At 66.3% G+C, this 63,106-nt stretch overlaps 8 protein-coding genes across 17 annotated transcripts in view; 6 read left to right on the top strand and 2 right to left on the bottom strand.

The window, feature by feature from the left end:
- RABL6 (RAB, member RAS oncogene family like 6) overlaps positions 1–6,987 on the top strand; it is a 20,810-nt gene extending 13,823 nt beyond the window's left edge. For both annotated transcript variants that reach the window (XM_032306595.1, XM_032306596.1), the window contains 9 exons: positions 1–47; positions 1,348–1,451; positions 3,127–3,431; positions 3,648–3,798; positions 4,649–4,864; positions 4,937–5,153; positions 5,471–5,642; positions 6,177–6,235; positions 6,322–6,987. The exon at positions 1–47 is cut by the window's left edge and continues 59 nt beyond it. In XM_032306595.1, the coding sequence (XP_032162486.1) occupies positions 1–47; positions 1,348–1,451; positions 3,127–3,431; positions 3,648–3,798; positions 4,649–4,864; positions 4,937–5,153; positions 5,471–5,642; positions 6,177–6,235; positions 6,322–6,507 (1,457 nt within the window). In that variant the 3' untranslated portion in view covers positions 6,508–6,987. The remainder of the gene's footprint in view (positions 48–1,347; positions 1,452–3,126; positions 3,432–3,647; positions 3,799–4,648; positions 4,865–4,936; positions 5,154–5,470; positions 5,643–6,176; positions 6,236–6,321) is intronic.
- Positions 6,988–7,681: 694 nt separating this feature from the next.
- AJM1 (apical junction component 1 homolog) lies at positions 7,682–13,591 on the top strand. Of its 3 annotated transcripts, XM_032306591.1 has the most exons (4): positions 7,683–8,580; positions 8,916–9,098; positions 10,286–10,369; positions 10,445–13,591. In XM_032306591.1, the coding sequence occupies exon 4, from the start codon at positions 10,504–10,506 to the stop codon at positions 13,411–13,413; it is 2,910 nt and encodes a 969-aa protein (XP_032162482.1). In that variant the 5' UTR covers positions 7,683–8,580; positions 8,916–9,098; positions 10,286–10,369; positions 10,445–10,503; the 3' UTR covers positions 13,414–13,591. The 3 variants fall into 3 exon arrangements, with proteins under 3 accessions (XP_032162485.1, XP_032162482.1, XP_032162484.1); XM_032306593.1 differs by lacking the exon at positions 8,916–9,098; XM_032306594.1 differs by lacking the exons at positions 8,916–9,098; positions 10,286–10,369 and having other exon boundaries at positions 7,682–8,580.
- On the top strand, positions 13,589–15,877 carry LOC116570063 (gametogenetin-like). Its single transcript, XM_032306604.1, has 4 exons — positions 13,589–14,717; positions 14,777–14,818; positions 14,964–15,371; positions 15,727–15,877. The coding sequence occupies exons 1-4, from the start codon at positions 14,490–14,492 to the stop codon at positions 15,760–15,762; spliced, it is 714 nt and encodes a 237-aa protein (XP_032162495.1). The 5' UTR covers positions 13,589–14,489; the 3' UTR covers positions 15,763–15,877.
- Position 15,878: 1 nt separating this feature from the next.
- PHPT1 (phosphohistidine phosphatase 1) lies at positions 15,879–17,319 on the top strand. The gene is made up of 3 exons (XM_032306612.1): positions 15,879–16,089; positions 16,476–16,600; positions 17,113–17,319. Exons 1-3 carry the CDS (start codon positions 15,930–15,932, stop codon positions 17,203–17,205), a joined length of 378 nt encoding a protein of 125 aa, XP_032162503.1. The 5' UTR covers positions 15,879–15,929; the 3' UTR covers positions 17,206–17,319.
- Positions 17,320–18,233: 914 nt separating this feature from the next.
- Positions 18,234–26,634, top strand: MAMDC4 (MAM domain containing 4). The gene is made up of 29 exons (XM_032308431.1): positions 18,234–18,355; positions 19,026–19,222; positions 19,293–19,466; positions 19,547–19,672; positions 19,851–19,981; positions 20,066–20,150; positions 20,296–20,421; positions 20,535–20,669; positions 20,745–20,833; positions 20,914–21,087; positions 21,425–21,509; positions 21,583–21,762; positions 21,838–21,966; positions 22,101–22,232; positions 22,334–22,455; positions 22,536–22,647; positions 22,779–22,895; positions 23,030–23,164; positions 23,283–23,419; positions 23,491–23,710; positions 23,775–23,912; positions 24,000–24,118; positions 24,211–24,301; positions 24,427–24,573; positions 24,742–24,876; positions 24,964–25,091; positions 25,185–25,293; positions 26,030–26,208; positions 26,332–26,634. The coding sequence occupies exons 1-29, from the start codon at positions 18,234–18,236 to the stop codon at positions 26,371–26,373; spliced, it is 3,816 nt and encodes a 1,271-aa protein (XP_032164322.1). The 3' UTR covers positions 26,374–26,634.
- A 936-nt stretch (positions 26,635–27,570) lies between these two features.
- Positions 27,571–31,420, bottom strand: EDF1 (endothelial differentiation related factor 1). Its single transcript, XM_032308180.1, has 5 exons — positions 31,229–31,420; positions 29,687–29,738; positions 28,978–29,138; positions 28,550–28,643; positions 27,571–27,987 (listed from the first exon to the last, which is right to left on the bottom strand). Exons 1-5 carry the CDS (start codon positions 31,304–31,306, stop codon positions 27,926–27,928), a joined length of 447 nt encoding a protein of 148 aa, XP_032164071.1. The 5' UTR covers positions 31,307–31,420; the 3' UTR covers positions 27,571–27,925.
- Positions 31,421–31,562: 142 nt separating this feature from the next.
- LOC116570848 (oleosin-B6-like) lies at positions 31,563–32,784 on the bottom strand. Its single transcript, XM_032308430.1, has 3 exons — positions 32,182–32,784; positions 31,687–31,938; positions 31,563–31,613 (listed from the first exon to the last, which is right to left on the bottom strand). The coding sequence occupies exons 1-3, from the start codon at positions 32,437–32,439 to the stop codon at positions 31,563–31,565; spliced, it is 561 nt and encodes a 186-aa protein (XP_032164321.1). The 5' UTR covers positions 32,440–32,784.
- A 5,353-nt stretch (positions 32,785–38,137) lies between these two features.
- TRAF2 (TNF receptor associated factor 2) lies at positions 38,138–62,648 on the top strand. Of its 7 annotated transcripts, XM_032307322.1 has the most exons (12): positions 38,631–38,722; positions 38,803–38,892; positions 48,320–48,529; positions 49,044–49,122; positions 49,383–49,481; positions 54,377–54,538; positions 55,534–55,608; positions 57,196–57,270; positions 59,161–59,493; positions 60,035–60,212; positions 61,217–61,365; positions 61,930–62,648. In XM_032307322.1, exons 3-12 carry the CDS (start codon positions 48,342–48,344, stop codon positions 62,146–62,148), a joined length of 1,557 nt encoding a protein of 518 aa, XP_032163213.1. In that variant the 5' UTR covers positions 38,631–38,722; positions 38,803–38,892; positions 48,320–48,341; the 3' UTR covers positions 62,149–62,648. The 7 variants fall into 7 exon arrangements, with proteins under 7 accessions (XP_032163211.1, XP_032163208.1, XP_032163207.1 ...); XM_032307320.1 differs by lacking the exon at positions 38,803–38,892 and having other exon boundaries at positions 38,138–38,722; XM_032307319.1 differs by lacking the exons at positions 38,631–38,722; positions 38,803–38,892 and adding an exon at positions 39,573–39,791.
- Positions 62,649–63,106: the final 458 nt, after the last annotated feature.

Raw genomic sequence — 63,106 nt, 5'->3', positions numbered from 1 at the left:
TAAAGTATCTGCACAAATTCTTTAATATCCCGTTTCTGCAGCTGCAGGTGAGCGTCGGGCGGGGCGGGCAGCACAGGGTTCTCGGGGCCCCTCTGGTGCTGGCAGCCCCAGGATGGCCCGCTCCATCCGCACCCCTCTGCCAGGCCAGCCGGAGACCCAGGGGTCCTTCGGATGCCTCTTTTGGGCCATTTCTGACCAACAAGGCAGGAACCGGAGGCCTAGCCATGTGGGTGACTCGGGGCCGCACTGACTCCTGCTGTCACGCCCTTGTGCCCATCGGTCTTCCCGGTAGGAGCATCCTGGCTTCCTGTGGTGTGTGGCTGCTGGGGGAGCTCGCCCAGTTGCCCCCCTCGGGCTGCGCAGGCGCAGAGCCCGGCGACCACGCCCACTCTGGGGAGTGATTCTAGGTGTACAGAGGCAGAGAGGTGGTGCGGGGGGCCTCTGGGCCCCTCGCTCCGCTTCCCCTGGTGGCAGTCTCGGGTTTCCCGGCGCTGCTCTCCAGACCACGGACGCAGGGTTGCCCTCCCGTGTCCCTCGCAGGCCTGGCCCCACCTCACGTGGAGCGTTGGGCGGAGCCTGCTCTGGGCTGGGAGAGCGCCTCAGGGAGCCCCACCCAGGGTTTGTCCGACGTGAGACCAGGTCTTGGGCTTTCAGGGTCAAACCACAGAAGTGGCCGCCTTTCTCATCACATCGGAACATGGGCATGCGACATCACAGCGTTGTGTGCGTGGCCCCTCTGTGGCCCGGTCGCCGCCACTCCTCCAGGCTATGTAGGCCTGCTGGGGAGCATGGGTTCTTCCTGCCCCATCTTTTTCTCGCTGGAGGGCAACGGGTGCCCCGCAGACAGGGTGCTTGGTGGTGGTTTTAGCTGGAAGGCAGACTGGTGGCGGCGGCCGCTGCACGCCGCTCTTGCCCTCGGGACCATGCGTGTTGCACGCGTCCCTCTCACCGGTCCCCGGAGCTCCCCGTCCATGCACAACATGCACCCAGATCCCGAGGGAAACGCCCTGAGCTTCACGCACCCGGCAGTCAGCACCCATGTCACCAGAGGAAGCAGAGTGGCTCGTGGGTCACAAGTGTGGCTGATGCCCGTGGAAAGACGTGTGCCGGAGCTCGGAGTGTGCAGGGACACGGCAGAAGCCTGGTGTTTGGCCGTCAGAGCCGGACGGGCTTCTGGGGGCACCGTGTGTGGACGGGGCGCCGTCTCTCTGGGCATCGCTCACGGCATTGACCCTGCCCTCGGAGCCACACTGAGCTGTGGGAGTGGCCCGCTAGCTGCTGGGTCATCCATCGAGGGCTGACCAAGTGGGGACACAGGCTGAAGGGGGTCTCTGCTTCATCCTCTAGCGAGAGACGCTGCTCCGGCAGCTGGAGACGAACCAGCTGGACGTGGACGCCACGCTGGAGGAGCTGTCGGTGCAGCAGGAGACGGAGGATCAGAACTACGACATGTGCGTGCACCCCGCGGCGGCCCTCGCGCCCTCCCTGCCCGTGGGCTCTGCGGGAGGGCCAGCCTCCCTCTGGATGCCTGGAGCTCAGGCCTCGCCAGCCACCAGTGCCGAGCGCCTCCCTCCTGGGCGGACACGACAGCCTGAGTGGATCGTGTCGCTCCGAGAAACCGGAGTCGTTTCAGTCCGGGTGCGGCGGTGGGGGCAGGGAGCGCAGGAAGGGGGGCGGCGTCGCTCACGGTCGGCAGGGCGCGTCCTGGTCCGGAACAGGCAGCTGCTCTGCGAGGGGCCCCTCCCAGGGGAGCAGACCAGCGGCCCCTCCTGGTACTCCCTGGGGCCCACTGAGCACCTTGGGGCCTTTTCCAATTGACCTGACCAGATCCCAGGGGCTCCAAGCTGATGGGCGTGCCTGAGGCCCAGCCAGGCGTCTGTGCACCAGAGGTGGTCACTCTGCTGGTGCCGCTGACCCGGGACAAGTGTCAGCCCGAGGCTCTGCTGAGACTGGCTGGCCTCGTGTTTCCTGACTCAGGCTGCCATGGTTGGGAGGTCAATTTGCCCAATTATAGAGTAGGTCCTCAGAGAGCTCCCTGACCCTGGGAGAGGCTGGTGGTGCTGAAGAGTGGGGGGGTAGGGATGGAACCTTCCGGTCCTTGGTAGTGGAGGGAGGTTGGTTCCTGGCCACGCCAGTGCACTGCCAGCAACAGCTGTGTGGGTGACGAGCAGGCCTCAGACCAGCCCTGCTGCCGCCCACGCCAGGGGCTCTGGTGGCCACCCCCACGGCTCCTGGGAGAGGCTCTTGCTGTGTCAGGAGGGGGTGACCCTGAACTGCCCCTCAACCCTGGTGCTTCCGTTCTGTTTAGTTCCCACAGAAAGCACCTGAGTGTCACCACTGCCTACGCTCATGTCCTGGGCACGCTGGCTCCCCCAGCATGTGTTGGTTCTAGACCTAGCCAGAGTGGTTCTGGGGGAATTTAGGCTGTGTGGCTGGTCCCAGGGTGAGCCCCACGCTGGGGGTGGGCAGCTGCCTTGCTGTAGAGCTCCTCCTGGGGTTGACTGGCTGAGCCAGAGCTCGGGAACCCAGCACTGCCCACCCAGCGCGTTGCCCCCAGGGGAGACGGCGGCCGGAGCCTGCCCTCCGCGTGCGCCTCACAGCCAACCCTGAGGCCAGAGGAAGGCAGCCCCTTGGGGGGCTTGACATTGCCGCCTCCGTGAGCTCCCTCCTGTGAGCACACGGGAGCAGCCAAAGACCTGGGCCAGGGCCGGGCTCCGCCCTCAGCCTGCCAGACCTTCTCACTCCGGCACGGAGTCCTAACTTGGAGGTGCGCAGCGTGGCTGGCCCCCTCCTTTGTCGGTCCCCAGGGAGCCTGGGTGGCGAATGGGGCCCCTGTTAGTTCTACACCTTCTGTCGGAAAGCCCGCCCCACGGACAGTAGGTCTTGTCACCGAGGCCCTCAGCATGGCAGGTCCTGTGCCTGCTGACGGATGGAGCGCCCCGGGGGTGGGTGTGGGGCCAAGCCTGCCTATTGGCACTCGCCAGTCCCTTCCCTGGTGGGACCCTCTGCTTGACGCTTGGGCGTGCGGGCCGATGAGCGCAAGGGCCAGGACACGGCCACCCTCATCTCAGAGGAGGAGACTTCAGGGAAGGCAGACTGCTCACTGCCTGCTCTGTGTCCCCCCAGCTTCCTCGAGATGATGGAGGCGCGCAGCCGTGGCCACGCATCCCCGTTGGCAGCCAATGGACAGAGCCCATCCTCAGGCTCCCAGTCTCCAGTGGTGCCTCCCAGCGCCGTGTCCACAGGGAGCTCCAGCCCCAGCACGCCCCAGCCAGCCCCACAGCTGCCCCTCCACACCCCCTCAGCCTGCCCCTGCCCCCCACCTCCCACAGAGGCCCCCCTGCCCCCCGCAGCCCCTGCCCCGCGGCGCAGCATCATCTCCAGGCTGTTTGGGACCTCACCAGCGGCTGAAGCAGCCCCTTCGCCCCCAGGTGAGCCCCAGGAGCAGCTCCTGGGGAGGGGGGTATGGGTGGCCCAAGCAGTGGAGTGCCCTGTCTCACTGGTCCCTTGGCGCTTATAAACCGCGATGGGGCCCACCTCCTTCCTCCCGGGCAGACACCCCACGGCCCAGTCCCATGGGTACCACCTGGATGGGCCCGGCGGGGGTGGGCGCTGGACACGTGGGAAGCGGCCTCTCTCCTCCCCAGAGCCAGCCCCTGCTGCAGAGGCCCCGGCCAAAGTCCAGAACGTGGAGGATTTCATTCCTGAAGAAAGCCTTGACCGAAGCTTCCTGGATGACACAGCCCCCCAGGGGGACGAGAAGAAAGTGGGAGCCAAGGTCCTGCAAGACAGTGACAGGTAAGAGCAGAGGCCACGTGGGTCCCCAGTCTTCCCCGCACCCCCAGCCCTGGGTGAGCCGAGGGGACGGGCCCCACCAGATTGGCAGCGAAAGGCTCCCTGAAGCCCCCTGCCCAGGGGGCGCCGGGAGAGCGAGGCTGGCCCGACCCCACGTGTCGGTGCCCGTGACTCACTGGTAGCACCTTCTTGGGCTGAAAGCATATGAGAGCATGGGCACTGGCAGAAGCCCGGGGCCTCCCCGTGACGTTGGGCAGACGGGGCGGTTCAGGCTGGGCCTCCCGGCTCCACTCAGGAGCTGGTGAGGGGTGAGGATCACCAGCTCCCGGGCCTCCCCATGTGCTCCCCAACGCCCTGCGGAAGCCAGGTCAGACCTGCTCGTCCCCGCATCCCTGGGTCCCTTCAGAAACGCCCAGCAGCGGAACGGAGCCCAGCCCCAGGTTCCTCCCGCAGTACGAGAAACATCCTCAGCCCATCCACACCCACGCCCTGCACCCCACTATCAGGGGGGACGGCACCCCCTTCCCACATCAACAGCAAGCCCCACCGTGGCTTCCTGCTGTTCTTCTCCTGGGCCCCCACCTCACACCCCCTGCCCCCCTCGCTGGCCTGTCCCACTGACCAGTGGGCTCCTTTGCAGAGGGGCCCCCAAGACCTAGACCGCCCTTGCAGGAGGCCCCCGTTGTGCCCTCACAATGTTGAGGGCCAAGGTTAGAGCTGCCCCTCGGTCAGTGCCCACACTGGGCCCAGGACATCTGGTGTCTGTGGTGCCAGGGGTCTGGAGCGCAGGGTGGGCAGCTGGGCTCTCTGTACCTCCCGGTGACCTCTGACCACCCTGCCCCCTGCCCCGCAGCGATGGGGAGGCCTCAGGCGGGAACCCGCTGGTGGCAGGTTTCCAGGACGATGTGGATGTTGAAGATAAGCCACCCAGCAGGCCGCTGCTGCCCACAGGCCCCGTCCCCAAGGACAATGTCGCTTCTTCCAGTGAGGAGGAAGCACAGGAGGTGGCAGGGCCCCCCAAGGCCGCTGCCCCAGCCCCCCAGAAGCACCCTGAGCCAGAGACCAGACGGTATGTGGATGGGATCCGACCGGGGGACGGGGGCACAGTCAGGAGCCCCCTGACCTCTTCCTTGTCCCCAAGGTCCTCCACAAAGGCCGCGAGGCTACACAGGGGTGCGGCTCGACCGGGTGTTCACAAGTCCCCTGCCGAGGGTCCCGCTGGAGGGCGTGAGCAGGGGAAGGATGAGCAGGCGGCTTCTTCAGAGAGTGACCCTGAGGGGCCCATCGCCGCCCAGATGCTGTCCTTCGTCATGGACGACCCTGACTTCGAGAGCGACTCGGACCCTCAGCGGAGAGCGGTGAGGAGGGGATGGGCCACCCGCTCGGCCTGGAGGCCCTGGGGACGGTCGTGGGTGGGAACGGCAGGAAGGAGAAAGTGCCCAGCGACATCTTCCTGGGGCAGGCGTCGGCGATCAGCGTGTGACACCAGGCAGGTGCTACAGCATCCTGGCCGTCACAGTGGACCCTGCTGGCCACCCTGACCCCAGGTTGGGTGTCCAGAGCTCTCAAGGTGGCCTGTCACCTGCCTGAGCGATGCAGGGACCTTCCAACGGGTCCCACGCTGGAGGGCGCTGGGGAGGGCTCTGGCTGCCCAACCTGCCTGCTCCTTCTCCAGGACGAGTTCCCAGTGCGAGAGGACCTCTCTGACGGGTCGGACGAGGATGCCGGTCCCGCCCTGCCGCCCCAGCCGCCCCAGCCGCCCGTGTCTTCCTTCAGACTGAAGAATGACTCAGACCTCTTTGGGTTGGGACCGGTGGAAGCAGGCCGCAAGGAGCTCAGCGATGAAGGTAGTCTGGGGGCCGGGGGGCGTGGGTCACGGGGTGCGTGCCAGGACCATGCTGGAAGGACGGGCGGCAGGGGGCGCCTGGCCCAGTATCTGCACAGGTGGCATTTGGTGGCCTGGCAGCAGGGCTGCGAGCCGGACGGACTTGGAGTCCTGCCACCCCAGGGAGGAGGTTCATGGTCCGCGGGCCCGTGGAGCACTCGCGGCGCTGTGTCGCCCCAGGCAGCTGCACGGCCCCTGTCTCCTTCCCCGCCCTCTCGCCTGAGCCCCTTGAACCCAGCCTCGGCTGACCAGCTGGGTCACATGAGACGTGTCCCAGGGGCTCCTTGTCCCTAGAGCGGAGAGGGAAGGACCCCCTGGCTCGTGCTAGGGTGAGGTGTGTCTGCCTGGCACCGGGTGCGGGCGCTGGTCCCTCTGGGTTGCTGCAGCGTCGCCGCGGTGCGCCTTCCTGCCACCGTGCGCCAGTGACAAGGACGGGCCACGCTGCCCACTGGCCAGCCAGGGAGTCACAGGCCCATGCTGTGTCTTCTCTCTGCAGATAAGGAGGGCAGGCCTCCCACAAAAGAAAAGAAAAAGAAAAAGAAGAAAAGCAAAGAGGTAGGCACCCTGCCTCCCGCCTCCCACGTGCCCGCTGTGGGTGTGGGGCCCTGGTGCCCCCAGGACCTGAGGTGCCCCCTTCCCAGGAGGAAGAGAAGGCGGCGAGGAAGAGGAGCAAGCGTAAGAGCAGGGACAGGGAGGAGGGCCGGCAGGAGCGGCGGCGGCGGCCCCGGGCCCCGGAGAGGACGGCGGTGGACGAGCTGGAGGCCTTCCTGGGGGGCGCAGCCTCAGGCGGCCACCTCCGCGGAGGCGGGGACTACGAGGAGCTGTAGGCCTAGCACCGCCGACCGACTGCTGGGGTGCCCCGGAGGGCGACAGGCCCACTCCGCGCTGGCGGGGGGTGCTGTGGGGTTGGGGCCCACCGTGCAGGGAGGGGGCCTGTGGGCGGGGCTCTGCGGGCAGCTGGCCCCCAGCGCTTCTCAGGGATGGGACTGAGGCCCAGGAGGCCGCACGGCTGTTTACAGGGCGGGGTGCGTCCTCGTCACTGGCCTGGCTCCTGCTTGCCCCCAGCCCGCGCACTCGCTCTCCCAGCAACCCCCCCACGGGTGGGCTCCGCTTCCTGCCCCTTCTGGCATGGGGGGCAGACGCCAGGCAGCACTGGCACCTTCCCCGCGGTTGGCTCTCCCCCGGGGGCCCAGGGGCCAGCTCTGCACCTGCGCTGGGCTTGCTGCCGACCAGGCCGGGGGGTCCTCACAGTTTCTCTCGTTCTCCAACGCTCCACTCCGACCATAAAGCTCTCCTGTTTTACTGTGTGTCCGTGTTGCTTCTCCCTGTCCACGGCTCCTGTCCACGGCTCCTGCCCCCGCCCCATCTGTCTCAGGTCTCCCCGGGTGGGTGGGTGGGAAGGTCCCGAGTTCCCTGCCTCCCCCCAAGGGGCAGCTGTCCCCGGACAGGAGGCCCAGGGAGGGCGTCCACAGAGGCCTTCCCAGCAGGCTCAGCCCCAGGTGTGCCTTGCCTCGTGCAGGCCGGCTGACCGAGCCGTGGCCTTGCGCACCTGTCCCAGCCCCCCTCGGTCAGGGCTGGGCAGCGGTGCCCAGGAACTCCTGTGGACTCCCGGCCCTCCTAGGGCAAGTGTGGCTCTGCTCTACTGTCTACCCTACTGGCCTCTGGCAGGCGCTGCCCAGTTCCAGCCACCCTGCCCGTTGCCTTCAGCCCAGCATCCTCTTGAGGCCCAGCCGGCGCCCAGCCCCCACCTGCCACCTCCACAGTTGCCAGGAGAACCATGCACTCGTTGGGGGGGGGGGGGTTCAAAGCCAGGCCTCCCTGCTCAGTCCGGAGAGCCTCCCCTTCCCCAGCCCCTGGGCCTAGGCCAGACAGTTCTGCACCCTGGAGGATGCAGGACAGCAGTCCCAGCTGAAGGCCAGGCACCCTGAGGACCCCTTAGGGACATTAGCCCCCAGCCTAGGACATCTCCTGCCTGTCGGAGGCTGCTCACCATGGGGGGGGTCAGGCCGACGGGAGGTGAACCTGCCCAGGGCCCTGAATCTAAAGGACCCACAACAGGGCAGATCCTGCCCATAGGAGCCAAGGGCATCCGTGACTCCAGCCTCTGCCAAGTCAGACTGTGTCCCGGCTCAGCATCGTGTCTGGGAGGGGCTGGGCGGCTAGACGTGGATGTCACCGTGTGGTTCGGAAGTGGGCCACGTGCAGACCTGTGCAGGGTGGTGACAGCCCTCCACTCACCCAGACACTGGCCCCCAGGGAGCCAAGGAGTGTACCCTTGTCCCGGAGAGTCTGAGCATGCTGGACACTGGAGGCTGCGGGCCACGCTCCGCCGTGCCCATCTGGCCCCAGGTACCTGCCAGTTTGGCGCCTCCGGCTCGGCAAAGCAGAGGCCAGCGGGGCTGGGAGCAGCCCATCTGCTCCTGCAAGGGCTTGGCGGAGGTGTGAATTCCGGGAGCTGTCAGCAGCCCCAGCCAGAGCCTGGGTCTCCTCCAGGCCCTGCTCCAAGGCCACCATCGAGCCACCAGCTGCCCGGGTCGGGGGTGGGGGTGGGGTGGGTGGGTATACGGCTGGAGGGCGGGGCTAGCAGGGCGCTCCTGGGTGCAGCCACCCCGGTTGGACCCGAGGTCTGCACCTCGGACGTGAGGGAGAGCGTGTCACCTGGCACTCAGCACCGACACACAGCTGCTGGGCCCCACGGGTCCCAGGCCCACCGTACGGCCCCTTTAAGTGCAGCCCCGCCGGCCACCAGCGGGGGCAGCACTGAGCGGCCGGCGGCCTCCGCGCCGCTGCCTCGAAGCTTCTGCCGGTGCCGGGGACGCCGCGGAGCGGAGCCGGGAAGGCGGAGCGGGCGCAGGCCTGCGCAGCCCACCGGGCGCGCGCGGCGGGGAAGCAGCGCCCAGGTAAGGGGTCGCCGGCCGCTGCCCCACGGGCGCTATCACGGGGCGGGGGGCTCCGGCAAGGCTGGGGGCCCGCCCCGGAGCTACACCAGCGGGTCCCCACGCGAGGCGCTCAGGGCGGGGGCAGGGCTGTGCGGCGGGGAGGGCCGCGGGAGGGGCTCGTTGGGCCTGGGACCCCCGCAAGGGCCGACCGGCTCCATGACCAAGGGGAGGGGCGTCACCCAGTCCAGCTCCTCAACCCCCCCCTCCGCAGCAGCAGAGCTGGGCTGTCACTTCCCTGGGGCGGAGCGTCCTGCCCTGTCATCAGACCCCCAATCCCGGCCTGGCTCTGAGCTGAGGATGGAAAGGGGTGAGAAGCGGACAGTCCTGTGGACAGGGACGGAACGGGGGAGGGCGCAGGGCTAGGATGGGACGGACACCGACGCCCCGTGGCCCTGACCCAGAAGAGCAGACCTGCGGGCAGAAAGCCCCTGGCACCCTGGGACACAGAGGGTCGACCTGGCGGCCAGAGATCCTGCCAGGTGAGCACCCAGCCCCCTGCTTGCCCTCGCTCAGCCTGGGGCACGCTTGCCCATTTGTGTGAGGAAGGGGCCGCCAGCATCGCCAGAGACCTGACCCAACCGGTCCAGCCCCCAGGGGCAGCAGCTGGGCCGGTGGCCCAAGCATGAACATTAGCCCAGTGCATAGGGTGGACCCTAGCCCAGCCCCCACTGCGGGGGTAGAGGGACCTCAGGTTGCCATGGAGCCTTCCTGAGCGGCTGTGGAGAGGGCCCTCTCCTGAGAAGCAGTGAACAAGGAGGGGGGGCTTTACCCGCCCACCACCCTGCCTCCCCGGCTTGCGGCCTGGCCTGGTGCGCCGCTCAGGGGAAGAGGGGCGGCCATGAGCTCGTGGCTCACGCCCCCACGTGGTCCTGCAGCCGGTTCCTGGCTTCCCAGCTGCAGGGCACAGGCTGCAAAGCTGCGGGGGTTGGGGGGGTACTCTCCAGTCCTTGTCGTGACCACCCCAACAAGCTTGGTGGGTTTCAACCACCCCAAGATACTGCGGATCAGACAAGGTTTCTGCAAAGGAATGGGGGCTTTCAGGCCCAGGTATGCCCTCTGTGGGACATTATTCTGGCCTGGGCGCACACAGAGGGTTCCAAGTGGGGCAGGTCAGAACCTGCTGGGCCCACATGAGTGCCCACTGGGGCCTCACGCCTGGGGTTTGGCTCAGGCGACCGTTCCCAGTGCAGCAGCCATTGCGGAACTGGAAGAGGGACTCCATGGCCCACCTGGCCAGCCAGTGAGTAGGGAGCCTCAGCAACTTTGTGCAGAGCCAATGAAGTCTGGGGCCCCGGGAGTCCCCCTCGCCTGCCCCATCAGAGGGCCTGCTCTGCGCTGGGCACTAGGAGGGGCTTCAGTCACCAGGGTCTTGTGAAGCCAGCTCCTCCGAAGAAATCTGTAAATAAGGCTTCACATGAGCAGTCATTCCAGCTGGGACCCCTCCCTCCTTCCTGCCCCAGGAGGAGGCTCTCTACCCAAACCTGCCCAAGGGTCACTACTGGGAGCAGAGGGACCGTCCAGGGATATGGGGGCAGGAGCTTGGGGACCGCAGCAACAGCATGGCCTTTCTGGCTGACTGGCTCCATCCCAGCAGAAAGTGGCCCCGAAGGGAGGGCCCGGGGGCAAGCGGCAGGACCTGAGTGGCTGGACACCTGGGTTCCTGCAGGTGCTCCTGACGCCGGCATGGAGCAGGAGCCTGCGGCCTCAGCCAAGGCCAGCAGCCAGGACTGCTGCGTCCACTGCACCCCAGGTAAGTGGGGCCGTTGCAGGGGTGTCACCTGGCCTGGGTTGCAGAGGGGCCACCCTGACCCGCATCTCCCACCAGGGCTAAAGTCCCCCAAGGCAGAGTAAGCGGCAACCGCCAGCCTGGGGACCTCTTTTAAGATGACTCGCACGGACCCGCCGGACCTGTTGGTGTCGACCGTGTACCAGGACATCAAGGTGGCGGCCCCCGGGCCCGCGTCGCGGCACCCGCCATGTGAGCGCCCGCCTACTGCGCCCGCGCCTTTCAACAAGCGCCACTGCCGCAGCTTTGACTTCCTGGAGGCGCTGGACGGGGCGCCCATGGAGGCCCGCACAGAGCCGCCGCCCCCAGAGCCTGCGGCGCCGCGCACCCGGCCCCGCGAAGGCGAGTCCCGGCGCCGCGCCCGCTCCAAGAGTGCGCCCCGCGCGCCCCCGGGCCTGGCGCCCGCGCCCGCCTCGCCGCCGGTGCTGCCGCGCCGAGGCCGGGAAGCCCAGCGGACGGCGCGGGCAGAGGCATCGCCGCACAGGGAGCCTGCGTACCCCGCGCTGCGCGCGCTCGCCAACGAGCTGCACCCCATCAAGCTGCAGCCGCAACGGGGCGGCCCCGGCCGCATGGCGCCCCTCTGCGCCACCACCGGCCGCTGCGCGCCCCCGGAGCCGCCCGCCGGGCCCGCGCCCCATGTCCGCTGCCGCCTGGACATCAAGCCTGACGACGCAGTGTTGCAGCACACGGCCCGGGGCTCTCGGTCCTGCGGGCCCGCGGAGACCACGCCCTGGGCACGCGTCGCCCCCCAGTTCCACGGCCTCACCGTGCCCGGGCCTCGCCACATGGGGCTCTCGCGCACGCCCACCCCCAGCGACACGTACTGCGCGGACCCCCGGGCGCTGTACTGTGACGGTCCGCTGCCTGGGCCCCGGGACTACACGGAGCGCCGAAGCCTGCCCTTCGCCACGCCGCCGGGCCCCACCCAATTCTTCTACACCGAGGAACCCGAGGGCCACCCTGGCGGGTTTCCTGCCAGCCCCGGGCCGCCGTTGGACAGCTACTACGTCAGGCCCTTCCCGTCCGAGGAGCCCCCTGTGCCCAGTCCGAGGCGCAGCGGGGGCTACTATGCGGGGGAAGTGCGCACCTTCCCGGTCCAGGAACCGCCCTCCCGTTCCTACTATGCGGAGGCCGCGCGAGTCTACGGCGGCCCCCGCTATGCTCCCGAGGAGGCCCGGGCTCACCCCCCTCTCCGCCCCTTTTACACAGAGGACTTCGGACGGTACCGCGACCGCGACGCCCTGGCTCGGACTTACCCCCACCCACGCAACAGCGCCGCCTGGGGTGACTGGGGCCTCCGGCCTTACCGCACCCTGCAGGTCGTGCCTCCCCAGGACTCTGGCGCGCTGCTGGCCTCTTGGCACGGCGGCACCGGCACCAGCCCGCCCCGGCTGGTGACTGACAGCCGCCACTACTCTCGCTCCTGGGACAACATCCTGGCGCCCGGGCCGCGCAGGGAGGACCCCCTGGGCCGCGGCCGCAGCTATGAGAACCTGCTGGGGCGCGAGGCTCGGGAGCCGCGGGGCACATCCCCCGAAGGCCGGCGTCCGCCCGTCGTGGTGAACCTGTCCACCTCGCCCAGACGCTATGCCGCGCTGTCCCTGTCGGAGACGTCACTGTCAGAGAAGGGCCGAGCGGGCGAGGGCCTGGGCCGCAACTGGTACGTGACGCCGGAGATCACCATCACCGACAACGACCTGCGCGCCGCCGAGCGTCCGACTGCCAGGGGCTGGGAGCTGCCTGGGGGGCGGCCGCGGCGGTCCCCGCCTGCCGCCCCGGAAGGCCCCACGGGTGGCCGCCAGCGCAGCCTCGAGCAGCTGGACGAGCTCATCACCGACCTGGTCATCGACTCTCGGCCCCCCGCCGGCCCGGCCCCCGACCCCGCGGCTGACGGCCTGGGCCGCCACCTGCGCCGCCTGCTGGACTCTCGGCCCGCGGGCCCCGGGGCGCCCGCGCTGGCGCCGCGCTCACCTCCCGCGTCGGCCGGCAGCGCCGAGGAGCCCGCGGGCCAGGGGCAGGCGGCCGACGCGTCCCCGGAGCCCAGCGCCGACGAGGACGACCTGATGACGTGCTCCAACGCGCGCTGCCGGCGCACGGAGACCATGTTCAACGCCTGCCTCTACTTCAAGTCGTGCCACAGCTGCTACACCTACTACTGCTCGCGCCTGTGCCGCCGCGAGGACTGGGACGCGCACAAGGCGCGCTGCGTGTACGGCCGCGTGGGCAGCGTGTGCCGCCACGTGCTGCAGTTCTGCCGCGACAGCGGCCCGGTGCACCGCGCCTTCTCGCGCATCGCGCGCGTCGGCTTCCTGTCGCGCGGCCGCGGCGTGCTCTTCCTGGGCTTCCCGAGCCCGGGCTCCGCAGACAACTTCCTGCGCTTCGGCCTCGAGGGGCTGCTGCTGTCGCCCACCTACCTGTCCCTGCGCGAGCTGGCCACGCACGCGGCGCCCCTGGGCAGCTATGCGCGCGAGCTGGCGGCCGCCGGGCGCCTCTACGAGCCGGCCGAGTGCTTCCTGCTCAGTGTGTCGGTGGCCGTGGGCCCCGGCGCCGCGCCCCCCGGCGCCTCCGGCCGGCCCGCGCCCGCGCCGCGCAGCCCTGGGCCCACGGTACGCAAGTTCGCCAAGGTGGCGCTGGCCGCCGGCAGCCCCGCGCGCCCGCCCCCGGCCCGGGGTCGCGAGCCCGACATGGAGACGCTGATCCTGACTCCGCCGCCCGGCACCGCCGGCCTGGACCAAGAGGGCGAAGCAGGCCGGCGCGCGCGCGAGGTGGCCTTCATCCACATCCAACGCGAGCTGCGGCTGCGCGGCGTCTTCCTGCGCCACGAGTTCCCGCGCGTCTACGAGCAGCTCTGCGAGTTCGTCGAGGCCAACCGGCGCTTCACGCCCACCACCATCTACCCCACGGACCGGCGCACCGGCCGCCCCTTCATGTGCATGATCATGGCCGCCTCCGAGCCACGCGCGCTGGACTGGGTGGCCAGCGCCAACCTGCTGGACGACATCATGTGAGCCTCGGGGTCGCGCCCGGGCTCCGCCCAGCCCGCTCAGGGCCCGCCCCCTCCGACCCCGCCCAGTCCACGTGGGGCCCACCCCCGAGCGGCGCCCCGTCTACTCAGACACCGACCGCCCGGTCCACCCCAAGCCCACCCCGAGCCCCGCGCAGTCCACCGAGGGCCTGTCCCCGAGCCCCGCGCAGTCCACCGAGGGCCTGTCCCCGAGCCCCGCTGCCTACTCAGACCCCGCCCAGCCCACCGGGAGCCCCGCCCAGCCCCTCAGGCCGAGCCGAGCTCCCCGCCAGTCTTCCACCTGTTCGCCACAAGCTCCGCTCAGACCCCCTCCCTTTGGAGGTCACAGGCCCCGCCTTGCCCTCCCCCTCCCCCAGCTAGCCCTGGGGCCTCCCCGGAGGCCGGTCCTCGGCCCCTTGGTGCTCCCCGCTGGGAGGCGGGGTGGGCCTGAGGGCCGCCCGGCCCTGCCTTCAAGAGGACGGGTCACTACTGCAGACCCCACCGCAGAGATCCGGTCAGCCCATTCCCTGACGCCCACGATGCCTCCCGGGAACCTCCCCAGGCCGGGTTGATCAGAGCCTAATCCCGTCCTTTTACGTGCCTCCACCCGTTTCCTGTGGTTTGGGGTCTCCCCCTGCTCGGAGGCCGGTCCTCTCTGGAGGACACCCTGACTAGTCCCGGTGTGTTCGTGTCCCGAGCAGAAAAGGCTAGTGGGGGCCCTGCACGGCCCGTTCCCGCTGGCTCAAGCCCGGGCTAGAGAGACCACAGCGGGACCCCGAGCGCGCACATTGGCGGCGCTGCCCGCCCTCCGGCCGCCCTGTCGTGGGCCCTCGCAGGAGAGTTTGGGACAAGCAGCAATGGAGGGGTACCCGGAGGTCTTCAGGCGTGGCGCAAGACACCAAGACAGAGGAGGGGACCCCCCGGGAGGGGAAAGAGGACGTGGGTGCGGACGCCGGCAGGATCCAGCCCAGAGCTGAGTCCTGGCAGGGCGTGAGTCAGGCTGTCTGCCCAACACGGACAGGAGGCTCCTAGCTGGGCGCCGGGGCAGGGTGGGAGGGCGGGAGAAGACGCACAGGGTGGATGAGCGGGAGGGACCGCAGAGGCGGACCAGAAGGGGCTCCGAGCCGCCAACGTAGGGAGGACAAAAAAGATTGGACGTTCCCCGTTCGGAGCGGGCGCCGGACCGAGCTAGTTGACCAGGGCGGAGTCCACCGGAGGGATGGGGGTGTGACTACACGGACGCCCCGCGCGCTTGCTCTGGCCTCGCCCGATGCCGTGCGCTGGAGACGCGAGGCTGGCGACCCGGCTCCGGCTCCGGCTCCGGCTCGGCTCCGGCTCCGGCTCCGGCTCCGGCTCGGCTCCGGCTCCGGCTCCGGCTCCGGCTCCGGCTCGGCTCCGGCTCCGGCTCGGCTCCGGCTCCGGCTCCGGCTCCGGCTCCGGCTCAGGCTCCGGCTCCGGCTCGGCTCCGGCTCGGCTCCGGCTCGGCTCCGGCTCCGGCTCGGCTCCGGCTCCGGCTCCGGCTCCGGCTCCGGCTCCGGCTCGGCTCCGGCTCAGGCTCCGGGAGCGCACACTCGTTGGCCCACCGCCCTGGCTCCACAAGGGCGAATGATCGTAGTCCCCGGGCTTCGCAACAGCCCTCCTGGGGCTCCCAGCACTCCCCGTCGCGGCCAGAAGAGACCCTCAGTTGAATTGCGAGCGCCCCCCACACCCCTGTTCCCGGCTCTCGCCCCCGCCTCGTGCACTCCCGCCCATCCCCCCACAACGCCCGCGCGCCCGCCTCGGCCCAGCGCGTGGGCACCGGCCACGGGCCCCGCTCGCCCCACCCGCCTTCGCGGCCTGCCGGGCCCGGCCGCCGTGCCCCCTGCCCGCGGGCCCCAGCTTTCCGCCCGACGCCCGGGGGCTGGCTGGCCAGGAGTGACCCTGGACAGGGATTATGTCCAGGGGCGAACGCTTTCGAACCAAGTAAAACAACTCAAATGTGGCAGCGCTTGCTCTTTGGGGGCGGGGGAGGCGTGGGTGGGGCCGGGAGGGGGCCCGGGTGGGCTGGGCGCCAGGGAGGGAAGGGGAGGGCCTTGGGGTGCGGCGGGAGGAGGGAGAGGGAGGACTCGGGACGCGGTGGGGGGCGCGGAGGGAGGCCTTGGGACCCGGGCGGTGAGGGGACGAGGAGCGGTCAGGGCCTCACGGGCCGCCGAACCCCCGTGGAGGAGCCCGCCCCCGAGCCCGCCGCCCACTCCGCCTCCCAGTCCCCGCTGAAAAGAACTGCCCGCTTGGCCGGGTTGGACCCCCACCCACTCCGGGTTCGCTGTTCCCCTTTAAGAGGGACCCGCGTGGCCGCAGAGGCGCAAGGAGCTAGGTTGCCATTGGCCAGGCCGTGCTGCAGGTCGGCGGCACGATTGGCTGAGGCTCTGGGCCCCAGCACGCATGCCCCCGCGCGATTGGTCCCGGGCTCCCAGAGCCCGCCTCCCGCGGGGGTGACTCAACCCGGGCTCGCGGGGGGAAGGGCCGCGGCCTGCAGGGAACATGGCGGCGGCGGACCTCGCCCAGATCGCCGATGTGGACATCGATTCCGACGGCGTCTTCAAGTACGTGCTGATTCGAGTTCACTCGGCGCCGCCCTCCGAGGCCCCGACCGGGGAGAGCAAGGAGATCGTACGCGGCTACAAGTGGGCCGAGTACCATGGTGAGGGCGGGGCCGGAGGGCGTTTGCGGGGCGGGGCCAGCCGGCTCGGGGGCGGGGCCGGGGCTGGCCTCGCCGGCTCGGGGGCGGGGCCGGGGCGGGGGCGGGGCGGGGCGGGGCGGGGCTGAGGGCGAGAGGCGATCCTGTGCCAGGTCTGACCCTGAGCTGGCTCAGGGGACTCAGGGTCCTGGAGGGCAAGGGGCTGCCGTGGCCCGACCCCTGTCTCCTAGTACCAGCGCCCTTGCCCGGGTGCACCCCTTCCTCCGTCTCGTGGCGTCCCAGCCTGGAGGAGCTGCTCTCCCGCGGAAGGAGCTGCTCCCAGCCGGAGCGTCCGGTGCCCTGGCCGCCCAGGGGCCGCGGCGGGTGCTGAGCTGCCTTCCCTGTCCCAGCTGACATCTATGACAAGGTGTCGGGCGAGATCCAGAAGAAGGGCTATAGTTGTGAGTGCCTGGGAGGCGGGCGCATCTCTCACCAGAGCCAGGACAAGAAGATCCACGTGTACGGCTACTCCATGGTGAGCCCCGAGGCGCCCCCGGTCCAGAGACCAGCTCTCACCAGCACTCACTGCCCTGCCCCCAGGAGGCCTGCAGGGCTGGGGTCTCTGGGCCGTGTCAGCCGCTGACTCCTTCCTCCAGTGTCCTGCCCATTTCCCGCGTGGAGTGGGAGAGAGGCCCCTGCCTGCCCCTCAGCCCTGGGGGGGGGCCGTCCTGTTCCTACACGAGGCCTGGCTGGGCCGTCACTGTCCCCCAGCTATTGGAGGCCCTCCGCGTTTTGGCGTGAAGCACAGCAGCCTCTCCCTCTTCCTTCTCCAAGCCGCAGTGGTGACTCCGTGTGTCTCGTCACCTGGGACAGCGCCCTGGCTCACCACGGCAGCCACCTTTCTGCAGGAGAGCTCCCCGGGGCAGGCAGGGAGGGATGGCCGTGTTTGGCTCCACCCGGGGATGCCCCCCAAGCCGGCTGCTTGGTGTTGCTGTTGATGGACACCCAGAGCCAGGACGGGTCTGTAACATTGGCTTCTCTCTCCAGGGTTATGGTCGTGCGCAACACTCCATCTCCACTGAGAAGATCAAAGCCGTGTACCCTGATTATGAGGTCACCTGGGCCGATGATGGCTACTGAGGCCTGCCCAAGGGGCCAGCTGTACCCCCTGGCCAGGACACCAGCCTGGCCCAAGTGTCCCACCTTACCTCACCCACAGGAATTAAACATGTTATCACCGTGCTGTTGCCCAGAGGCTGTGTGTCTTGATTTTTCTGTTTTGGGGTGTGTGGCAGAGAGCCGGAGGTGGCCCTGGAAACAACAGGGCCCCTGCAGGCTGCCCCTCACCTGGCTCCACATCTGGGGGCCCCAGGGAGTGGCAGTGCACACTCAGCCCTTTGTGGTCTGATAAGGGGGCCCTGCACTGCTGTCCCTCTTTATGGCCTGATGACTCCACATGTGGCTCCTATGTCCAAGGACATTTGGGAGGAAACTCTGAGCCCTTGCGCAAGTAAGTAGCACCAGGTCCCTCAGGGCCAGCGGACATCAGTGTCTCCACATGATCTGCCACTGGTGGTCACACGTGACGTGACCCAGGACCCCTTCCAAGACCAGGTCCCAGGTCACCTGCTCAGCTCCTTCTCCAAGTAAATGGCTGAGGCCTCAGAGTTGGAGCTGGGAGCCCCCCTCCCGGGACGGCCTCCCCTTCTCCCCGTGCAGGGCTGTGGGGCACCAGCTGTGGCAAGGAGATATGGTATCGGGTGGGGAGGGCCAGGTACCACTGGGCGTGCCTGTCCCCTCGGCTCCCTGTGAGCACAGGTGCCATCTCATGGCGCATGCCCTCTGTGAGCCCACGGGAGCCTCAGGGTTGCCGCTCCAGGCAGGTCTGTTGTGACCACACGTCACCGATGAGGAGACAAGCTCCGGAGGTCTCGCCGTGGTTGATGGCAGCCAGATGCCGGGGGCTGTGCCTGGCAGCGCCCAGCCACACTGCCTGGAACATTCATCGGATCAGTGACTGTCATTTATACGTCACTAAGCCATCTGGAAGCCGTGGACTGAGTTACGGAGGATGAAGCCCCTGGGTGCTTGGGGCCAGGGACACAGTTGGCACATGCTGGGCTCCCCCTCTGAGCTCCAGGAGACCTCAGAGCCTGACAGGGTCGGCGATGTGGCCGCAGCCAGAGCCACTGCAGCCCGTCCCACCCCTGCCGGGCCTACACCAGGCAGGCCTGGGCGGCGGTGGGCACAATGACTGTGGCCCGACCTTTGGTCTGAAGGAGCCAGGCAGGTGGGAGCCGACCTCGGCCAGGGGCCCCTTTCCTGGACCCTTTTACAGCCGGATGTTCATCCTCCCTCACACGGGGTGGGGCTCTCTGATGGGCAGCAGGTACAGAAGGGGCCCGGGCCCCACTGCAGGCGGCACAGTCCGTCCGTGGGGCCACGGGCAGATAACCGGGCAAAAGGGCCACAGGTTGCCCAGGGCGCACACCGTCTGTTCCCACTGGCCCGGCCATGCCTCTGCCCGGCTGCTTCCTGCCTGTCCTGGTCCTGCTTGTGGGTGAGTTGTTGGCTCCGGCTGCTAAAGCAGAGCCGGGCACAGGTGCTGGGCCTGCAGGGGAGGAGGGGTACTAGGCCCCGGGTGAAGCTGGTGGGAGAGTGCGCAGGCCAAGTCGTCGAGAAAGGGGCAAGAATTCTGCTTCCTCTGGCCGCAAGGTCCCAAGGCAAGACCCTAGTCCACCACTCTTAGACACACGGAGGCTGAGGAGAGGGCGGGGGCCCCTCCTGGCAACTGCTCCAGCCCCCTCCTCGGCCGCTGCCCCCCACTAGGGGCCCTTGGCCCTGTGCTCCCATCGCCCTACGCAGTCACCCTCTCCCAGGCCAGATGGACTCTGAAGGGCCTGACTGGGAGCCCCAGGTGGCCGGACCCGCCCTCTCCCCACCTGACCTCTTGGCCCGAGGCCCCAGAGCAGGCGAACAGCATCGCAGGTTTCCCTGGGACTGGGGGGCCACCCTGCCTCCAGCCACCCAGCTGTCTCTCTGTCGGCAGCTGGAGCCCTAGGCTGGACCGGGGTCCCCAGCAACTGCAGGGCCCCCCGCGAGGCCACATGCAACTTCGTGTGTGACTGCGCAGGCTGCTCCGACGAGACCCGCTGCGGTGAGCCAGGGCCAAGCAGGGGCGGGCGGGTGGGCGCGCGACAGGCAGCCACTGACCTCCCACTCTCCAGGTTACCACGGAGCCTCGCCCACCCTGGGCGCCCCCTTCGCCTGCGACTTCGAGCGGGACCCGTGCGGCTGGCAGGATGTCAGCACCTCAGGCTACAGCTGGCTCCGAGACAGGGCAGGAGCCTCCCTGGAGGTTCTGGGGCCTCGCTCGGACCACACCCTCGGCACGGACCTTGGTGAGGCCTGGCTGGGTCCCCAGGGCATCGCCTCCCCTCTTTCTTCCCAGCCCCGTGTCCTGACCTCTCTGCTGGGCCAGGCTGGTACATGGCTGTCGGCACCCATCGTGGCAAAGAGGCCTCCACAGCCGTCCTGCGCTCCCCTGTCCTGCATAACGCAGCCCCCACCTGCGAGCTGAGGCTCTGGTTCCACGCGGCCTCTGGAGGTGGGTGCCCGGGACCCTACTGCCGGGTGGGTGCCCTGAGGGGAGAGACCCAGAAAGGAATAGGGCTGCTGCAGAGCCTGGGAGGGCCCCAGTAGGAGGCACAGGCATCGGAGGGCTGGACCCAGGGAGCAGCCCTGGGGCCTGAGTTGCCCCGGGGACCCCCCATCCCCCATTCCAGATGTGGCTGAACTGCGGCTAGAGCTGACCCACAGGGCCGAGACCTTGACCCTGTGGCAGAGCTCCGGGCCCTGGGGCTCAGGCTGGCAGGAGTTGGTGGTGGCCACTGGCCGTATCCGGGATGACTTCCAGGTGAGCTGGGGAGGGTCTGGGTACTGGGGGCAGCAGGGAGGGTCTGAGCCTGGACTCAAGTCCTGAGGGCCCCACTCTTTTCAGGTGACCTTCTCTGCCACTCGAAATGTGACCCACAGGGGTACCGTGGCCTTGGACGATGTGGTCTTCAGGGGCTGTGGGCTGCCCAGTAAGGCCCCCCTGCCATGGGCCCACACTGGGGGGGGGGGCTCACTTGCTCACACCCAACTCGGTCGGTCTTGAGCCTCTCCCCCAGCTGCCCCGGCCCCCGCAATTGGGGGTCACGGTGAAGGGCTGCCCCTCGCCCATCTCAGCCCCCCAGGCACACTGCCCTCTGGGGCATCACCATTGTGGAAACATGGCCTGTGTGGAGTCCCACCAGTTATGCGACGGAGAGGACAACTGTGGGGACGGCTCAGACGAGAACACGCCCGTCTGCCGTGAGCTGGAGGGGCTGCTGCGGACCATCCAGAGAACATGGGGTGCTGGGGCGCGGGGGCGGGTCACGGAGAGGCCCTGCTGACAGTCTGAGCGCCCCGCCCCTGTCCTCCAGGCCACCACACCACCACCGACTTTGAGACGGGCCTGGGCCCGTGGAACCACTCGGAGGGCTGGGCCCGGAACCGCAGTGCCGGCGCCAGGCACCCAGCCTGGCCACGCCGGGACCACAGCCAGAACAGCGTGCAGGGTGAGGCCCGCCGGGGAGCGCCGGTCCTCACCTCGCAGAGCCCCGCCAGCCCTGCCCACACCTGTCTCTGCCCAGGCTCCTTCTTGGTCTCCACGGCCGAGCCCAGCGCGCCCGCCGTCCTCTCCAGCCCCGAGTTCCAAGCATCGGGGGCCCACAACTGCTCGGTGAGGCAGGGGACACAGGGTGGCTTGTCCGGGGGGCCTGGGCTGGCAGGTCTGCCTCAGCTTGCACGGCTTCTTCTCAGCTCACCTTCTATCACTACCTGCACGGGTCCGTGGATGGCTCCCTGCAACTCTTCCTGCAGACTCGGAGCCCAGGCTCCCCCCAGGTCCCCGTCCTGCTGCGCAGGCGCCATGGGGAGCTGGGGGCCGCCTGGGTCCGAGACCGGGTGGACATCCGGAGCCAGCACCCCTTCCGGGTGAGGCCAGAGAGAGCAGCGGCTGGAAGGGGAGGGTGGGCACGTGGGAGGTCCGGGGGGCCCCCAGAGCTTGAGCAGAGGAGCTCGGGGGGCGGGGTGCTGGCCCGGGTCCCTCCAGGCTGCCGCAGCAGAAGGCTGGTCCGCTTGTCAGTGAGGTCACCCTCCAGGGAAGGAGCCGTCACGATCACAGCCCCTCTCGCGGGGCTGTGGAAGGGCAGTGACCAGAGACGGTGTCCGGTGACATGGAAAGTAGAAGGCGGGGCGCGGGCTGGAGGGAGCAGCGCCGGGGACGGTAGAGGGTGCTGGGGTGCGCCCTGAGCCGCCTCCGTGCCCTCAGATACTGCTCACTGGGCACACCGGCCCAGGTGGCGTTGTGAGCCTGGATGACCTCATCCTGTCGGACCACTGCCAGCCAGTCCCAGGTGGGCCGTGAGCCTCTCCCTCCCCGGCAGGAGCGCCACTCCGGTCCGCCTGACCCCTGTTTTGCCTCCACAGACATGTCCAGCCCGCCCCCTGGGCTCTGGGCCCCGGCCCCTGGGCCCCAGCTGTCCAGCCTGCGGCCCCAGGACTTCTGCGAGCCGGGACATCTTTCGTGTGGGGACCTGTGTGTCCCCCCAGAGCAGCTCTGCGACTTCCGGCACCAGTGCGAGGGGGGCGAGGACGAGCAGGAATGCGGTGAGGGGCGGCCCGGCGCGGGAGGTGGGGCCCGCCTTCCTCCGCACCCTCCCGCTCAGCGGGCCGCTGTTCCAGGCACCACGGACTTCGAGCCCCCCGCGGCCGGGGGCTGGGCGGACGGCAGTGTGGGGCGGCTGCAGTGGGGGCGTCTCCAGGCCCAAGAGAGTGGAGGCCCGGGCGCAGACGGCGGCGGGGCTGCTGCCGGTGAGGCCCGAGGCCCCCTGCCCACGAACCCTGTCCCCACGGGGGTCCTTGCTCTGCCTCTTCCCACTAGGGACCGTGTCTGCGGTGGGGGTCCCTGGCAGGAACTGGCTCTGAGCAGCCTCGCTCTTCCTCAGGGCACTTCCTGTCCTTGCAGAGGGCCTGGGGACAGCTGACGCCAGAGGCGCGGGTCCTCACACCTCCCTTGGGCCCCTCGGGCCCCCGCTGCAAGCTCCGCATGGCTTACTATTTCCACGGTGACCCCCAAGGTACCACGCGGGGGCTGGCGAGAGCTCCCCAGTGCACCCTGCCGGGGGGGAGGGGGACGGGGGTGCGGGCCGGGTGGATCCACCAGGACCCCCTCGCCCAGGCTTCCTGGCACTGGTCGTGGTGGAGGGCGGCCGCCGGGAGCCCGTGTGGCAGGCCCCAAGCAGTAGCGGCGACTGGAAGGCGGACACGGTCCTTATCGGGGCGCGCCGCAGGCCTTTCCGGGTGAGGAGGACAGCCGGGGGGGCGGCGCTCACCAAGCCGGGCCTGATTTAACAGCCCCCTGCCTTGTGCTCCTGCCGCAGCTGGAGTTCGTCAGCCTGGTGGATTTGGACGGCCCTGGCCAGCAGGGTGCTGCAGTGGACGATGTGACCTTGGAGGACTGCAGCCCCGTGACGGCCACCGAGAAGGACTCAGGTCCCAGTCCCTCCCCAGGGGCCTCCCACCCAGACCACCCAGATGGACCCCTGGGAGCCCTCGCCCCTCAGGACACAGGAGGCGCCTGGTGGCGCTGGGCTGTGCTGACCCCCCCCCCCCGGTCCCCCCAGAGGTCTCCTGTAACTTTGAGCGGGACACTTGCGGCTGGCACTCCGGCCACCTCACAGACGCGCACTGGCGCAGAATCGAGAGCCGTGGGCCTGGGTACGACCACACCACAGGCCAAGGTAGGGTGGGGGCACCCAGGCCTGGGGAGCAGCTCTCAGAGTCGGGGAGCGGGTGGAGGGCAGTGCGCCCATCCTGGCCAAGCCCATCCCGGAAGCTGGCATCTTTGCGGCTCAGACCGGTGTCCCCATGGCAGGCTACTTCTTGCTCCTGGATCCCACGGACCCCCCGGCCCGGGGCCCCGGGGCCCACCTGCTCACCCAGCCCCAGGCCCCGGCAGCCACCCAGGAGTGCCTCTCCTTCTGGTACCACCTCCACGGGCCCCAGATCGGTGAGTGACCCTGGGGCTGGGCGAGGGCTCCCTGTTCTGCCTTCCAGAGCCCTGGAGGAGAGGCAGGAAGCCACCAGGAGCCGGGCTCTGGCCCTCTCCCACCCTCCCCTGCATCTAGGGACACTGCGCCTGGCAGTGAGGCGGGAAGGAGAGGCAGAAACCCTCCTGTGGTCGCGGAGCGGCACCCACGGCAACTGCTGGCACAAGGCCTGGGCCACCCTGCACCACCAGGCGGGCTCCGGCGCCAAGTACCAAGTGAGGCCCCACGCCTGGGGGGGCGGGGAGGCCAGGCAAGGCCCCCCGCCGCTGACACCCCTGGCCCCCAGCTACTGTTCCAGGGCCTCCGAGATGGCTACCACGGGACCATGGCGCTGGACGACGTGGCCGTGCGGCCTGGGCCCTGCTGGGCCTCCAGGCAGTGCTCCTTTGAGGACTCAGCCTGTGGCTTCTCCAGCAGCGGCCAAGGCCTCTGGACACGACAGACCAATGCCACGGGCCATGCCACCTGGGGCCCCCGCACCGACCACACCACAGAGACGGCTCAGGGTATGTGGCAGGGGTCGGGGGTGCCCGGGGGAGTCAGACGCAGGCTGACACTGGCACCCCCCAGGACACTACATGGTGGTGGACATGAGCCCACATGCCCTGCCCCGTGGCCACGTGGCCTCCCTGACCTCAGAGGAGCACCAGCCTCTGACCCAGCCCGCCTGCCTGACCTTCTGGTACCACCTGAGCCTCAGAAACCCCGGTGAGGAGCGGCGGGGGCTGCCCAGGAGCCCCCAAGGGGCTGTTCCTTGTGGCGGCTGCTGACTGGGCTGGCCGTGTGCTGGGGCAGGCACCTTGCAGGTCCACGTGGAGGAGGCCGGGAGGCAGCGGGTGCTCAGCCTCAGCGCCCACGGGGGCTTTGCCTGGCGCCTGGGAAGTGTGGACGTGCGGGCTGAGAGGGCCTGGAGGGTGAGTGTCGCGGCAGGGGTCTTCTCCCCTTCGAGGCGGTCCGGACCCCGGAGGCGACCCCCACCCCACCCCCCACCCCCCGTGCCATGCAGGTGGTATTTGAGGCGGTCGCCGCTGGTGTGGAGCGGTCCTACGTCGCACTAGACGACCTGCTGCTCCAGGACGGGCCCTGCCCCCGGCCAGGTGGGAGCACCTCCCCTGCCCAGCCCTCGCACGTGCTCCAGACCAACCCCAAGACGCCTGGCCCGGCCCTGGACCAGAGAGGGGAAACGGGGGCAGCCCTGCTGACCTGCCCAGGTCTCTCGCAGCTTCCTGTGACTTCGAGGCCGGCCTGTGTGGCTGGAGCCATCTGCCCTGGCCCAGCCTGGGAGGGTTTAGCTGGGACTGGAGCAGTGGGGCCACGCCTTCCCGGTACCCCCAGCCCCCCGTGGACCACACTCTGGGCACAGAAGCAGGTGGGTCTGAGATGCGGAAGGGGCCCCGGAGCCACATACAGTGCCAGAGGCACATGCCCCACCCCACCGTGGGCCAACGAGCCCAGCCGGTCTGGGCTCCCAACCCCGTCGGCGGGGTCCACTCCAACCCGTCAGCCAGCCTGGAGCCCTGCCCTCTCTCATTTCCAGGCCACTTTGTTCTCTTTGAAACCGGTGTGCTGGGCCCAGGGGGCCGGGCGGCCTGGCTGCGCAGCCAGCCTCTGCCTGCCACCGAGTCCTCCTGCCTCCGATTCTGGTACCACGTGGGTTTTCCGGAGCACTTCTGTGAGTGCGGCTGGGCCTCCAGCGCCTGGGTGGCAGGAAGAGCTGGGGCCAGGAGCAGCCCTGACCTGCCCTGACCCCCGCTTGCAGACAAGGGGGAGCTGAGGGTGATCCTGAGCAGCGCGCGGGGCCAGCTGGCCGTGTGGAGCGCCGGCGCACACCGGCGGCACCAGTGGCTGGAAGGCCACGTGGAGGTGGTCAGTGCCGAGGAGTTCCAGGTACGGCCTGGCGGCCCTTGAGCGGAGATCCCAGAGGCCTCCGACAGGGCCAGCCTCCTCTAGCCCACGCAACCCCTTCTCCCTCCCGGTCAGATTGTGTTTGAAGCCACACTAAGCGGCCAGCCGGCCCTGGGGCCCATCGCCCTGGACGACGTGGAGTATCTGGCCGGGCAGCCCTGCCAGCGGCTCACATCCAGCCAAGGTGAGCCCTGCCCAGGTCCGCCAGCTCTGCTCGTGCTTGGGGCCCCCGTCAGGCACAGCAGCTCATGTCCCACGTGGCTGCCAGTGGCAAGGCTTCCGGCCCAAGAGGCCAAGAAAGTCACCAAGATCGGCCCGCACCATTCCCCGCCCCCCCCCACTCCCTTTTTTAAAGATTTATTCACGTGCGGAGAGAGAAGGCTCCTGTGTGAGAGCGGGCGGGCAGGGGGAGGGGCGGAGGAGGGACTTTCAAGCTGACTCCCAGAGCAGGGAGGGCGAGCCGGGTGAGACCATGATCTGAGCTGAAGTAAGACTCCACACGTAACCAAGCCACGCAGGCTCCCATCTCCTCTCCTTCTGGGCTGGGCCACCCTGGTCCTTGGACCCTCGGGAGCCCAGCCAGGTCTGCGTCCCCTTCCTGGACCGGCACTGCATGCCCTCTCTCCCGCAGAGGGGGCGGGCGCTGCGCAGACCCTGCAGCAGGTGCCCCGTCCCGCCAGAGACCACCACCAGCCTGGTTGTGGAGCTCTTGCTGGCTGTCTCTTGGTGACAAAGAGGCGGGTCTAGCTTGGGGCCGTCTGAACAGAGCAGCTACCTGCCAGGTCCCTGGCCTCAGCCTGGAGCCCCCCCTCCAGCCTGCTGGGGCCTCAAGGACGGGCCATCTCACGTGTCCTCAGCTGTCGGGGCAGGGCTGATGGGCAGGGCTTGAGTCCCAGGGCTCACATGCCCACGGCCCACAGGGGACACAGCACTGGCCGCATCGGTGCCAACCGTCGTCGGCAGCGCCCTCCTCGTGCTCATCGTCCTGGTGCTGATTGGACTTGGGGGATGGCGCTGGTTGCAGAAAAAGAGAAGCTGCCCCTCCCGGGCCGAGACAGCAGCCGTGGCCCCGGGCTTCGACAACATTGTCTTCAATGCGGTAGGTACCCCTGGGTGAGGCCAGCGGGCAGGGGAGACTGCGGGGAAGTCCTCCTGGCCTGGCCTGGCGGGCTGGGGGTGCCCACATCCGCCACCACTCAGAGGCTCCCCTCCTTCCATCTAGGATCATGTCACCCTGCCGGCTTCGCTCACCGACCCCCAGTAGATGACCCAGAGACTGGCTCCCCAGACAAGCACCCACCGCCAACCGCAGTCCTGTCCAGGGAATAACACCTGCCTTTCCCCCCGGGATCCCTGGAGCCCCCAGGCTGTGACCCTGCACAGAGACTGCCACCCACATGCCTGGGGACGGTCCTCACCCCAACAATAAATGCCCTGGCCTGTGAGGGCAGCCCCCACTTACTGGCTGAGGTCCGTGCCTCCTGCCGGGTCAGCAGCAAAGAGGGCTCCCAGGGCTCCACAGCTGAAAGCATGTACTTGGGGGTGCCTCCCACGCATCTCAGGGACTCGGTGACCACACCAGACAGGACCCGGGGCCAGAGGCACAGAGACACACACAGTGCACCGTGATAAGCCTGTGCCCCAGGCCCGGCAGTCACCCCAACACTCAGGTGGCCCAGCCCAGCCCGTGGGATCCTGACCCAAGCCCCGTCCCTGCCTTGCTGGGTGTTTCCGCATCTGACTTAGGACAGGGAGAGACCCCAACAGTGCAGGTGACGGACCGAGGAGCAAACGCTTATCTGGGTATAAGGGGGCACAGAGTGGGTCTGGGTGCAGGGGGCGATGCTCTGCTGTGTCCACGATTCTAAATAAAGGTCCCACGTCCACTGTCCCACGGTAGAGGTCCTGTGTCATAAGGGCCCCCATGTCCACCATCCCATGGTCAAGTTGAAGTGGTCCCCAAAATGATGTGTCTCAAAGCACAGGTCACTTGGTGCCCTGTGATGCTGCTGAGGTCACTGGCAGGCCAAGCTGAGGTTCCTGCCGTCCTCACAGGCTCGGAGAAGGCAGGCCACCCCTGTCTCTGAGCTGTTAGAGCCCCTGGTGTGCCACATACCCTCGGAACAGAATCTCTCCAATCCAGGAAGGGTCCCCCTGGCCACCCACACAGCCAGGTGCTCTCCGCCTACCTGCAGGAAGGCCCCCCGCCTTGCCATCCCAGGCCACTGGGGAGCCCAAGCCAGGGGAGCACATGGGTCTGGTGCCCCGAGGCAACGCCCACAAAGCGTCCCAGCAAAGGGTGACAAGGAAACAGCGCTGCAGAGTGACCTTCACGGTCCTCAGGCACCACCCCCCACCCCCACCACGGCATGTCGCGAAACCCGTGTCCTCCTACGCTGTGGGCCAAAGCGGCGCGCTGAAGGCGTGGCCGACCGCACTAGACAGACCGACTCTCCACCAGCAGGAAGCGCGACAATCGTTTATTGGCTTCCCTGAAGGCCGGACCGGAGACAGCATCTGCTCTTCGGGCCGCCCCACCCCACAGCCCCCGCCAGCGTGAGGTGGTCCCACTCAGAGCCCCCCGGGGAGTCACCCCAAGACCGGGCAGACACTGGGGATGAGAAGGCAAGAAGATCAGGAGAAGCAATACTTCGCAAGGTTTTGTGTGACAGCAGGTATGGACAGAGGGAGTTCCTGGGCAGGGCCGGCGCCCCGCGTCCCGCTCGGCCGCGTGAAGAGACCCGCGCTGGCGCGGGTGGTCAGGGGAACCGGCCGGACGAGACCAGCCGGAACGCACTGATTTCGAGGCTTTGCGTTCATTTCGCCCTTGGCCCCTTCTCAATCGGCTTCCCGATGTCCTTCCCCCGGAGCTTGAGGCCTGAAAGAGCCATTGGCCCACTCACCGCCGCGGCGGCCACTCCAGGACCCGAGAGGCAGGACAGCACACGGCGCTCCCAGCCGTCCCCCCAAGGTGGCAGCAGCACCCACCCCACCCTGTGAGCCTCAGCCCCGTCCTCCACAGGAAGGAGCCGCGGAGAGAGCACGGAGGCCAAGGACTGCCCCCTCCGGTCCTGGCTGGGCCCAGCCCACAGTCCGGGCACCGGCTAACCTTCCAGGGTAGAGGGCAGCTGGGCCCTCCCAGAACTAGGGCTCCAGTGCTCTGGGAGCTCCATGTGCTCGGTGCCACACCGACACCACGGCGCGGCCACTGAGCCTTCTATCCACAGGCCAGAGGGCGCTGGCCAGCAACAAAGCAAGGGCACAGAGGAAACATGAAAGCCAGGGTTGGAGGAGGGACGACACTCAGACAACACACTCGGGAGTTTCTTAAGGGTCTGGAGAATTCCGCAGCCTCGGGGGCCTTCCTGTGCTCGGTAGCTGCCCTGTACCTGGTCAGGCAGCAGCAGTGGGGACCCGATAGAGGACCAAAGGACACTCACCGATAGCTCTCTCAATTTTGCCCAGAACCTGGTTATTAGGAATGGCCCGTCCACTCTCGTAGTCTGCGATGACCTGCGGCTTTTCGTTGATTTTCTAAAGAGACGGATTTTGCCCATGACAACTCCAACGATGGCAGGTCACAAAATGAGCACACGGCCAAGGGAGTCGCCACGAGCACCACCTTCCGTGGCAACACATGGCCAAGGGCCTTCCTAGGTGCCTGCCCTCAGAGGCCCCGGGGTCTGCACACGATGGAAGCCATGCCACATTCAGGAGAAAATGACAGCTCGGCTGAATCAGCTTCCCCAAGGGCTCCCAGGGCCAAGCGCCACTAAAAGCCGCCCCCAGCCGTGCGGCGGTGCGTTCGGACCACCGACCTCCCACCCGCCCAGCCGCAGCCTGGGAGGAAGGGCCCTAAGGTGCTCACCGTCGCCAGGTCCTTCTGCGTCAGCCCCTTGCTCTGCCGGCCCTGCTGGATCACCTTGCCCACCTCCAGGGTCACGCGGTCGTGGTGCAGCTCCTCAGTCTCCCGGTCGAGCTTGGCTGTGTTCTTGGTGATCGAGTGCTGTCTGTTCTGGCCGGCGGCCCCTGCACCAGCACGAGGCGAAAGCACAGCACAAGGTTTAGCAACGAACCCCCAACAAAGCCATTTCAGAACAGGAAGCGGGGGCGCCTGGGTGGCTCAGTGGGTTAAGCCGCTGCCTTCGGCTCAGGTCATGATCTCAGGATCCTGGGATTGAGTCCCGCATCAGGCTCTCTGCTCGGCAGGGAGCCTGCTTCCCTCTCTCTCTGCCTGCCTCTCTGCCTACTTGTGAACTCTGTCTGTCAAATAAATAAATAAAATCTTTAAAAAAAAAAAAGAACAGGAAGCGGACTCACAGGCGGCCTGTGCCACAGTGACCCGGGAAGCCAGACACCGGAACACAGGGAACCCCACGGGCTGAAGAGCACGGGGCGCAGAACCTCGTGTGAGTTCTCACCTGACTACGCCCAGCACCGCCGCTCTGCTAAGACCCCAGCCCACCTCCAGCCCCCCGCAGCCGTCCCGACACCCCGGGGGCACGGCGGGTATGCCGATGCCTGGTGCAGAGAGCGCCCGACGGCACCCGCGTCTGGTGAGGAAGCACACTACTCACATTTCTTGGACGTCTCCACATCCTCTCCACGTCTCTGAGCCGCCAAGATGGCCTAAAAACGCGAACACAGTTTCTGGTCAAAATCCGATCTGCAGACACCAGCGCCGGCTGCTGTGGGCCGGTCAGTACGCTGTGCACGTCCGGGGCCTGTGCAGCCCAGGCAGCCTGGCTCGCAGCTCGTGTCCTGAAGCTCTGTCCAAGCCAGACGAGCAAGGCCGAGTCGACGGCCCGAGCTCTGCACACAAGACCCTCCGCCCTCCGGTACCGCGAGCTGACGACGGGTCTTCCGCAGAAGCAGCAAGGGACAAGGGACGCCCGGAGCTGGCCGGCGTCAGACTCGGCCACTCCGACTCCTAACACGAGAGCCACGGCCCACGCCCCCAAACGTCGCCAGCAAGACCAACACCCTGTGACCTCCACCCGCCAAATGTTAGGAAGAGGTACTTCCCGACTGGAACGCCTCACAGAGGCCACGGGGCCGAGACAGCGGTGGCACGTTCAGAGACGCTTCCAACACGTGTCCACGTGACTCCTAGCTCGTACTGCTTAGCTTCCTCGGGGAAAAAGGACAGTGGGTTTGGTTCTGACCCCGCAAGCGAGCAACTCAGGGCAGGTCAGGGAATGCCAGTTCCTGGGGCTGCAGCTAATCCTGACCCAGATCCGGCCGGCGGGTGTAGGCCCAAGACCCCCGAGGATAGAAACTTAGCAGGGGGGCACTGACCAGCGTCTCCACACTTGCATCGGACTCACACGTGAACTGTGGGTAGATAAGCCAAGCTACGAACCTTCTCTCCCTCCAGAGCCTGTCACCTTCGCTCCAGTGACCCAGAAGCAGAGTCCACCTGTGCCCTGGGTCTCTAGGCCACCTCGGTGCAGGGACAGGGGCTGCCCGCATCCCAAAACAGGCCTCAGTGCGGCTCCACAGCCAGCCTTGGGCGGGCCAAGCACTGGCAGAGGAGACCCTGAGTGCACCGAGGCGGCCTGCCCCCTATCTGCACCCCAGTCCCTCGGGGGTACTCCCCCTCCCCGGGGCCCCTGCTCACCCCATCCCCGCTGTCACTGGCCACAAGCCCACCCGGGCCGCATTCAGAGCCTCCACGACCTGGGGCCTTACCTGGGCCTCCCCACCGCGCACGCGTCACTGGCCCCAAACACTGCTGGACCCTTCCACAGCCCTCCCGGCCCAGCGGTCCACGCCCCCACCCCCGTCCTCCCGCGTCCTCCCACCACCCCTCCGGCCCTCCCACGCTCTGCGCCCAGGCCCTCCTTCTCCCTGGCCCCTGGCCCTGGCCCCCACCCGACCTCCGTCGCACACCGTCTCCGCCCGGCCATCTTCCCTGCCCCGGTCTCCGGCCTCCCATCCCGGGCGCCACGCCCTCGCCCCCCGCCCTGGCTGGCCCAGCGTCGTCCTGGCCCACGCAGCCCCGGTGCCCAGCCTCGTCCCCGCCCCGCCCCCCGCCCGCGCCCGCGCCCGCGCCCCCGGCCCCGCCCCGCGTCCTCCGCCCGGCCGCCCTGAGTCCCGAGGCCCGCCCGGCGCCGCACCTGCTTGGACTTGGCCTGGGCGGCCGTGGGGCCCTTCTTGCGCAGCACCGTCACCGTGTCCCAGTCGCTCTCGGCCATGGCGGGCGGGCGGGTCCGGCGGTCCGTCCGGCGGCTCCGCGGCAGCTGCTGGAGACCCGGCGACGCGACGTCCCCTCGTCGCTCGGCCGCTTCCGGCGCCGGCCGTCGGCCCGCCCCCGCCTCCCCATTGGCCGGCGGCCCGGGGGGGCGGGCACTTCCCGCGGCTCCCGCCCAATCCTCGCCCGGCTCGTCCCCGCGGGCGGCGGGCGGCGGGCTGCGCGCGACGTGGGGCGGGAGACGTCGGGGCCGTGCGCTGTCAGGGCGCGGAGGGGCGGGCGGCGGGGGAGCCCCGCAGCGGAGCGGGGGCCTCGGAGGGGGGCGGGGCGCCGAGGGGAGGGGGGCGCGGGTAGGGGAAGGGGGGAGGGGGAGGGGTGCGGTGCGGCCGCGCAGGGGAGAGGGTGCGGTGGGAGGGGCCGGTGCTTGGGGGCGCGCCCGGAGGACGGGACCCCCGGAGCCGCGGCCGCTGCAGAGGGGGCTGCGGGGGAGCTGCCGTGGTCTCGGACGCAGCGTGCGTGCTCTGTGCGGCCGCCCCGCGTGCGCCCTGCGGTCGGGTCCGTGCCGTCGGGTCCGTGCCGTCGGGTCCGTGCCGCAGCGGGGCCGGGGCGGGCCTCGAGCCTGTGCACTTGGAACCGCTAAAAACACACGTAAAACCGTAAAAATAAGGTTACAAAAGGTTACAAAAGTCAGTATTCTTCCGTAGCGTGTGTCGCTCGTGTGACCTTCGAAACGCGCCTCCCTTTCCCTACAGTAGTGGACAGCCCTTCGCGGTAACGGATGGACAGAAGGTCTGACACGCACCACAGGCATCACAGAATTTGAGAAAAAATAACATTCGTGTGAATTAACAAGTGCGACTCCTTCACGCTTTTGCTTACGTTTTCGGGTGTATTTTCCTTGGACGCCGGGTCATGGCTTTCCAGAACTGTTCCTGTGAAAAACCGGGACTGCTCAGACACTTCCCCAGGGCGCTTGGTAGGATCTGGATCCGATGCTGGTCCTGGTGTTGGTTTGGGTGACACCTGGGGCTCCGCACAGACGCGCCTCCAGGAAGTCTGATGAGTGCAGTCCCCACCCAGACAGAAGAAAGGCGAACCGTGTATTAGGTCGTCCCTACTGGTCACGGGGCCACTCATCCGCGGAGACGGCTTCTGGTTTACCCTGCTGTTGAGGAGAACCAAGTCCTCCACTCGCGATTCGCAGACTGATTTCTGGTTCACACCACAAATCTTGTGTCTTCCTCACGTCCACGGGCTTATGCTGTGCAGGGGGTAATTGGCAGCCACAGAAGACTACCCACCCCAGGAAAGGCAGGCAAGACTGAGCATCATAAAACATCCCCAAAACCCCAGCTAAGCACATCCCCACTCAAGGTTGCCCTAGTGGAGTCCCAAAAGCACTTGTGATCGGCCAGAAAGAGAGACGAAGGAACAACCCGTGTGAAAAGAGGCTGCGTCTTAGCTAACAGTGTTTAAATAAGTCCAGGATGGGGCACCTGGGTGGCTCAGTGGGTTAAAGCCTCTGCCTTCGGCTCAGGTCATGATCTCAGGGTCCTGGGATTGAGCCCTGCATCGGGCTCTCTGCTCGGCGGGGAGTCTGCTTCCTCCTCTCTCTCTCTGCCTGCCTCTCTGCCTACTTGTGATCTCTGTCAAATAAATAAATAAAATATTAAATAAATAAATAAATAAGTCCAGGAGCTTCACCGGCATTTGGCCGTGTGACCCCTGCTGAGCTCTCAGCAGGAGACGGTGCATCAGCTCCCTAGTGTTGCAACCCTGGTTGGCTCAGACCCAGAGAACAGTTACCTAGACCTCCGTGTCCTCTGTCTGTGCGGGGGTCTGCCATCTAGCCTTTGGTCAGGATGCCAGGCCTGAGGCTGCGAAGACTTCCAGTGCCTCTGTCCTTGTGGCACTCTCTCTGACCAGGACACGGGTGATGCAGGTGTCTGTACCCCACCCCCGACACCTATGCTTACCTGTGCACACCCTCCCCTGGCTCTGGGTGCTTCCCATTTCCTCAGCGTCCCGGGACGAGTAGCCTCAGGCTTGCAGCCGCAGCAGTTGTCAGGAGAACCAGCTCGAGCAGCTTCCATATTCCCTCCAGGGGTGCCTCGCCAGTCACGTGAGTGACCCTTCTGCCCGCGTCGTTTGCAGTAAGCAGTCTACCGCTGTTACCCATTCACCTTCATACATGGAGACGAGCAAACAATTCTGATGCCTTCCGGAAGGCAAAAAACGGAGCCGTTTCTGTATTTCTAACATAAAGTTTAAATATTGTATCCCTAATGAAAAACGAACACTGTTACCAACTAAAAACTGTCTATTAAAATGTCATGAATGTGAGAGTCTGCATACCCCAAGAAGGAAGGGTTATTCACACATCTCAGGACTATTCACGGTTAGGGCGGCAGACAGACGCTAAGGTGTTTCTGTGATTCCCCGTCCTGGCAGTCCAGCCTTTGTGCGAGCCCCGCCCCCTCTAAAATATCTTTTTTTACTGTAGTCAAATACACTTAACATGAAATTACCATCGTCACCATTTTGAGCATACAGCTTAGTATTAGATGTACTTGTGCTGTTGGGAAACCGTCCCTATCCGTCAATGCCATGACTTCGTTTCGTAGAATGGAAACTCTGTCCCCCTTTGCTAACTTCTTATCCCGCATGCCCCCCCACCCCACCCCCCACAAGCCCTCGGCAACCACCATTCTATGATTCTGCGATTTCAGCTCTTCTAGGGACCTCCAGCAAGTGGAATCCTACAGTATTTGCCCTGTTGTGACTGGCTCTCTTAGCAGTGTCCTCAAGGCTTACGGGTCTTACAGCAGGTGTCAGACCCTCCTTCCTTTCTGTGGGGGACACTATTCCATGGCCTGTACAGTCCTCGTTCTGTCCATCTGTCCACCCACGGGCACCGGCTGCTTCCCCCATTAGCTCTTATGAATAGAGGTAGAATTTCATGATGTGGTTTTCTACCCCAATCATTTGCTCAGCACTTTGGGCCTTCTGAGTTTAGAAAATAATGCTCTTTGGTTTGGGGATATTTTCTTGTGTTATTATTTTTTTTTTTTTTAGATTTTATTTATTCATTTGACAGAGATCACAAGTAGGCAGAGAGGCAGGCAGAGAGAGAGGAAGCAGGCTCCCTGAGCAGAGAGCCCGATGCGGGGCTTGATCCTAGGACCCTGGGATCATGACCCAAGCCGAAGGCAGCAGCTTAACCCACTGAGTCACCCAGGTGCCCTCTTTTTTTTTTTTTAAATAACATCTTCTCTCTTGTCAGCTTCCACTCCCAGGAACCCCTAAGATGTTAGAGTCCATTACTGAGACCCTAATGTTCTTGTTTCTATTTTTAAATTCCCTTTCAGGGACACCCAGGTGGCTCAGTCGGTGAAGCATCTGCCTTTAGCTCAGGTCATGATCCAGGGGTCCTGAGATCGAACCCCTGCTCAGCGGGGAGCCTTCTCTCTCTCTCCCTCTGCCCCTCCCCCGCTTGTGCTCTCTACTGCTCGCTCTATCTCTAATAAACAAATAAAATCTTTAAAAAATAAGAATTAAAAAAACAAAAGAGGGCGCCCGGGTGGCTCAGTGGGTTAAGCCTCTGCCTTCGGCTCAGGTCATGATCTCAGGGTCCTGGGATCGAGCTCCTCCGCATTGGGCTCTCTGCTCAGCGGGGAGCCTGCTTCCCCACCCCCACCCCCCCGCCTGCCTCTGCCTGCTTGTGATCTGTCAAATAAATAAATAAAATCTTTAAAAAAGAGAGAGAGAGAGAGACCCCATCCATGCGGTGACAGCGTCTGAGTGACCTTCCAGCTGCGGCGATGTCTGAAAGCCAGGAGGACGGGCTGTGTTTACGGAGACACGGGCCGAAGCACAATTTCTAGAACGCGGTGGAAGCTGCACCTCTGGGACCCCTGCCAAGCGTATCTTTCATAAGGTCATCCCTAATCCGTGGCTTTGCGTGTAATTACCAGAATGCAGTTTAGTAAAAAGTGTCCTTTGACCAACAATGGGCAGAAATAGATGGCACATGTGGCTGGCCGTGCACTGAACGTGACAAGGAGAAAAGGATCGATCACGACAAAACCGTTGTCAAATTTGCAGACGTCGAGCCTCAGAAACAGAGACTGGGCCCTAACACTCACTACTGTGGAAAAACTTACGTGTTGGTATAAGTATTCCCTTGTTTTTGAGAAAATACAACAAAGTAAAGAAAGTTTTAATCCATCATTTTTTCCTTGTTTATACTTTGTTGACTGCACCGCTTTCTTTTTCGCTGACACAGTTGTGTACGTGAAGTTCAGACAAAGCACATTTTTCCTGCTTCGTCTTCCGGCCACTGTCCTCCCTGAACACGCCCGGTGGTGTGGAGGGGGCGCCGAGAAGGACCCGTCCATCCAGCCGTCAGTGAGGACTGGGAAGGCCCGTGTGCGGGAGAAGGCAGGGCTGTGACCCCGGGAGGGAGCACGGGCCACGGGACGGGGCACCGGGGAGCGACTCGCTTCAGCCCCAGTCAGGCTCCGCAGAGATCCGGAGATGGGGCGGCGGGGCATCGGGGAGGATCCCCGGGAGAGAAGGGAGGCCCGCGGAGCGGGGGTGCACATGGGTGTGGCCCGGGTCCGGGAAGCAAGGAGGGCCGGCGGACAGGCGGCAGGGCCGGCGGCGGGGGTGCCAGCCGGGCCCAAGCAGGCTGAGTCCGGGACCGGGTTCTTGCCCCAGGGCGGAGGCAGCGGCGGGGGCCCAGGCGAGCCCGCGTGGCAGGGCGGACAGAGGCCCCGAGGGCCACTTGGCGCCTCCAGACACCGGGCTGGGGGCCTTGGCCAAGCGACCGCCTTGGCGGGTCCGGGTGTGAGAGCAGCGGCGCACGCACGGCTGGCAGGTGTGAAGCGAGGCGGCGCCCGCAAAGGCCCCGCGGAGAGCAGGTGCGCGGGGCTCCGGGTCGGCAGTTCCGGCGGAGGCCGGCAGGCGGCGAGCGCACACCGGCGGCGGCGCCCGTGTGGGCGGGGCGAGGAGGGCGAGGACCCGGGCTGGGCGGTTTGGCGCCGCCGGTGGCCCCTGGGACCTGCGCTCCGTCCAGCCGTTACCGACCATGCCTTCATCTAGCCAACAAGAACAAGCCAGGAACTGAGCCCCGAATGAGGCCAAAGGGACCACCGACCTCCAGGGACCCACATCTGGGGGAGGAGAGAAACTCGGCACAGACTGTAGTCACATGGGGCATGGGGAGGGGAACCCTCTTAACACAAGGCTGCCGGGGGAGAGACTCATCTTTATCTGGAGACCTGAGGACCTCCAGAAGCCCCAGGCAGATGGCAAGTACCTGGGAGAGGCAGGGAGCTGGTCCACGGCAGGGTCTGGCTGGTGCAAAGGCCCCGGGGCCAGGTCTGCCTGGTGGGCAGAGGCTAGGGATGGCCTGGGCATTTTTCTTTAGGTATCCTACACCCAACATGGGTCTCAAACGCACAACTCCAAGCTCAAGAGTCACATGCTCCACTGACTGAGCCACCCAGCTGCCCCGAGACTGGGCATTTTTATAAAATTCTGCATGTGAGGCTGTTGCCTGGGCCTTTGGCTTTGGGGTATGGTGCGGCATTTGTGTTCTGAGGTTGGCTGAAGGGAGGAGTGCGTTAAGTGGAGTAGGGACGAGCTGCTCCTGGGTGGGGGAATTTGGGGTGATCTTTGTTTTCTTCGTGGTACTTTCCTGTGTTTTCCAGAGCTTCGGAAGTCAGCTTCTGTTGCTTAAAACACAAATGTTTTTCAATCAGCTGTAACACCAGGTGGGGGGGTGTAGTGAACACGTCCTACCTCTTCTCTCCTCACCACTGTCAGGACTTTCTGCGCATCTCTCCAAGTCCAGAGCACGAATGGCCATGGAGACGGTGATCCATGTCTGGCGGCAGAGGACGCTGTGTCCCACGCGTGTTGGTCACCACCATGCCTTCTCCATCAGCAGCGCTTAGCACAGGCTCCCACGGCGGGGCGGGGGGCGGCTCAGGGCTGGCCCTTCAAGACACCTTTGTTGGGGGGAGGCTGGCATCCTCCTCACTGTGGTTCTGGGACGCCCCCAGGATGAGCCCGTCCCAGCGCTGGCTGCTGACAAGTCAGCCCCGGGGCCTCAGGGACTTGTGTGGTTCTCCTTTCTGAGGGGGTTGCCCTGGGGGAGGGCTGGCTCTCCCACGGTGGCTGTGCACTTTGTGGGCGGGGGGAGCCCCCCTTGGCAGGCCTTCTGGAAAGGCGCTGTCAGATGACCGCACCGTGAGAGCAAAACCAGCTTCCTTCGGAAGCGGCCGGCCCGGGCTCCCCTCCACAGGTCTGAGAAGCGAGGGGAGAGGGCTGGGGTTAGGTCCGGGGCCGGGCTGCGGGGGCTGAGGGAGCCCGTCCACGCGGGGCAAACTCTGCCGAGCAGGGGTCCCTCCTACGGGGACAGAACTAGGTGCCTGAGGGGCATCCTGTGTCCGGGGTCCTGAGTGGGGCGGAAGGGTCGGCTTTCCTGCCTCGGGCTCCCTGCCTCAGCGGCTGCCTGAGGGAGGAAAGGGTAAGAGGAGAGGGCCTCTGAGGAGCGTGGGATGCCTGGGAGGAGAGGAGGGGCGGCATTGGGAAGCCTCCCTGGGGCACAGGTGACACTCTGGGAAGGGGAAACAGAGGCGGTGGGGGCGGACTGCCGGCCCTCGAGAGCCATCGGGCCTCCGGCAGAGCCGGTATGGGAGGCCGCAGGCCCGGTGTCGGCCGCAGGCCCGGTGTCGGCCGCAGTGTGCGCCCCAGCGTGCAGCCAGGTCCATGCCTCTCTCGGGGCGGGGGTGCGCTGAGGCCCAGGACAGCGGCCCTCTGTTGCCTCTGGACCCCAGCCTTCAGGGAGCAGCGGAAGCACGAGGTGCGCCCTCCCAGTCTGCTCGGGGCTGCCCCAGGCCCTCCCCAGGCCCTCCCACTGCAGCTGCGTTGGGCGGAGTTTTGCTTTCTCTTTGGCAGGAAGGAACCTGAGTGGGAATCCCCTGAGCTGCCTGACGACCAGAGTGAGTCACCCCTTTCCAGCCAGCCAGGACCGAGGTGTCACCCGGACTGAGCGGGCCGTGGGGGCGGGTGGGCCGCTTCCCAGTCTGGGCGAGGCTGGGCCGTCCGCTCCCGTTCTCAGCTCTGCATGCCTCAGAGGCCTGTCATCAGAACCAAATTTTTTAAAATGTGTGTATGTGAAAATCCTTGGAAACAGCAAAGTCAAAGAGCATTTTCCTGCTGAAACCAATGGCAGGTCCTTTAAGATCGGCCCAGCCCTGCGGGCGCTGAGGTCTACAGGTGGCAGCCGGACCAGGAGGCAGGAACTTTGCCAGAGAAATCTCTTCTGGACTCGGGGCCAGGCCGAGGTGGCCACACGGTCCCGCATCCTGGAAGAGCAGGGTCCGACACTTTCTGGGAGCCGCTGCGGAAGGTAGGCGGACAGCTTCCTGATTTCACCCTGAAGGAAGGGGCTGGTGAACCTCCTCTTTGTAAGAAGCATTTCCTTCCCAGCTGCGGGTGGTTCCCGGGACAGCCTTGGTGTCCCAGATGCCGGGAGGAGCCCCGTTAGTTACGGGATTTGGACGAAACCTCACCGAACCTGTAAGTCGGCCTGGGGAGGTGCTTGTGGCAGACTCAGCCCCGGAGTTCGTGGAGCCACCGCTGGAGTTCAGACAGAGGCAGGGTGGCCTAGTGGGTGGGTCCGAGGACGTGGTTTGTAAAGGGGCGTTCAGACTCCAGACCGAGTAGTGTTGACGCACCATGTCGGCACTTGCGGACCAAGCGCAGAGCCCTTACATCACAACACTGCAAAGCCTGCCTCTTTTTCGGGTTTGTTTTGTTCTAAAGAATTTATTTATTGGACAGAGAGAGCGTGTGTGCACACAGCAGGTGGAGTGGTAGGGAGGGGGAGAAGCAGACCCCCACCCAACAGAGAGGCAGGAGCCCGCCCTGGGGCTCCATCCCAGACCCTGGGATCATGACCCCAGCCGAAGGCAGACGCTCCACCACCGAGTCACCCTGACCCGCGTGTTCTTCCATGCGTCCTCCCCAAGCGTTCCCGTTGCTCAGATGATCCCTCAGAGAGGGGTGCTGAACGTGCCGGGTGGCTTGGGGTAAAGACTCTGACCTGAGTTTTCATTTCTCTTCCTGCAAAGTGCCGGGAGCAGGGGCGCCTGGGGGCTCAGTGGGTCTCTGCTGGGCGGGGGGGTAGCCTGCTTCCTCCCCTCTCTCTGCCGACTTGTGATCTGTCTGTCAAATGAATAAATAAAATCTTTAAAAAGAAACGCAGGGAGCAGCTGCCACCCCCGAGCCCTGCTACGAGCGGAGACGGGATTCTTTAGGTGCCCAGCAGAACCGTGCGCGGGGGGGATGGTCTCCTCTGGCAGGTCCGGAGCAGCCTGGCCTCGGGTCACACACGCAGGGGCAGCGACGGGCCCGCGCTCAGCTCCCTTCCTGCGCCCGCTGCGGTTCATGGGTCTGCGTTTTCGATGGGCGGAAAGGTTCGCGCAAGTAACCCCCCACTTAAAACCACGTTAAAAGGTGCAGTTTCGCGGCCTTTGACCATTCCCGGCGGGACTTCCGGACCGGGGGCCGCGGTCCGTCCCGCTGCGCACGAGCGCGGGGCTCCGCGGACTTCCCGCAGCCCTAACGCTCGCTGGGGCCTGCGCTGGGCAGCGCTGCCGGGAGGGGCAGGCGCTGCCGCGGCGCCCACGGGCCCGGCTCTCGGGAGCGGAGGCGCCCACTAGCGCTGCCCGCAGGAGGCCCGCTCTCCGCCCCCGGAGGACAGCGCCCGGCCGCCCGCAGCAGCCCGACGACTGCGCGGACAGAGCTGGGGCTCGCCTTAAGTGCTCCGGGCGCGGCGGCTCCAGCCAATCGGCGCCCGCTGCGGCCTCCGGCGCGCTCCTGATAGGGTCTGGCGTCAGTCCGTCAGGGGGCGGGCCGAGGCGGAGGGCGGGGGCGAGACCTGGCCAATCGGCGCCCGCTGCGGCCTCCGGCGCGCTCCTGATAGGGTCTGGCGTCAGTCCGTCAGGGGGCGGGCCGAGGCGGTGGGCGGGGGCGAGACCTGGCCAATCGGCGCCTGCTGCGGCTCGCTGGGCGCTCCCGGTAGGCCCCTGCGCCCGTCAGTCAGGCGGGCTCGGGGAGGCGGGTCCGCGGCGGCGGCGGCGGCGGCGGCGGCGGCTGGGCGGGCGCGCAGTTCCGGGCGCGCGGCGACCGTTGGTGAGTGGCGCTGTGGGGGTCGCGGGTCGCGGGGCGCGGGTCGCGGGGCGGCGGGGCCGGGGCGGCGGGCGCGCGCTGCGCCGGGGAGTCGGGGCCGGCGCGCAGGGTCGCCGCCCCGCGGGCCCGAGGGGGTTTCTCGGAGCCCGGCCGCCCGGAAACCGAAAGTCGCAGCGCGGCCGGCGCAGGAAAGTTCGCGAACGCCCGCGGGCGCCCACGGCGGCTCCGGCCGGGGTGCGCAGGGGGTCGCGGCCGGGGCCGGCGCGCCGCACGCCCCGCGCCCCTGACCCGGCCCCCGGCGGGGCTGCTGACCTGGTGCAGGGACCCGGCCCTGCGCCCGCGGGGCTCGCCTGGCCGCCCCCGTTCCCGCCCCCGCGCGCCCTCGCCCTTCTCTGCCCCTGGGTGCCCCGCCCCCACCCAGCTCCTGCGGGGCCTGGAGGCCCGTCTGGGTCCGTGGCGCCGCCCGGGACCCTCGAGCACCCGCGGGCTGGACGCCGAGCGGGGCGCGGGGGGAGTCGGCGAGCGGCCCGTCCTCCTCCTCCGGCCGGAGTGCTCCCGAGCGCCGGTGTGTGCGCGCCCTCCGACGGCCCCCGCAGCCGCGGCGAGCAGGGAGCGCTTGGACTGCGTTCCGAGGTCGTGCGGGTCGTGCCCGTGTCCTGCCCGCCGGGCAGCCGGAGGGGGACCCGGGATGAAGAGCGCGGGGAGGGAGAGCGAGCTCCTCAGGGCCGCGGCCGGTTCGGGAGCTGTGCGCCCCTGCGGTCCCCGTCACCTGCGACGTCCCGGGTTCGTCTCAGCCCCGAGGCATCCGGCTGTCCCTCGGTGCAGGAGGGGCGTCCCGTGTGTCAGTGGGAGCCAGGTGAGCGTCCCGAGGCGGGTGGTGAGGACGCGGAGATGGCCTTGGGCACCGGGTCCAGATCCTGCCGCGGGGCGACCTGGAGCAGCCTGTTCGGGCGTCCGTGGCAGTGGAGAGCCCAGGACAGCAGCTGACACCCAGCAGCTCACCGGGGCCGGGAGTGGGTGGGCCGTGGCCTGTGTCCGCTCGGTGGGGCTTTAGGTGGCCGTCTCAGCCAGCCTCGCGGTGTTGGCCGCGCAAGTGCGGTACGGCTTCGCTTCAGCCCTTCGCGAGCCCCAGAGACCGTCACTGCTTCTGGCGGTGGCTTCTCCACGCCACGCATCTGGGCAGCCCCTCTCCCTGGGTGCTTGGTTCCCAGAAGAAAGCCCAGCCCCTGAGGCCCTGGCTCCTGAAGGCATGCACTGGCGCTTAGGGGCTCTGTGCAGGCCTTTTTTTTTTTTTGGTAACATTTATTTATTTGAGAGCGAGACAGTGTGGAGCAGGGGTGGGTGGGGCAGGAGAGAGTCTCCCGCAGACTCCCCGCTGTCAGAGCCTGACCCAGGGCTCAGTCGATCCAGCGACCCTCAGGTCATGACCTGAGTCAAAAGCAAGAGTCCACGCCCCCCCACCCCCGGGGCGCTCCTGGTGTAGCCCTTTTGGCTGCAGGTGCTTCCCGACATGGCTAGTCTGTGCCACGTATCCTTCCGGTGCCCCGCAGTGTCACGGATCGGTGTCCTGTGGCCCCATTGTGCTGTGTGGTGCCAGCCCACCCCTACCTCGGCGTCCTCAGCACCAGGCACGGCGCAGGGCAGGAGCCTGTGAAGACCGGTGCGGCGGGAGGTTCGGGGTGAAGGCTGTGTGTGCCTCCGTGCCGCTCTGCCGTGCTGGCTCCCTCGGGGGGGCTCCAAGCCGAGGGGGCTTTCAGCTGGGGGTTCTCTCAAGTGGGTTTTAAACTTCCTGAGGCGGTAAACGTAGACGCCATTTCTTTGGGGACCTGAAGGAGTGGGTTACAGCAGTGCTTGTAATTTGGGGACTAGAGCACAGGACTCAGCCGTGGTCACTTGTTTCTGGGGAAAGCATCGTCTCCAGGAAGATGAAGGCCTTTTCGGTGCGTGTTTTGAGAGTCAGATCTGTGGAAACTTCCAGCCGCCTGCCCTCCCAGTGGCGTGATCGGTGCACCAGCAGGACGCCACAGATGGGGAGAGGCGAGGGCCAGCAGGTCCAGAGAAGAAAATCCGGGGAGAGTCACCCGCACACCGCACACGTGATGCCAGGAGTGCGGTGACACCTGTCTTCGCTGCGTGCTGGAGTCCAGGCCTGTGCTTGGGGCGCCGTTCTCCGTGCGCCGGGTCTGCTCCCTCGTGGAGAGGAGTGGGGACCGCTCTCTCGGGGGCTGGCCCTTGTGTCCACAGGGAGGACATGCCACGGTGTCACCACAGTCTCCCACCCCTGGACAGAGGGTCTGAGCCCAGGAGGGGCATGCAAGAGGCGGACTCCGCGGAAACCGTCCAGGGTCTGCGCGGGAACAGGCTTGAGGCCACGTTCCCGGCGGGGACCTGGGGGCATTGGATCTCGTGACCTGGTTGTGGCTTAGGAAGGCGAGTACTCAGCAGGGCTGGGGGTGGGGGGTAGGATAGGGGGTGCCTCTGGCTGGCTCGTGCGGGATCAAGGATCGAGGTGCCCCATTTGGACTGGTGTGGAGGAGAGGCGGGACTAATGGACAGAGGCATCCATGGAGGAGCGGCCAGTCGGGGAGACATGGCCTGGGTCTCTCCTGCCCTCCCAGTCCCTACCTGCTGGTGCCTAGCTTACATTCTAGAAGAGACCAGCCTGTGCGGCGCGGGTTTCCTGGCCGCTGAGAGGGAAGGCCTTGTGGAGGAAGCCCAGCCCTCGGACCGGCAGGGCGGTGGGCGGAACCATGGGGCAGGCTCCTCTGGCTGCCAGGAGGGCCGGTCACGGGGGTGGTGGCCAGGGTCTGGCCGTAGCACTGTGCTCCGATTCCAGGTGTTGGGGCGAGTGCTGCAGGATTCACTGACACGCTCCGGTGGGCGGGTGGGAGACAGCGGTCTCGGAGAATGTGGCTGCAGCAGCCGAAGGCGGGGGTGCTTCTTGGCTGAGATGGGGGCCCAGCTGTGGAGGGGGCAGGGGGAAGTGCAGCCACTGACATCTAGAGGTCAGGGGGAGGGGCAGGGGAGCAGGGCAGTCACCTGGGCCAGGAGGACTGGAGAGTCGCTGCACCATGACCAACAGATCACCCTGTCCCTACCGAGAGCCCTGGTCTTGAACCACAGATGCTGAGCTTCAGGGTGGCAGTTGCGTGAAGACGCGTGAGCCCACGCCTGGACCAGAAGCGCCCGCAGGGCGCTGGCTCGCGATGCCGATGCGGTAGTAGGAGCAGGTGTTGGCCGTGAAGTTGGTACCGGGCTGCTCTCTGGCAGTACGCCGAGCCTGGAAAAACGTGAACTACAGTAGAAACTTATAATTTTACAGTGGATTTCCAGTCCCGGCGGGGGGGGCGGGTCTTGGGCTCCCCCTGCTGATTGGAGCTCTTGAGCACTGCCTCGGCGGGCTTCTCGGCCGGGTTCGGACCTGGGTGCGGGCAGCTGAAGTGGGACGTGGAATTATGGTGTCGTACAAAGTGGAGCTGTCAGTGGGGACGTGAACTTGGAGAGCTCGGTCCCTGGCATTCGGGTGTCACCGGCTGAGGGTTGAACCCGTGTGTCTGCTGGCGGCATGGTGATACCCCCTTCCTGCCCGGCAGCCAGGCACCCCCGTGGCTCATCTGTTATGAGTTTGGGCAGCGCCTGGTTGTGGGAAGGAGAGAACCTGTCTCTCGGGGACCCGCGCCGCTGCCCTGTGCTCATGCCCCAGGCTGGAATGGCAGGGCCAGCTGCCCTGTGGCCTCCGGCTCAGCCGGCGATTTCTCGCAGGGACGCCCCTTTCCCTGGGTCCTTGTGCTCCGCACCCAGACAGGACCTGAGCTTGTCCAGGGGCTGGATGCCCCCCGCTCTCTGGGGGGCTTCTTCCAGGTCAGAACCTGGTTTTCAGGTTGCTCTGCCATTTTCAATACTACGAGACAAGGTGGTTTTGGAGAGGATTAGGGATTTATTAGAGACTTAAGGCCCTTTTTGACTCTTTGAGAATAGAAATCCCATCTTTATAAAAAATTTTTTTTGAAGTTGAGGTATATGTGCGACAAAATGTGTGCGCCCTACGGACACGGCGAGGTGCGCGCTCAGCCGTGTGTACGGGCGCTTCTGGCGCCCTGAGAGGCTCCCTCTTGGTCCCGTTGGTTGGTGTGGAGGCCCTGACCCCCTGAATGGAAAATGGCTGTTTCTCTACTCATGGTCCTTCTGACACCAGATAGGCGGTTCCTGGGACCCCATCCGTGGGCTCAGTGGTTTCTGGAGCGGCTCAGGGAACTCCCGCAAACACGGATTCCAGGAAATCGCTGATGGGACAGACACACAGGGTGAGGCGTGGGGCGGGGACACGAGCCTCTGCGCTCTCCAGCACACCGCCTCTCAGCACCGTGACCGTCCCCAGCCCGGGAGCTCTGAGCCTCACTCTTCAGGGCATTCGGGGGCTCGGTCACAAGGGCAGGATTGATTAAACTATTGGTCGTTGGTGATGAGGTCAGGCTCCAGCCCCTCACTCTCCCTGGCCTTGGGGTGGGGGTGGGCGTACAAGGGGCTTATGAGTAACAGAGAGGCCCCCCCTCCCCGTGGCTCAGGAAATCCCAGGGGTTTTAGGAGCTTTGTGCCAGGAACAGGGAAGAGGAGGGAGTATCTGGCAGGTTACAGCCCCGTGCCACCCAAGGGGATTGCCTCCCGGCTTCTGCTGTCCCAGGGTCAAGCTTCGGGTAACTGGAACCGTTCTGGAAGTACTGTTTTGTGTCTGGTAGAAATGCTCTTTTTTTTTTTTTTTTAAAGATTTTATTTATTTACTTGACAGAGATCACAAGTCCGCAGAGAGGCAGGCAGAGAGAGAGGGGGAAGCAGGCTCCCCGCCGAGCAGAGAGCCCGATGCGGGGCTCCATCCCAGGCCCCTGGGATCATGACCTGAGCCGAAAGCAGAGGCTTTAACCCACTGGGCCTCCCAGGCGCCCCTAGAAATGTCCTTTTAACAAAACAGAAATCTGTTCGTTGTAGGAGCTTCGTGCATTCGTGTCTGCAGCCTGGTGTGGGGGAACGAGTGAGTCTGAACTCCAGGACACGCGGAGTCAGAGTGCTTGTTCCCGCGTTCCCGCAAGCCACTGCAGATGGGGCCGTTCATAGCGCACTTCCCCGGAAGAGGATTTGGAAGCTTGACGGGACCAGTAGGGTGTTCTGGTTTTAGGTTGGGTTGCTGTTGACTCCTGCACGCGGTAGCTGCCCCCCTCACCCGCCTGCCCGGGCCTGTGTCCGTGCGGCGGGCGGTGCTGCTCATCCAGGGAGGCCCCCAGGCCCGTGGCATTTCAGATGGTTGGGCATGGGCAGACCACCTAGACGTTCCGAGGTTCAGGGTCAGAGACGGGGAAGTCTTCTTCTGGGGCTGAGGCGAGCATCGCAGCGGGACTTACCGTGGTGACGGCCTTCAAGGTGTTACTTTTTCTTTTTTGTAATTTTTGTCAGAGAGAGCACAAGCTGGGGAAGCCGCAGGGAGCCTGATGTGGGGCTCGATTCCAGGACCCTGGGATCATGACCTGAGCCGAAGGCAGACGCTTAACCTACTGAGCCCCCCAGGCACCCCTCAAAGTGTCACTCACATTTTGGAACAACGCTTTAGAGTTTTCATGATGTCTTTCATTGCAGTTCTCGAAAGTTTAGATGTGTTTACGAATGAGATTTGAACAACACGTTTAGGGACGGAAGCTGGGAACCCCGCAGGCACAGCATGGGCGGTGCTGGGACCCCTGGGCCAGTGTGAGGTGTGGCCAGGCTCCTCGGGCTCTCCAGGGCCGCTTCTCCACGTTCAGAGCAGGAGCACAGAGCATCACCGTGTCCGCCAGCTGGGACCACTGAGCAGGCCGTGTTGGTGAGGTCCTGGAGGCCTGGCTGCGCGCCGTGGCCTTTTACCTTCCTCATCACTCAGAAAGAGAGGCCATTCGTGGTTCTTCTAGAGCTCGCGGGAGTCCGTTGGTGGTTGGTGCAGTGAGTTCAGCCGGCCAGAGAGCCGGGCCCGGCTTCCAGCCAGGACGGGGAAGGGGGAGCCCCGACTCCCGGCGCTGAGGGCGGCGGCTCCGTGCGGTTTCAAGAGAGAAAAGCATCACCATAGCTCTTGTACCCTGTCATGGTGGGGTTTGTTTCTCTCTTACTTTGCCCGTCCGTGTGAAACACGGCTGTGAGTCTGGAGTCCTTCTTGTGTGTTCTGTTTCGCTTGTCGAGTTGAACATGAAACAGGCGTGAAGCGTCTCATTGCTGTGGTTGGTGTTACTTAAAGGTAAACGTCTCCGTCTAACGTAGTCCATAGAGCAATGACCGTCAGATTGTTGATGGGTCCTGAAATCGGTTTCGTAGCGTGCCCCGAAGAAAGGCGGGACATGCGGGATGTCTCGCCTGAGAGTAAGTGCACGTGGACGAGTCCTTTGTTCGCTCAGTGCTTGTCGCACAAACGTGGCCTTGAAGACTGTGGGCTGAGGACGTCCTCCACCTCGGTCGCCCTGGCCAGCACCGTGCGTGCACCGGTGAGCTCTCAGGCTCTTGGGTTAGCTTTTCCACCAGAGGGCCTGTTGCTGGTACCTTCTAGTGCCCACACGTCTGTGTCCTGACGGCTGGAGAGAATGACTTCCCCCAGTCGTCAAAGGGACTGATGGATGGTGCGGGGGCCCAGACACGCCCACACATGCTGACGGCGTGTGACCAGCGCGAGGGGCTCTTGGTGTCCTGCTGAGCGGCCGTGGGTACCCCCGCCCCCGGTCTGTCCAGTGGTTGGAGGAGTAAAGGCGGGTTACAGAGCTGGAACGTGTGCGCTCTCGCTGGCCAGCCCGGGCAGGCCTCACAGACCCAGAAGCCTTCACTGGAAGGGAGTTTGCCCAGTAGACGGGAGACAGGGCCACACTGTCACTGCTTCCTGTGCTGTCCGGACAGCTCAGGACAATGAAGACAGACTTACAGGCGTAGGAAAGAGCCCTGTTCTTTCAGAACGTCCCGGTTTGAAAGTTGGCGTGCTCCCTGTGCACATGTGAGAGGACAGGTGTGTTTCCAGGGGCATTTGGGGAAGGAAGCTGCTGGGAGCGTTGGCGGTGGGGCTGGGCAGCTCGGAGTGAGCACGGATTCACGCCAGGGTTGCTGGGTCGTCGTCCTTTTCTCAGGGTTGGCGGGGCCAGTTGATTTTGAAATACTGGATGTTGGACAGTGTGTCCCGTGGAAGGGCTCAGAAGGCCGTGGAAGCCTGTCCCTTTTCCAGCGCGTGCGTCCTAGCTGCTTTGCCCCGGCGGCCTTGCCAAGGCCTGGGGGCTAGCAAAGGGCAGCTCCCAAGGGAGAGGGACCCTGCTGACGGTGGCCAGAGAGCAGAGCAGTGGTGCCAGGCGGGCTGCGTGCCTCCTCTCGGGGGTGACATTGGAGAGGCCGACGTCTAGGGTGGCCGCCTCCTGGCTGCTGCCTCGGACCGAGCACGGGCAGGTCAGGATTTCCTGCCGGGCTGACTGCGGGATGTTTGGGCTAGTCAGGAAGGCACAGGCGTAAAGGACTGCGGATGGCCGGTGTCAGCGGGAAGGTGGCATCCGGCACGCGCTCTGCCCATGGGTCCCAGCGGAGTGGGCCGGGTGACCTTGAGGGCGGCCGGTGGGTCTGGAGGCTCCGGGTGGGCGCGCTGAGCCTCGGCCCGTGTGTGCGGCGGTTGGGCTGGCGGCTCCCGGTTCCTGCGGAGTGCTGGGCGCCGCTCCTCCCTCCGCCGCCGTTCAGCCCGGACCCCTCACTGCCGGGCAGGGCTGTTGCCCCGCAGTTGGGGCCCGTCCGAGGACCCCCGCCCCGCCGTGACCTGCTCTCTGTTCTTCCGCAGGGCGCGGTGGTGCGCGGCTCTCATGGCTGCGGCCGGCGCGACCCCTCCCGGCTCCCTAGACCTGTTGCAGCCCGGCTTCTCCAAGACCCTCCTGGGGACCAAGCCGGAGGACAAGTACCTGTGCTCGGCCTGCAGGAACGTGCTGCGCAGGCCTTTCCAGGCGCAGTGCGGCCACCGCTACTGCTCCTCCTGTCTGACCGGCATCCTCAGGTACGGCGGGGCGCCTGCACGGGTGCTCCGGGGCTGTCCCTGAGGGCAGAGGCGCGGGCTCAAGGCAGCGTGAAGTCTGGGGCCGGGGAGGCGGGGCTGCCTGGTAACTGGGCACTGCGGCCGCGGGGTGCGACATACTCACTGATCCCGGCCGCCTCCTGTGGGTCGCGTGGGCGCAGGACCGCTCACCGGCCCCCGACTGGCACGGGCATTTGCACGGGCTGCGCCGCTCTAGTGGGTGGACACGTACGCAGGAGCCCCCGGCGGCCGCTCTGAGTGGCCCGTGGACGCAGGGGTGGGCGCAGAGAGCCCCGGTGTCTGCAGGGGAGGGGGTCTCGCGGTCGGAGGGTGCGGGTCGTCCCCCAGCTCCGAGATCTTCAGCGCGGAGCCTGCGTGCGAGCTCGCCAGGGACGAGGGCCGGGCGGGAAGGCGAGAACACAGCGGGGACTGCGCGTGGCCCGAGGCGCCCGCGCTCTGCGTCGTGTGACGGCCGGCCCTCCCCTTCGCTCGCTAGCTCCGGGCCTCAGAACTGCGCCGCCTGCGTGCACGAGGGCATATATGAGGAAGGCGTCTCGATTTTGGAAAGTGGTTCGGTAAGTGAAAAGTCTTCGAGCAAAAAACATCAAAGTGAACAGAAAACGTTCTGGTGTTTTTCTAACACCCCCGAGGGCCGCGTGGTCCCGGAACCGCTGGGATGCGGCCCTCCCAGCCACGGTCACGTCCAGAGCTGGGAGCGGCCGCACCAGAGGCGTCTGGGGCCTGGGCCTCGGCCCAGGAGCCTCGCAGTCCGGTGGCGGGGTCGGCGGCGGGCCGCTGGGAGGGGGAGGCCTGACCCTCGGAACGCTTTCCTCAGGCCTTCCCAGACAACGCCGCGCGCAGGGAGGTGGAGAGCCTGCCGGCTGTCTGTCCCAGTGACGGCTGCACCTGGACGGGGACCCTTAAAGAGTACGAGGTGGGTGTCCCCTGCGCGGCCTCCGAGCCTGAGCCCCGCCCCCAGAGCAGTCGTGCTGGGCCAGCCCGTGGCTGCTCGCCGTCCAAACGCGGGGACTCACAGGGTCGTGCCTCGGGGGAAGATTTTCATGGCCGGGCCCAGTTGTCCGCTCGGCGGGATGCCATGGCAGGGTGGCCGCAAGGGGACAGAGGTCATGCTGGCTCTGAGGGCACCGTGGCCACATCTCCCAGAACATGCAGGAAAAGAGCTTTTTTGCTTGGTGGGATCTTCCTGGGTGTTTTCAGACAAGGGCTTTCTTACTTAGAACCGCGTGGACGTTGGGAGTGGCAGGAGGATCCCGTATGTTCGGTCTGTGGCCGCAGAGAGGCCCTGGCCAGTGACAGGGCAGCGGCTGGTGTGCCCGTGTCAGTGGGCAGGGCGGGCTTGCGTCCCCGCGTCGGTGTGCGTAGCAGCTGGCGGGCAGACCGGCACAGCTGCCGTGGCTTCGCTGCTGTGGCTGTCCCCGCTTTGTAACTAGCGCGGCTCCGACGGTCGCCCGTACGCAGACGGCATGGTAGCCGGGTGTCCTCCTCCTGAGGAGGAGACGAACCGTATTTGGTCCGTCCACACTGTGGACCAGTATTCAGCCATACAAAGGAAGGAGAGAAATCCTGACATGGGTGGACTCGGAGGCTATTGTGCTCAGTGACCTGAGCCCGTCCTAGAGGGTCGGTCCTGTGGGAGCCACTCCTGCGAGGGCCCCAGAGCAGTAAAACCCAGAGAGGCAGGAGGGGGCAGGGCGACCACCAGGGCGGGAGGCCAGGAGTCGTGGAGAGTGGCGGGTTGGCCTCTCGCGGTGGGCAGCCCTGTTGGCGAGGCCGGATGGGCTGTTGGTGTGGAACCCTGGCTCTCCAAAGCTCAGGCACGCTCCTGCCCCAGGCCCTGGGATAGCCTCTGTCATAGGGCGGACACTGGGCACTGAGTCGTGATGGTGGTGGAGGGCCCGTTGGGGCTGGAAGTGCGACCTGAGCTTCTAGCAGGCTTCTCCCTTCCTGCTCTCGGCCTGTGTGCCGAACTTCCCTTGTTTTCTTCTGTTTTAAAGATTTTACTTATTTATTTGACAGACAGAGATCACAAGTAGGCAGAGAGAGGAGGAAGCAGGTTCCCCGCCGAGCAGGGAGCCTGATGCCGGACTCGATCCCAGGACCCTGGGACCATGACCTGAACCAAAGGCAGAGGCTTAACCCACTGAGCCACCCGGGTGCCCCTTCCCTTGTTCCCTTGACCAGTCAGACTCCCTGGTCTCCGGGCTGTAAGCCATGTGTTTCCAGACAGCAGCTTGGCTGTGTCTAGGGAGGAGGCTCTGGTGGGGCAGGCTAAGAGATGCACTTTCCGTCCGGCGGGCACCTGGGTCTTCGAAGTGGAGCAGCTCTGGGCCCCCCACGCCCTTTCTGGTGCCTCCCAGACTCCCAGACTCCCAGACTCCCAGGACTGAGACCCAGAGGCCCCCGGGCTGCGTCATGCAGGCAGAGGTTCTGCTCAGCAGAAGGGGCAGCTCTGACTGCCCGGGGGTGTCCGGAGAGGAGGCCGTGGGTTTGTGGATCTCTCTTGAGGGGGTGGAGAGCCTGAGCAGGCTCTGGGGCTTGGGTGGGTATAGGAGGCCCTGTGGGGCATAGGGAGTGGGCACGGGGAGCTGTGCTGCCTTCTGCAGGGACCCAGAGACGCCCTGGGCGCAGGTGGAATCACCCCCACCTTCGAGTCTGAGAGGCTGGTTTCTGCTGCCTCCAGGCCCATAGTGTGGGCGGGTGGTGGCTTCGTGGGCCTTGGGCCTCGGGCCAGGGACCGCAGCCAGCCTGTGGGCTCGGCCACGGCTCTGCAGGCATGTAGGCTGGAAAGTCCCTGGCTGGCCCGGAGAGCCCCGGAAAGTCCCTGAGAGGGTGGGTTTGGTCATGTGGGAGGGCGGGCACTGCTCTGGGACTCTAGGCCTGACCCTTTGGTAAAACCTGTCCTTGGCTGTGAACGTCACAGGCCTGAGCGAGATCAAGGCCTCCACGTACACCCGCCCTCCACTCCGAGCCAACCTGGCTGCCCTTGGCGGAGCTCGAACTCACGGTGGCGTTGTGAAATGCTGGTGCTGTGGCTGAGCTGTTCGCAAGTTCCCGGTTAGCCTTTTAATGAGATTTTCCTTTGCAACAGTGTCTGATGTTTTCTAAGAAGGCAGTGACTTCAGTCTCCAGTTCGGGTCAGAGACGTCTATGGAGCGCCTGCCAAGTGCCAAAGGTGGCCCCGAGCAGGCGCGGGCCTGTGGTGGCGGCGCGGGAGGGCCGGTCCGGCCGGGGAAAGGCTCTCCGCAGAAGCTCCGGAGAGGGACACAGGTCCCTGGAGGCCACAGTTGAAAGGCGAGGCCGGGGCAGGCGTGCTCCGTCCCCCCACACGTGCCAGCAGACTCCGAGGCGTCACAGCGCTGCTTGCGGAGGCAGCTGGGATTCTGCTGGAACAAATACCGATTTCCGATTTCTCCAGGGTGTGCTTCTCTCTGATCCCACGAGGGCGCGGTGCCCTGCGCCTGCTCCAAGGCGGTCCTGGGGTGACAGATGGGCACGTGTCCGAGGTCGGACCCGCTACGGATGGCAGTCAGCAGAGGGCTGTGCCCCCTTGCCCGTCTCGCTGGTGCCAGCTCGCTCTGTGCTGCCTTGGGGGCCCCCCGCAGCGATCCCCAGGTGTCCTGCCGTGTGGTCCGCGTCCTTAACTAACTCCGAGCAGCCTGTCTGCGAGTATCGTATTCCGTCTCGTGAGCTGTGATCACTTCTGGGACTCCTCCCGGGTGCGTTGTGACTGTTACGAGGTTGGCGTAGCCCAGACGCTGCCTACCGTTGGTTCACGGGGGCCTGCGTGGCGTCCGTCTGCCACAGCCCTGGGGATCCTGGGGGTTCGGCGAAGGCGGGCTCTGCTGCAGTGCAGGTGGGTTCGGGGGCTAGGCCACGTCGGCAGGGAGCCAGGCTGAGGTGACCGCGTGGGGCTGGCCCTCTGCTGGGCCATCGTGCGGCACGGCGTGTCCTAGCCAGCCAGCCTGGTGTGCAGCCTTCCTACAGCGGGACTTCACGTGGCAGCCTGTGGGATGCTCGGTTGGGCTGCGGCGGCTAACCAGGGAGGCCTGCTGGGAGCGTGGATCTGGTCTGAGTGTGTCCCCGTGGGAGGGGAGAGGACAGGGTGCCTGCTCCGGGAGCTTGTGGCATGGGCGCTTGCGAGGAGGTGTGGGCCCCACCAGACGTGTCCCTGGAGTTCACTCGTGGCTTCTGCTCCCTCTGGAAGTGCTGGGCTTTTGCCCCAACAGCCAAGCCTGTGGCACAGGTTGGAGACACGGCCAGCATGTTCCCCGCCCCGGAACGGCACGTCTCCGGGCCCCCCTGCTTCTTTCAAATGCGCCACGACCAAGCTTGTCAGGGAAGCCCTGAAGACCCAGTCCCCCGGGAGGGCATCGCGCCCCGTGGCTGCCCCAGCCCAGAGCTCTGTGCAGATGCTGAGCCCACAGTGGAGGGCTTCCTCCTGCTCTGGGCCAGTCCAGGACTTTCCTCTCACAGTGATCTCGCCTCCTTCCCTAGCAGGTTCCTCGTCGTCCCCAGTGTGCCCTAGTGTGTCCTGCCTAAAACTTCTTATGTGGTGCCGAGTGAGGTCGTCCCAGCACAGAAGGACCCATTCTGTGTGTGAGCGGAAACTCGCTGGAGGACGGAGGCATTGGACCCACAGATGCGGGGGGTCGGGGGCGGGGTGGGGCCGGGCACAGGGTTCAGTGGGACAGAGTCCAGTGTGGGACGATGACCTTGTTCTGCGGACAGATGGAGGGGACAGTGCCCCACAGCGTGAATGTGTTTGGCGCCCTTAGAAGCAGTTAAGATGGTAAACTTCATGTCGTGTATGGTTTACCACGATGAAAGTCCCGAACAGCAAACAAACCTGGAGCCCCCGTTCCTCTGCCCTGTGCCCCTCTGCTGTTCCCCTTCCTGGCAGACTTGCCACGGGCCTGCAGGCTGTGCGGGACCGTGGGCTCCGGGCCCTGCAGGGCCGGCCTGTGACGGGCCTCGGGTCCTTGCCCTTGCCCTGCCCCACCTTTGGCGCCGACCCCCCCCCACCCCCAGTGTCCCGCTCTCACTCAGGAAGGCCGGCAGCTGAGGTTCAGCCGGGTTCCCGCGCCCACCTGCGTGGTTCTGCGGCTCCAGCGGGGCAGCGCCTGCCCACCCTCCTCCCTCTACCTCTGCCGCGCCTCCCCGCACGTTCCTCCCGGGGCAGGCGGCTGGAGGGCCCCAGGCTGGGCCTGGCCTCCCGCAGCCACCACACGCCCTCCCCGTGCACGCCGCCTGTGCGGGCTGTCAGAGAGGGACGTGGCACGAGCTGCGGGCTCCCGGTCCTTCGCTGCTTGGTCTGGCCGCGTGGCCTGTCTTCCCGGCACGTAGACTCTCGTCACTCCCGGGCCTCTGGTCCACTTGGAAGCGGCCCTGCTCTAGGCCGTCCGCCCGGAGCATGGGCTCTGCCACCCGTGGAGTGCCCTCTGCTCCTGCTCTCTGCACCCCATGCTGTCGCTGCCCTCAGCGGCCCCTCTCGCTCTCTGGACCGTGGTCCTCTTGTCCCTGAGTGTCACTCCGGAGCATCCCCAGGGAGGAATGCTGTGGGGTATCCCGTGGGCGGGGTGCCGACAGCTAGACTCGAGTCCTCCTCGCCTCTGACCTGGAGCACAGGTCCTGCAGCGGATGAGATCCGGGCACGCGGGGCGGCACCCCTCACCTGGCACCTGTGGGGTCGGCACAGGTCCCAGTGGCCCTCAGCAGGGTGGCCATCTCCAAACGCACATGGGGCCCAGTGATGGCGGCCTGTAGTGTCCCCTGTGCGCCGTGTTGACGCTTTGCTGCCTTTGTTGCCAGAGCTGCCATGAAGGACACTGCCCGTTCATGCTGACCGAGTGCCCGGCGTGCAAGGGCCTGGTTCGCCTTGGGGAGAAGGAGCGTCACTCGGAGCATGAGTGCCCGGAGAGAAGCCTCAGCTGCCGGCACTGCCGGGCGCCCTGCTGCTGGGCGGACATGAAGGTGAGGGTGCCCGGCCCCGTGGGGCCGTCACCGCACCGCTGAGCCGCGCCCTCCGCCGCTGTGGCCAGTTTGGCACTTCGGCTGCGTGCCCCCAGCCCTTCCCTCCCAGCCACGAGGTAGAAGGTTCTGGGTGGGGAACTGGGTTGAGGATGAAGGCAGAGTGAACGCGTTTTAAAAAGCTGTTTGAGTGTAGCAGGTTGCACCTGCACGGCGGCCGTGGAAGGGCCATGCCGCCCGCACTCGCCCGTGTCCGTGTCCGCGCGTGCCAGGCTGCGTCAGGGTCCCCACGCTTACCGCATAGGTCCCAGGCTTTGTGTCATTCTCTCTCAAAATTCTTGAGTCTCTGGAGAGCTGTGCGCCTTGCTGTCATTTCTGAGTCTTACTGGTGACTCCCTGCCTTCCCGGCCTCACTCGGTGCCCACGTTCAGTGACGTCTGTGGCGTCTGTCCCCACACTGCTTCTCGATGACATGTCTACAAGGTCTTTTCATCTGTAATGGTGCTCTGGGGGTGTCTTTCTTTCCTTTTCTGCCTATTTGTTGTAATAGCTGGGCTGTAGGGTTGGCCGATGGCGTCCCCAGGGTTCCCTGCTGCGTTCCTCAGTCCCCTCGTCTGGAGCCATCTGTGTGGAGGCCTCCTGACGGCCAGACTGCCTTGGGGCGCCTTGGGGGGCCTCCCGGAGGCGTTCCCGCCCCTGCAGGGCCGTGGCCTGTCCTGCTGGCCTTGCTCCTCGGGGCCAGAGAGGCCACTGGCACCCTCCATGGCCCAGTTTCGGGGTGACCGGCAGCAGCGTCCCCCCGAAGCACCACCGGTGGCTTGTCCTTCCTGTGGTGTCCTGGAGCTGCCAGATGAGGGGGCGGCTCTGGTCTCCGGTGCTTCTGAGCGCCTGCAGGACCGACCCCATTGGGGGTCTCAGGAGCTGCTGCCCCAGAATGCGGCCAGGAGTCGGTACGGGTGACCTCATGCGCGCCTTGGCCCGCATCTGCTGTCTTTCAGGCGCATCACGAAGTCTGTCCCAAGTTCCCCTTGACTTGCGACGGCTGCGGCAAGAAGAAGATCTCACGGGAGAAAGTAAGCGGCTTCCCGGGACCGGGGCTGCGGGAGCGTGTGCTTGTGCCCGTGGTGTGGGGCTCTGACCTGGCCCCGACGGGGAAGTGTCGGCTTGTGGTGAGAGCATTGGGTCACCTGTGGGCCACTGTGTTGTCACGCGGAGGCGGAAGTGACCCAGCCTGAGAGAAACGACACACGCCCCAGACCCTGGCCCAGTGCCTCCCCCGGCGCCACTGTCCGTCTACGTCTAGAACACCTCAGTGGCCGGGGCGGGGACTCTGCTTTTGTTTGTTTTTAATTTGGTCTTCTTGAGAGAGAGCGTGAGCGCGGGGCAGGGTGGGGTAAGGGGCAGAGGCAGGGGGACAAGCAGACTCCACGCCGAGCAGGGAGTACGACGTGGGGCCTGAGCTCAGGCCCCGAGGTCATGACCTGAGCCGAAACCCAGAGCCACTGAGCCACGCCGGCACCCCTCGCTGCTCCGTTTTAAGAGAGGCCGCGTTGTGGGCTCGGACTGCCTGTCGCGGTTACGATTTCTGCCCGATTCCGTGTCAGCGGCCCGACCTGCTGCAGGGCGTCTTGGTCCCTGCTGGTCTCAGCCTGGGGGGCGTGCTGGTGCTGGCGCCCCGGACGCAGCTCCTGCGCTGCACACGCCAGCAGTGACGCTGTGCTGGCGGCCGGTCTCCGGCTCCTCTGGCGCTCGTGCGACACGCGGTCGGGCCCCGCGTCTGCAGTCCGGGAGGCGGGAGGCGGGCTCTCGGGGGTGCGCCGCCATGCGTCTCTCTGCTTACCGGTCTCTGAGATCGCCCTTCAGGACCCAACGGTCGCGGATGTGGGTAAAACGGCTGTGTGGGTCCCGAGTGAGAACTAGGGCAAGTGTGCTGACAGGTCAGAGCCCAGGCCCCAGCCCCAGCAGCGGGTGGCGTGACACCCTCGGGGCTCGCCCTGCGACAGCTGAGAAAGACCATCCCCGGAGTTTCCGTTTGTGGTTCTCAAATCACGAATTCGATGGGCCTTTGGGTTAGGGCTCACCTGCATTTCTCCTGCTGGGCACCCGGGACCCCTGGGGACGCCTGCCGTCTCCGGCGGTGGGGAGAGGGTGGAGGCAGACGGACCGTTCTTAAGGGGTCCCGTGGCCGCCCCTTGGCCTTGCCCACCGCAGAGAGCAGCGTCCACCCCATCTTGGCCGGCAGGAGGGGCCGCTGGCTCCGTGGCCGGCACACGTGCTGTCGCTCTCTCTGGCTTCTCCCACCTGTGCTGCTGGGCAGTGCGGTCGTGCGCCGGCGCCACGCTGGGTCAGTGGTGGGCGTCTGGGCCCTGGCCGGGCCGTCCTCCCTTCTCCCAAAGCCCCGGGCCTCGGACAGCACACGGCGCTGAGGCCCGGTGCAGGACCGGGCTGCTGCGGGTGCTCGGCCGCTGGCCATGGTGCAGGTCCCCAGGCTGCACACTCCCCTCCGCACCCCTCCCTCTGTTGACGCCCGCAAGCTGCGCGTGTGCGTGCGTGCGCGCCTTGGGCTCTCCGACTGGGTCGTCAGAGTTCGTTCGGTGTGAGACGGAAGAGGCCAGGCAGGGAGGGCAAGGGAGCGGCACTTAGGGCGACCTTTCGTGTAGTTCCAGGACCACGTCAGGGCGTGTGGCAAGTGCCGGGTCCCGTGCAGGTTCCACGTCGTCGGCTGCCCCGAGTTGGTGAGTCCCACTGGCCACGGGTCCGCTGGGGCCTACGGCAGCTCCCTGTCTCCCGAAAGGGGGCCCCGCGGAAGCATGCTGTGCATCCTCTTCCCCAGCGCGGGCCTTGCTGAGCCTCCGGCCTGGCCTCCTGGTCTCCCTCCCACCTCCCCTGCTGCCTCCTCAGCCCTCAGCTGTCCTGGCCTCGGCTCGGGCTCTGCTCCGTCCACTTGTCCTCGTGCTCACTCAGGGGCCCACCTCTGACCACCTCCCTCTGCTGAAACTGCCCCGGGCTTTGTACCTCCCTCATACCTCGTGGGCATCTCAGGCCTCAGCTGCACTCGGACCCCCACCCCAGCCCAGCCCTCCCACCTGCCCCAAACGGGTAGTTTGTGTCACCCCAGGGGTGCCAGCCAAAGCCCAGCAGTCACTGTGGGCCTCCCCCGCCTTCTGCGCCGCGTCCGGTCCACCCGGGGAGGTCCCTGCTTCCTGCAGACAGGTCCGGGACCCCACCTGCCTCCCCTGTCTCGGTGGCCTCTGTGGCCCTGGTGGGTCACTGGCCTGGCTGTCCTCACGCACACGGACCTGTTCCCACCCCAGGACCTTGACCTGTTGGCGTCTGGGCCGCTCGCTGAGGCTTCTGCTGGCCTCTACCCTTCTTTCCCCGACTGCTGTGTCCCCGGGGGTGGGAGGTGCAGCCCCCGGCTTTCGGAGGGCCTGGGGCACGGCTGGCGCGCTGCTGCCCGCGGACCCCCCGGCAGTCCTTCCGTGGCGGTTGTCGCAGGGCTGCTGTTCTCTGGAGCCCGGACACCTGGTCTCAGGTACGGCCCCAGGAACGGCCCCTCCCACCGTTCTTTGCATGTGGTGACGTGGCAGAGGTGGTGTTCCCCAGTCGTCGCGCTGCCGCCGGCCCGCTGTGGGCCCAGAGTGCAGCAGACGCAGGCTTTCTAGCCAATGGAGCCAGACGTACCCCGAGGCTGAAGGTGGTGTTGGGCTCGTTGCTCTGACCCTGACCTCAAGCCCCCAGCCCCGTGTTAGGCATGCGCTGCCCCCCCACCCACCCCTGGACCGCCAGGGGACCACCTGTCCCAGCACCACTCGGGATGAGCTCTCAGGGCACTGTGTCTCGTGGACTTTGTTGTTCGAGATTATCTAATGTTTTTATTTTTATTATTTTATTATTTTTAAAATATTTTATTTATTCATTTGATTGACAGCAAGAGCAGGAACACAAGCAGGGGAGCGGGAGAGGGAGAGGCAGACTCCCCGCTGGGCAGGGAGCCTGATGCGGGGCGCCATCCCAGGACCCTGAGATCGTGACCTGGGCCAAAGGCAGAGGCTTAACGGCGGAGCCATCCCGGCACCCCTATTTTTATTTTTATTTTTTCTTTTCTTTTTATTTTTTTTTAATTTTTTCAAAGATTTTATTTATTTGACAGACAGAGATCACAAGTAGACGGAGAGGCAGGCAGAGAGAGAGGGGGAAGCAGGCTCCCTGCTGAGCAGAGAGCCCGATGCGGGGCTCGATCCCAGGACCCTGAGATCATGACCTGAGCCGAAGGCAGTGGCTTAACCCACTGAGCCACCCAGGCGCCCCTCAAAAAAATTTTTTTTATTTGTTGTGAAGTTTAGGAGAAACTCAGATGCATGTGATAAAGAATATTGAAGACTTTGGGAAAGGTTAGCTTTACGGGTCTCCTCTCCGCTTGGGCACCTTCTTACACGCGTGTGCTCCTCCCTGTTACGTCAAGTACAAGCAGAGAAGTTACTAGGACGGTCTGTGCTTCGGAAGGTAGCGGCTCCAGGTAGCAACAGGTGACACGCGGGGACATGTCCCTGCGCTGCCTCACCTCGCAGCCCGTCCGCGGGGCTCAGGGGCAGGGAGGGCTGAGCCCCCGCTTCTGTCCGCAGGTGGAGAGCGAGAAGCAGCCGCAGCACGAGGCCCACTGGCTCCGGGAGCACTTGGCCATGCTGCTGGGCGGCCTCCTGGAGGCCAAGCCCCTCTCTGGGGCAGGGGACCCCTTCCTGAGCCAGAGCGAGATGGGGGGCTGGGAAGCCAGCACGCTGCTCCCCAAGGCTGCGGAGCTGCGGCAGCGGTGCGAGGCCCTGGAGAGGAAGACCGCCACCTTTGAGAACATCGTCTGCGTCCTGAACCGAGAGGTGGAGAGGGTGGCCATGACCGCCGAGGCCTGTGGCCGGCAGCACCGGCTGGACCAGGACAGGATCGAGGCCCTGAGTAACAAGGTGCGGGCCCGCGGTGCTCGGGGCTAGTCCGGGCGGGCCCGGGGCATCAAGGCGCCTGAGCGGGGATTTCAAGGACGGCCCCTTGCTTTCTGTTTCTAGCACAGCGTTCTTTCTGCTTGTGCCTCCTCTGTTCGTGAGCTCTGCTCCCTTGATGGGCCTCACGTGGGCGTCCCAGCGGCTGCTCCGAGGCAGCCTTGTCTCTCTGGCCTGAGGGGGTAGAGGTGGCCGCAGGGAACGGGCCTCGTGGTTGCTGTGGGTGCTGCGAGCGTGTTTCCTGCACTGAGCTCTTGACCTTGGGCATAGGTGGGGTTGGGCATCTCGTGGGGACGGAGCTCACTCGAGACCAGCTGAGCCCAGTGAAACCTTGGGGGCCGCTGGGGGCTGCTGTGCTACCCGAAGCTGGTGGAGAGGTGGGTGTGGGGCACTGCCATAGGCACCTCCCCGCGAGGGTGGCCTCCGAGGCGCGCTGGATGGAGGCCCACGGCCCCGCCCGCCGGCGCCCGGGAAGCCCCACGCCCTCACAGGGCCCCCGTGCCCCCAGGTGCAGCAGCTGGAGAGGAGCATCGGTCTGAAGGACCTGGCGATGGCGGAGCTGGAGCAGAAGGTCCATGAGATGGAGGCGACCACCTTCGACGGCGTGTTCGTCTGGAAGATCTCCGACTTCGCCAGGAAGCGGCAGGAGGCCGTGGCGGGCCGCACGCCCGCCATCTTCTCGCCAGGTGCTGGCCTGAAGTCCACCTCAGAGCTGCTGCGGTCTGAGACGCCAGCGCCTCCCCGACAGGGCGAGGGAGCGGGGGGGCTGCCTGCAGAGGGCTTCCCCGCGCCTGCCGCCGCTCCGCTGGGTCTTCAAGGCTGGAGCCGCGAGCGGGTGCTGGGAGCAGGGGCCTCTGCTCTGGCCTGGCCGCAGGTGCTCCGCAGCCCTTCCCGGGGCCGCCGTGCCCCTACCTGCCCAGGCCCCCTGCATAGACCCGATCCCCTCTGACGGAGAGAGCCACACGCATCCGTTACTCCCGCAGCGCCTTTGGAGCTGCGGGCTTAGCATGTAGGTCCCTCTCCTGCGGGCGGCCTGGGACGGGCCAGGGATCGCGGCCCGTAGGCAGGGCTGCTGTGTGGTTCTGCTGCGTCTCCTCAGCCGGTCCCGGACGGAGCACACGCTCTGGCTTCCAGGGGGTGGGGGTGGGGGGCAGACTGTCCGGGCAGCGTCCTCTGGGCTCTGGGCTCTGGCAGGCCCGTCCTTGCTAGCGCGTTCCCGGAGGAGTGGGGTCACCCCTGCCGACGGGAATCTCTCCCGAACCGAGCTCTGACAGAAGCGGGCCGAGGGCAGGGGGTCAGGCGTGCGCCCCGGCTGGAGCCCCCCTCCCCCGCAGCTGGAGCAGAGCCGGGTCCAGCTCCTGGAGGTGCGAGCAGGAAGGCAGGGAGGTCCGCTAGTGGGCGTCTCCGGGCACCCTCTGGGTGTTGGCTGAGGCCCCTCCAAGCCGGGCTCAGGTCGACCAGCGCCGAGCTTCACGGCTGGTTCACGTGTGGCCGTGGTGGGCTTGCATTTGGGGTTCTTAGAAAGGTTTTCCCTAATTAGTTGTTTTTGCTTCGGGACGCTCGTGTCCGTGAGGAGCTAAGCGTACGGAGTTGGAGGACGGGTATGCACCCCCAGACCTGGGCGTTTTCTGCGTGTGTGGGTTTCTCAGGGAGCCCTCGGCATGGGGTCACGGGCGCCGTCTCCCCACAGCCTTCTACACGAGCAGGTACGGCTACAAGATGTGTCTGCGCATCTACCTGAACGGAGACGGCACCGGGCGCGGGACACACCTGTCACTTTTCTTCGTGGTGATGAAGGGCCCCCACGACGCGCTCCTACGCTGGCCCTTCAACCAGAAGGTGCGTGCGGCTGTCCCAGCGGCTGTCCCGGGGGCCACGAGGGCAGTGAGGTAGTCAGGACAGGCCCTCGGGCTCTGCCCAGTCGGTCCCCAGGCTTCGGGCCCAGCGGTTAAAGACGCTGCCTCGGAGTCGGTCCCCGAGGACAGGTACAGCTGCAGAGCCTGTGCCTTTAGGGGTTACGGACGCTCTGAGACCCGGAGTCGGCTCCTGGTGCAGGGATTGAAGGTGCCGGCGTCATCGCTTTCCCTCCGCCACGCTGGGCTGGCCCTGTGGGCTTCCTGGTGGAGGCGGCGGCGCAGGGCAGCTGTGGCTCCTGACGGACAAGGACTGTCCCTTCAGGAGGGCAGTGGGTGCTCTGCGAGCTCTTCCGTATGAGAGCCTCTGTCACGTGACTGCGAGTTGGCGAGGCGCCAGCCAGCATGGCTCCGCAGTGTCCCCTGCGGCCTCAGACCCCGGGGCCTGAAGGACAGAAAGTGCTGGAATGGGCACCGATCACCCAGGCAGGGAGCTGGGGCTGGGTGGGGCGTGACTCGGTGTCGTCCCTGTGCGGCCACTCTCTTCCAGGTGACCTTAATGCTGCTCGACCAGAACAACCGGGAGCACGTGATCGACGCCTTTAGACCCGACGTGACCTCGTCCTCTTTCCAGAGGCCGGTCAGTGACATGAACATCGCCAGCGGCTGCCCCCTCTTCTGCCCCGTCTCCAAGATGGAGGCCAAGAATTCCTACGTGCGCGATGATGCCATCTTCATCAAAGCCATCGTGGACCTGACAGGGCTCTAGCTGCCTCCCCCCGGGGTCAGGTCGGGAGTCGGACCACGGGGCCGGTGGCTCGGTGAGGAGCCACCACGCAGGGCCTGAGCCTCGCAGTGGGTGGGCACCTGCCGTGTTCACGTTCCACTGGGAAGGGGCCGCCCTGGGAGAGGCCGCTCCGCTCAGGCCCCGTGGGATGGGCTGCAGGCCTGCCAGGAGCTGGCGGAGGGCCGGCCGTGCGGGCGCTCGGGGCAGGGGGAGCCGAAGTCGAGGGGAGCCGGCACCACGTCCCGCCCCACGGCCTGGAGAGAAGGGATGTTCTCGGGCCTGGCCACTACTCTGAGGAGAGGTCCTGCTGTGCAGGCCTGGCCAGGCCAGCGGGCGGGGAGGGCCCTCTGTGTCCTCAGGGCATCCTGTCGGCTGCCCCTGTGGCAAGTGTGGGGTGCGCACTCGGCCCTGCGGCGAGACAGGATGGGTCGGCTGCCCCGTTGGGCTGCGGAGAAGTCGTTATTAAAGTGTTAAATCTCTGGTGTGTGGTGTCCGTCTGCCTCTGGCCTCGGTGGTGGTCACCTCAGGGGTGTCCTGGCCCTCTGCCCTCCTATGGCCCCTCCCCACAAGTCACCAAGTCCTGAGAAATTTCGTGGCGTCCGGCACAACAGCTCGTTCCCGCGCGCCCTGCTGAAGCCGACTCTTCTCTCTCCTGGCAGGCTCTTTGCTGGCTCCTGGCCTCGGGCCTCCCCGGGGGTGCCTCGAGAGCAGGTGCCCGTGTGTCCCCACCATCCACGCAGGGACCTCTGGCTCGGGAAGAGCAGCTTCTTTGGCATTTGCCTCCCCCGAACCAGGACTTGTCCCGACGCCAAGCATGTCCTCCTTCTGGCGCAGGCCTGAACCTCTGTGGGACCTGGGTCAGGGTCTCTGCCCGGTGCCGTGTGGGACCGGGGCAGACTCGGGGTCCTGGCCGGTGGCCGTCTGCACTGTGTTGGGGACC

This window comes from Mustela erminea, chromosome 12 (genome assembly GCF_009829155.1).
Source record: "Mustela erminea isolate mMusErm1 chromosome 12, mMusErm1.Pri, whole genome shotgun sequence".
NCBI classification, from domain to species: Eukaryota; Metazoa; Chordata; class Mammalia; order Carnivora; family Mustelidae; genus Mustela; species Mustela erminea.
This window is presented reverse-complemented; position numbering and strand designations above follow the sequence as displayed.

Excerpts from the sequence above, each read along its gene's own strand:
- LOC116570063 (XM_032306604.1), top strand. The coding sequence starts at position 14,490 with ATGAGCGGGAGGGACCGCAGAGGCGGACCAGAAGGGGCTCCGAGCCGC. Across the intron at positions 14,718-14,776 it reads GCGAGGCTGGCGACCCGGCT|CGGCTCCGGCTCCGGCTCCG; the intron begins CCGGCTCCGGCT and ends CGGCTCCGGCTC. Across the intron at positions 15,372-15,726 it reads GGCGAACGCTTTCGAACCAA|AGGGACCCGCGTGGCCGCAG; the intron begins GTAAAACAACTC and ends TTCCCCTTTAAG.
- LOC116570848 (XM_032308430.1), bottom strand. The coding sequence starts at position 32,439 with ATGAGTGGCCCCGTGACCAGTAGGGACGACCTAATACACGGTTCGCCT. Across the intron at positions 31,939-32,181 it reads AGGAAAATACACCCGAAAAC|CGGTTCCAAGTGCACAGGCT; the intron begins GTAAGCAAAAGC and ends GTGTGTTTTTAG. Across the intron at positions 31,614-31,686 it reads ACCCTCTCCCCTGCGCGGCC|GCCCCCGCTCCGCTGCGGGG; the intron begins GCACCGCACCCC and ends CCCCCCTCCGAG.
- PHPT1 (XM_032306612.1), top strand. The coding sequence starts at position 15,930 with ATGGCGGCGGCGGACCTCGCCCAGATCGCCGATGTGGACATCGATTCC. Across the intron at positions 16,090-16,475 it reads CAAGTGGGCCGAGTACCATG|CTGACATCTATGACAAGGTG; the intron begins GTGAGGGCGGGG and ends TCCCTGTCCCAG. Across the intron at positions 16,601-17,112 it reads ACGTGTACGGCTACTCCATG|GGTTATGGTCGTGCGCAACA; the intron begins GTGAGCCCCGAG and ends TTCTCTCTCCAG.
- MAMDC4 (XM_032308431.1), top strand. The coding sequence starts at position 18,234 with ATGTGGCCGCAGCCAGAGCCACTGCAGCCCGTCCCACCCCTGCCGGGC. Across the intron at positions 22,896-23,029 it reads CGACCACACCACAGGCCAAG|GCTACTTCTTGCTCCTGGAT; the intron begins GTAGGGTGGGGG and ends TCCCCATGGCAG. Across the intron at positions 24,119-24,210 it reads GGGCTGAGAGGGCCTGGAGG|GTGGTATTTGAGGCGGTCGC; the intron begins GTGAGTGTCGCG and ends CGTGCCATGCAG.
- TRAF2 (XM_032307319.1), top strand. The coding sequence starts at position 39,661 with ATGGTCTCCTCTGGCAGGTCCGGAGCAGCCTGGCCTCGGGTCACACAC. Across the intron at positions 39,792-48,319 it reads CGTTTTCGATGGGCGGAAAG|GGCGCGGTGGTGCGCGGCTC; the intron begins GTTCGCGCAAGT and ends GTTCTTCCGCAG. Across the intron at positions 54,539-55,533 it reads GCTGCTGGGCGGACATGAAG|GCGCATCACGAAGTCTGTCC; the intron begins GTGAGGGTGCCC and ends GCTGTCTTTCAG.
- EDF1 (XM_032308180.1), bottom strand. The coding sequence starts at position 31,306 with ATGGCCGAGAGCGACTGGGACACGGTGACGGTGCTGCGCAAGAAGGGC. Across the intron at positions 29,139-29,686 it reads TGTGGAGACGTCCAAGAAAT|GGGCCGCCGGCCAGAACAGA; the intron begins GTGAGTAGTGTG and ends GTGCTGGTGCAG. Across the intron at positions 27,988-28,549 it reads CAAAATTGAGAGAGCTATCG|GCCTCAAGCTCCGGGGGAAG; the intron begins GTGAGTGTCCTT and ends TGGCTCTTTCAG.
- AJM1 (XM_032306594.1), top strand. The coding sequence starts at position 10,504 with ATGACTCGCACGGACCCGCCGGACCTGTTGGTGTCGACCGTGTACCAG.